Below are 59,111 nucleotides of genomic sequence, written 5' to 3' on the forward strand. Positions count from 1 at the left end.
GTTTTCTCGAAATGAGGCTAAATCAAAATTTTAGCCTCCATTGTTTCCAACTGAGACTAAATCTAAATTTTAGCCTCAGTTGCCTCCAATTGAAGTTAAATCTATTTTTAACCTCGGTTCTCAACAACCGAGGCTAAAGCCTTTAACCACGGGAGTTGTAGTCTCAGTTTAGATAATTGAGGCAAAACTGAGACTAAAGATAGATTTAGCCTTTGTTGGCATCAACCGAGGCTAAATTCGGTTTTTAACATCATTTATCAATAATCGAGGCTAAATCTAGTTTCTGTCAACAAAAGCTAACAATATTATAATCAACCAATGATTGAATCTGTGCATGTTTCACCCATTTAACATCCATCAAGACAACAATCAACAAGACAATTAATGGTCAATTTAAAGTTTTCAAAACAAACAAACTGCCACATAGCCTTCCACATTCAGTAAGGTCCCCTTCCACGTGACTATTTTCTCTCGGATCGGAGCATCATTTCCATGAGTTACCATCAATCCTGTAAAAAGGAAAACAGAAACTAAATTATGATGAATATCATTAGCTTAGAAAGAAGAGCATGATCAGTCTTAAAATACTCACCGGAGGTTATTGTTTAATTTTCTCAACATGTGGAATTCTTCTGTTTTTTAGCATTGGCATGTCACTAACCATCCTCCACATCAAGTAAGAGGAGAGTGAACGAATTAGCACCAACCTGGGACTACGCCGTTCGTATAAGGAGAATCCGAAGGAGCATGGATCGTTACATTCTGAACCTGTACATTGCTGCATTAATCGAAATAATATGAATTCGACCATGTTCAGCTTTCTCAGAGAAACATACATTTTCTAGTCATGAATTTTACAAAAACGGAAAGAATTCATATTCGGGGTGTATTTGGATGCTCAAATGAACTAAATTGCAATTCATTCGATTCATGGTAGAGGAATGAGTAAGCCCAGGGTGGCATCTTTTAATCCATAATGACAACCGAACACCCAATTGCAATTCTGGGAATTTGAAATTGCAATCAAGATTGTAGTGATTGAAACATACAGGATAGAAAAAGTTTGGTCATATACTCCTTGTTGACTCAAATTACAAGTATTCAATAAGAATGGGCATTCAAACACAGCCTTAGAAAACATACCTGCAATAGACTGGATGAATGTTCCATGCAGGAGAATTCAAGAGAGTCAAATTTGAAATGACAATATCGGTGGAGTTCTCAAGCTCCACAAGGTGAGGGCGACTATAGTTCAATGAATGAGAACTGGACCACTCCCACCAAACGGCACCCTGACCATCGATGGTTCCATTATTACCTGTTCCATCAATGAAAAGAAAAGGAAGAAGAAAATTAAAGGAAAGATGAGATCCCCCAACTAAGAAACCATGTAAATCTCCAATTCAGTTTTACTAGAAATTTGATTAAAAGAAGTAGAGAAGATATGCATCATGCCTGTTATAACCACATCCTTTAACTGGTGTCCATTTATCAAGCTTCGATACCGTTCACCTGGAAGTTCAATCCCTCTACCATATGAAGGTAAAGGTTCAACGACTGGCCACAGAGATAAGTCCTATAAGAGAATGGGAAAAAGAAAGTTCAGCAATCTAAAAAGCTAGAGATCTTATGAACTTTAACCTTGGATATTAGTATCTTCTTGCAATAGGTTGAAATTAACCCAACTCATTTGCTTCAAAATCGGAAAATGCCCCTAACAACATTTTTTGAAATAGTTCACATTGCTCTTCAAACAAGAAAGGAATAAAAAACACAGGTCAACAATGTAAAAACCGACTGATTGGGCTATATTAGAATGCAATGTAAAAGAATATCCAAATGAGTAAAACTACAGTCCATAGAGAGTGGAAGAAGACCTGAGTTCCAAGGATGACAGCATCTTTTTCCAAGAAGAGGGTAAGATGACTGATGAGATTAAAGCTTCCAGTGAGCCACCTGCCTGCTGGAACATAGAGCTGAGCCCCGCCCTTGTCGGCAAACGACCGAAGATAGAAGATGGCATTCTGGAATGCAAGTGTATTCAGTGTCTTCCCATCTCCTTCAGCCCCAAATTCCAAGATGGAGACACTGTGAGGCCTCGGGAGCAAAGTCAAATCTCTACCGTATTTGCATTGCACATCGCTCTCTCCTTCAATGCCTTTAACACCATCACTTAGGGCAAGAAGCAATAGCAGTGCCACCTGATGAAACAACTGCAACGATGAGATAAAACAAGAAGCAATTACCATTTTCAAAGCATATTCAATAAATTCCATTGATGCAAATACTAGAAAGATAAATGATATTCAATTCAATTATACTTTGCCCATTGATGCAAATACTAGAAAAAGATAAATGATACTCAATTCAATTATAATTGCAAAATTTCAAAATCGAAGGAAAATAAGGAGTTGAGAACAGAACTTCTGAAAACCAGCAATCAGAGCAATTTTTTTCAATCCAATTTTCATAATGTGCTAGTTTGAATTTCATCAAATTCACTAGAGATTGGGAATTTAAAAAAGCAAATGCAGTAGACTGACAATTGGAACAGTTTTTCCAATCCGGTTTTCTCCTGTGCAAATTTGAATCTGACTGAATTCATAAGAAATTCTGAAAACTTTTGAAGTGAAATCCATAAAAAGAATAACAAAAGGAAAGCAAGAGGATCAAAATAAAGAACCAAAGAACCATTCATTCACATAATGATGGATAGACAGTGGTTGATAACTCCGTGCAAATTTGGGAAGGCAGATGAATTTATACAATATTCTCAAACATAGACGGCGGAATAAATCAAATGGGTCACCCGAAAACCTCTAATCTAAGCCAATACAGGAATTTCTAAATACGCCTGTTAATGTAGAAATCAGCCTCTCAACACCTACGAGAGCGCCAAAACCAAAACTAGAGTCGAGTACATGATAGGAGGATTTGAGAAGCAATAACAGATATGAAATTAACACCTAAAGTATAATTAAAAAAATCAAAATAAAAAATACAAGTTGGGAATTTCGCATAAAAAGAAAATTGCAAATGTTACCATAAAAAAATAAATAAATAAATAAAAAGCTGAAAAAAAGTCGAGAATTCATATCCGTGAACCAGAAGCTAAAAGAACCAAAAGAATCTCAAAACACAAAAAGTCGATCTAAAAGAAGAATAAAAAAAAATCCAGGAATTTAGATTTCAAAACAGGAAAGGCAAAGAAAACATTGGAATTTTGATTAACAGAACATCTGATTCGAGAGGCAGTCCAAAATAGAACCCACCCAAAACCCAATCACAAGAGAACTAAATGAAAAACATGATTAGAAAACAACCCTCACCCTCAGAAAAGCACTCCAAACTTAGAAAATCCACACAACCAATGACTGGAAATTCAAATAAATGCAAAAATAAAATTCAGAGGTCCAAAGAAGCAGATAGAAAACAAATTCCTCATCTTCCTCTGCTTCTTTGTCAGTGCTTTTCGCAGGTGAGTTTCCAATCCACCCAACATTCAATCAACAAAAAATAAAAGAATAATAAAAAACAATCCAAAAGCCTAAATTACAATCACCCGGAGAAGAACATGACTATAACAATTACACCCACTTCTCGAAAGAACAAAGAAAAAAAAAAAAGGCACTACGAATTAGTAAAATCCACAATCCATAATACAAATAGAATGAAAAATAAAAATAAAAAAGCCAGAAACACCTAAACATTCAATCAAGAAGCCAGAAACAAGACCGAAACAAAAACATCAATTGTAAAAGATACAAAACAAAAACACCCCAAAAAATAAAAATAAACAAAACCCATCTCAAAAAACAAACTTCCCAAGCATCCAACAGCAAGAAGAAGAAAAACCCATCTCTTGAAAAATCCTATTAATCACAGACAACCATTCAACAACGTACTTACTAGCCTCTTCATGAGCTTCCCTCCTGCAACAATCAATAGCATAAAAAGCCAAGTGCAGCAGCCCAAAGAAGAGAGCTCAAGGAGAGGAGCTAAAAAAAATCAAAGAAGCTGCTATTTTTATATGAGAGATTGATTTATAAAAATAAAATAAAAAAGGCAAACAAATGCAAAGGCAATCTGAATCCAAGAAAAATGAGTACAGTACCATCAGACATTCCTAGATTTCCAAGTTCATTAGCAAACAAAGCATGAAGCAAAAAAGTATGGCCCACCTTTTTCCAATCTGCAACCCTCATTTTAAAACAGCCCTTGGATTCTTTTGCATGTCAAACACATAAATACACATAAATACGACTTGACCTGAAAAAGAAAGGACCAACTATTCAATGATGGTGAACTACAAACTCATGAAATGTAATAAAACATAAATATATATATATAAGATAACACATAAATGAATCTCAGCAAAAAACTACCTATTGATTCTTCGGAACCTTCGACTGAGGTCCCTCAGCCTCAGGTCTATCCCTAGGAGTGGATACTGAGTCAGCCTCTACATTTAGTACATTGCCCGAAGTTTGGTCTGTTGCAACCAATGAGTTCATAGTATCTCTCATTCGTGCCATCATCTGCTCTGTTATTCGCTCTGTCATCCGTTGCTCCATCTGCTCCGTTATTCGCTCTGTCATCCGTTGCTGCATTTGCTCTAGATGCTTAGCCATCTGTTCTTTCATCCGCTCCTCCACTAGTTGCTCTACCCGCTCATTCATGTGTCGTCGCAACTCATCAGTCTCCCTCCTGAGTTCTGCAATGGTATTTCTTGTGCCCCATAACGTGGAAGCTGTGGGACCTAACCCCATCATGCGGACCCGACCCGGATGCTCTGGTCCCAATATCTGGGATAAGAGATCGTCTCGGGTAGTGCTACTCTGAGAGGACTTAGCAGTCTGAGTTGCCCGTAACTCCTCAATAATTTCCTATAGTGTAGAAAAACATTAAATAAGTTGTTCAATATCATTACTTAATGAAAAATATTGGCTAAGATGTCAATAATTGATAAATTTCTACATACAATAACATGAGCCGACTCTTCGTTCACAACACTCCCATCTTTCTTCCGATGGGTCGTTATGAACAATGTTGCCCGATCAGGAGACTCTCCACCAAGATTCTTTGCCCGCTTTTTCCATGTAAAAACAAATGAGTTGATAACAATCATATTAAAACAGAATGATGGCATTTCAAGTTTAGAAATCAAAGAAGAATTTACCTCTTCTTCACGCACTTGAGCAAAGCTCCTTGAGCCGGCAGTGTGGGCCATACGATACTTGCTGCGGTTGATTTTATTCCTTTGAGTGCGGGCCTACAATGTGACATAGTAAAATAACTAAATTTTAATATAAATAACAATATACACCAACATGGATATAATTTTTCTTTATGTTTAATTTTTACCTGTCTTTCATCACTTGACCAATAGGTGACGAGCCACTTCCAGTGTGTCGGCTCCACTCGATCAGGACAGTGAGCTAGTTGTTCCTCATTAGTCAAATATCGCTTGTAGTGTAAACAAATCAAGATCAAAACAAATCAAGCACCAGAAATCAAGAAAAAATTACAAAAACCAAACCCTATCCATGTTTTTGCAATCGGTGAGGAGCTGCAATCGGTGTATATGCCCCTTGTTTTTCTAGCCTGCACGGAAATCGGCAATGGAGGAGCAGATTTCGCACCAGAGAACAGGGTTTTGCTCTCAGATCGAACACCAAACCCTAATCGCTGATATTGCAATGTAGAAACTGCTCAAATCCAGCAAATGAGCTAGAAACGACAGGATTTTCCACTTCCTGAGCAAGATTTCAGTGAAATCAGCAAAAAAAACTCCTCAAATCGAACCAAAAAACATGGAAATTGGATTTTGAACGGCCAAATGGGGAAAACGCACAAAAATGAGAGATTTCTGCCCCGATTTCTGATTTTCGAGAGAATTTCAGTTGAGAAATCAGTAGAGAAAAAAACACAGAGAGAGAATGAGTACCTGAAATCGGCGAAGAGATTGCCGGTGTGGAGGATAGAATTTCCTTTCGGAGCTGAGGGATCTTGAGAGAGAGCTGAGGGAGTATGAAATGATCTGATTTTGAGAGAGAGCTGAGGGAGCTTAGGGATTTTGAGAAAGAGCCGAGGAAATTTTTTTTTATAGCTCATCTCATGTAAAGCTCAGATCTCAAACACGTGTTACAACTATGCGGTTCGTAAGCCCACACGTATGTGAAGCCTTGCCTATCTACACGCCAACATGGAACACATTGGAGAGATCCGAGCCTTTCATCAGGTGGGCCAAGCTGTTTAGATGCTAACTACTAAACATTTAACTACTAGGTGACAACTAGACGGTTGAGAAGAAAATGGTACTAAGCTGTAGAAATTTAACTATCAGATCTGATGGTTTGGATTACCTAACGAGTTTGATTTTTTCTGGCTGTGATCCATCTGCAGCAGGGTCCATGATTTTTATGGTCCTGATTTTCCTTCATGTAAGCAAGGATCTGAAAGAAAGAACCTTACATTCACACATGCATAACTGGAGCAGATATAACGTTGGAGTATAGCAATTTTGTAGCTGTCCATTGTTCATCCCATTGCTTGTAAGATGTGACCCACCTGAGTAGTGAAACAGCCTGGTTTGTAGGCCTTAAGATCTAAACAGTGAGGCCCACCTGATGGAAAGTTGTATCTCTCACAGGTGTGCCATGATTACGTGGGCCACATGCTTTGGAAAAAGAGAATCTCTCTATGTGTGTATCAATGACTGCTAATACGTACATGTGGGCCACCTTCTGCTCTAACTGGCCTGATCTGTGTATCAATGACTGTTAATACGTACATGTGGGCCACCTTCTGCTCTAACAGGTAATAATGGTTGTGATTTCTTAAAGATGAATATGGAGTGTACTTTTCACCCACCTGTGAATCAAATAGAGCAATGTCCAGATGGAAAATGGCCCATTCATCAAAAATTAGACCTTTCGCCTCGGTTCTTATGCAACTGTGGGTAAAACGTAGACATTTTGCCTCGGTTCCTATGCACCGAGGCTAAAAGTAGACTTTTCGCCTTCGGGTCCTATACAACTGAGGCTAAAAAGTAACCTTTCACCTTGGTTTATGCAAATGAGGCTAAAAGTAGACCTTTCGCCCTGGTTCCTATAACTAAGGCTAAAAGTAGACCTTTCACCTCGGTTCCTATGCAAGTGAGGCTAAAAGTAGACCTTTCGCCTCCGTTTATGCAATCGAGGTTAAAAAGTAGACCTTTCGTCCCGGTTCCTAACTGAGGCTAAAAAGTAGGCCTTCGCCTCGGTTCCTATGCAATCGAGGCTAAAAGGTAGACTTGCCTCGGTTCCTATGCAAGTGAGACTAAAAAGTAGACCTTTCGCCTGGGTAAAAGAATCGAGGCTAAAAGTCAGACCTTTCCTCTGTTCCTACGCAAGTGAGGCTAAAAAGTAGACCTTTCGCCTCGGTTACTATGCAAGTGAGGCTAAAAGTAGACCTTTCGCCTCGATTCTTATGCAACCGAGGCTAAAAGGTAGACCTTTCGCCGGTTCTTATGCAATCGAGGCTAAAAAGTAGACCTTTCTGCCTCGGTTCCTATGCAACCGAGGTTAAAAGTAAACCTTTCGCCTCTGCCTTATGCAATCGAGGCTAAAAGGTAGACCTTTCAGCTGCATAAGAATCGAGGCTAAAAAGTATACTTTTCGCCCCGGTTTCTATGGAACCGAGGCTAAAAGTAGACCTTTCGCCTCGGTTTCTATCTTATGCAATTGAGGCTAAAAAGTAGACTTTTAGCCTCAGTTATTTAGCAACTGAGGCGAAAAATGAACTTTTAGCCTCAGTTCCATAGCAACCGAGGCTAAAAAATACATTTAGCCTCCATTTTTTCAATTGAGGCTAAAAAATTGAGGCTAAAGACCTACTTTCTTGTAGTGATTCCAGGCCGTTCAAATCATATGTCCAGTTGTGGATGGAGGATGGCCCCAAAATCAGAATAATTTGATTTCTTAGCCATCTTATACCTCCCATTGAATTTGGACTCTTTATGTTTTCCTCAAAAGCTGTCCACTTGAAGACCATAAATTGGCAGTGAGGATCAAAAGATCATTGAAATTTTGCTCTACGGTCATTCCATGGGTGGATCAGTTCTGAAAATAGCACTGTCGAAATAGACCAGCATCATTTCTCCTGTTGCACTTGCCACCAGCTTTTCCTGTCTATTTCCTCATTTGCTGGTCTTCTATTAGACAGGACCAACCATCACCATGTGGACCATACTTATGAGGGTGGATCTTCCATGGTCTGCGACATTTGTATGGAATCAAGCCCGTTTAAAAGAGTAGGTTAATTATGAAAGTAGGGCACACCAAACGTCAGATCAATCCAACAAGTACGTGCCCCACCACCAAAATTTGAAAGTTTTTGGTGGTTATTCATTATTTTCTATAGTGTGGCCCACCTTATGATTTAATAGGCCTGATTATTGTCACAAGTCCTATTATCATGGTGGGGCTCACTCGTTATAAAGATTGGATCATGTATGACTAACACATTGGGCAACACCACAGAAAACATTAATGAAAAGCTGCCCAGAAAACCTCTAATTAGAGCAGCTTGAGTTTTGAAGCATCTCAATTTCAATGGAGAAAGATCCTTTCTAGATGTCATGAATATATAAAAGTGGGCCCATGCAATAGTTGTAAAATAAGCTTATTCCACAGACCTTCTACAATGCAAACCATAGTATGCAGACTGAGTCTTGTGCTCCAAAACAGTGATTGTATTTTATTGCTAGAAAAACAGCAACAGGTAAACCTTATCATTGTCCATCAACATCGATGGTGATAGGGTGATGGCCTAACTCTGACTTTTAAAGTGTTCAGTTGGATCGAGTGGGGTGACTCAGTCATGTTGATTGTTTGTTTTGTAAGCTGGGAATGAACCAAGTCATGATATCACACAACTTCTGAAACCATACCACCTTTGCTTAGCAGGTTTTCTTAGTCCAGATGTATGTATCAGTCATCTCATTTATAGTCCGGCACATGCGCTAGAATGTGCTTGAGAACCATGCCATCCTTCCAGCGGTTCTCATTGATTCAATGCTCTGGCCCGAAAATCAGGCCGTCTACTCATCTCGTGGGACACAATCTAAAAGAGAAATTGACAGATGAAAAAACTTTTGACCATGTTTTCTTTTTCTGATTCTCATAGCTTCGGCTTATTTCTAACATAGTGGCACACCTGTCGATCAAACCAACTTGCTTTGCAGGTCAGGGAATCTGCATGGTGGGACCCACATGGTAGAGAGCTTTGATCCAACATGAGGTCAGGTTGTACCAACTTGTGAGGTGGGCCACACACGTACATTTAAGTCAAATCTTGATTAAGATGGTGTAGTCCGCCAGAAAATGCACATCTCAGTTTTCTCCCTAGGTCATGATCTATATGATGCATCATATCCATTTTGCATGACTCAGACGCCATTTGCAAGTGATGCACCGGCAAGAAAGGAGATGTTGTATGAGAATAGTGAAAGTTCAAATGCAACGCTGCATAGTCAAATGGATCCGTTTTAAAAAGATTGATAACATTTGTTCCGACATGTGTGGGCCCAACCATATTGTATGAGTGCCATCCAACCCATCCATTTTATGATTGGCCTGTATGGGAAAATTCTGCCTGATCCATAACCGAGGTGGGCCACACAAAAGGGAACGATGGGATAATGGGGAGGTGGATGCCCTCCATAGAAACGTCCAATGAAATGTGGGGTTCACCATGTTGTGTATATATCAACCAAGCAATTCATTAGGTGAGCCCCACCCGGGATGAAGGGACGTCCCTAACACTATTTGTACGAAACCGTTCATAATACCGAAAATTGATATTTATTTGTTGATAGATAGTCTTTAGCAAATCACATCCATATAAGAATACTCAGCTTTTGATATCACTGTTCTCCCACGTAAACTTGTATATATACATATAGCTCAGGCACCATTCTCATGCCAAAATGGAAATTAATAATCACCATGACCTAAACTTAAATAAAAAGAAACCAAAGACATACATCACTGCCATACAATTCCAATCCAATCCCGATTCATGAATTAAAGGAAATTATTCAAATTTCGCACTTACAATAGGAATAACTCACTGAAATTCAACTGATTAGAGGCTTTTCGAACTCATATATACAGAAACTCTGCTGTACTCATAAACCTAACCGACAACAAAGATCCAAACAAATAAAGGACCCCATTTCTTAGGAATATTCACAAGCCTAACACATAACAAAATCAGATTTTAAGGAAAAAAAAAAAAAAAAACATTAGCAATTTCCACTGTCCTCTTCTACAGCTAAACTTTCCCTTTCATAAGAAAAGAGAAAAACCAAAACAAGAAGCTCATTCTGCTTATCAAAAAAATAAAAATAAAAACTAAAAGTAGATGTAAATTTTGCTGGCTGTATTAACCAGAGCTCTTCTTGGCTTTACAAAGCCTTAGATTTGAACTCACTGGACACCTAAGAATGAGAAGGGAAACTTTGCTATTTTATTTTTACTGTTGCTTACAAGCTCGCTGACTTAATTCCAAACGAACTACTAGAGTTCCCTTATATAGACATTTTTCACCAAGGTGAAAAGACAAAAATGCCCTATTAAATTATACTATAGGGGCATGGTATTAACTGCTATAACAAACACCAAAATAAAATATTAAAAGATTCCGTATGGAGGAACTGAACAGCTGCATGGAGAAACGCCCTGGTTGCTAGAAGCTTCTTCCAACATTTACTCTCCTTGAGAATCCAACAGATAGAGGAAGATGCACCGGATTGGTTTGTACTTCCAACACTCCCCTTCAAACCAAAACCGGCTTCATTCCGAGCATCGTTCTTAGTTGTTTGAATGCATCTGTCGGCAATGTCTTTGTGAAAATATCCGCCACCTATTCCGTAGTATGACAAGATTCTAATTTCATTGTTTTCTGCTTTACATGATCTCTCAGAAAATAGTATCGGGTATCAATGTGTTTGCTTCTTCTATGCTGCACCGAATTTTTGGCTAGCTCGATTGCCAACTTGTTATCCACATATATGACTGTAGATTCTTCCTGCGGATGCTTCAGCTCCTTTAATAGGTTTCTCAACCAAATTCAATCACAGACAGTGGACAATATTATCATGTACTCTGCTTCACATGTGGGCAAGGCGACCACACTCTACTTTTTCGAATTCCATGTGAAAGCAGTTGTTCCGAGATAGAATATATAACTAATGGTGCTCTTTCTTTCATCTTGGTCACCTCCCCAACCACTGTCTGAGTATCCATACAGTATTGCTTCATCATTGTACGGATAGAAAAGACCGAAGTCTATCGTTCCTTTGACGTACCTGAGGATTCTTTTTGCGGCTAGCCAATGTGATTCTTTTGGTGCTTCCATGTACCTACTTAGAAGCCCAACACTGTAGATGATATCCGGCCTTGTGATTGTGAGGTACCGTAAGCTTCCAATCAGACTCTTAAACATAGTCGAGTCACGCTTCTTCCTTCTCCATCCTTTGTCAGTTTTAAGCCCATTGCTACAGGTGTGTTTACAGCATTGCAATCGACCATCTTGAACTTTTCAAGTAATTCTTTGGCATACTTCTTCTGAGATATATAGATGCCACCATATTGTTGCTTCACTTCAATGCCCAGAAAAAAGGACATCAGACCTCCGTCGGTCATCCCGAACTCCTTAAACATGGCCTTCTTGAATTTATCAAACATCGATCGGTTGTTTCCTGTAAACAACAAATCATCAACATATAGGCATGCTATAAGCATATTTCTTAATGTAAACTGCATGCTCATATGGACATTGGGCGAAGCCGTTCTCTTGAAGATAGTTGTCGATGCGTGCATTCCAAGCACGCAGAGCTTGCTTCAACCCATAAAGGACTTTTTTCAGTCGATACACCTTGTGTTCCTCCCCTTGCATAACAAAGCCATCAGGCTGGTCAACATATACCTCTTCTTTCAAAATTTCATTCAGGAATGCAGATTTCACATCCAGCTGGTAGATCATCCAACTGTGATGGGCTATAAGGGAGATAATCATCCTCACAGTGTCAAGGCGAGCAATAAGAGGGAAGACTTCTTCATAGTCTATCTCGTACTTCTATTTGTAGCCCTTTGCTACAAGCCTTGCCTTGTAGCGATCGATCTCACCATCAGCATTTTGCTTGATCTTGTACACCCATTTGACGCCAATAGTTTTCTGGCCATTAGGAAGCGTAGTCAGCTCCCATGTGTCATTTTTCTCAATGGCATGAATTTCTTCTTTCATAACAAATCTCCGACATTCTTCTTTTATGGCCTCCTGAAATGTCAGAGGCTCATGATCTGCATATAAGCAGAAAAGATTGACCTCTTTAGTTTGCTCAGAAATGTCGCTTAAGCTTTTCATTTTTATAGGTGCCATGGGTGAGGACGAGCTGACTGAATTTTGACTTGATGGAGTACTTTCAGGAGTGATGGAATGTACTCCTGGACTTCTTTGTACTGATGATGCGGCCGAAGAAGGTGTTGCGGGCGTTTGCTGTTAACGGTAATGCCTTTCTTCATGTTCTTCTGTTTCGACTAGAATATCCTTAGTCGATTCTTCATCGTTTCATTTCCAAGTTTCTTCCTCACTAAAGACCACATCTCTACTCACCACTACTTTATTGGTTAGTGGATTGTAAAGTTTGTAGGCTTTAAATCCTTCACTGTATCCGATGAAGATGCATTTTTCGCCCCGATCATCAAGCTTCCTTCTTCTTGCTTCTGGAACTTGAGTGTAGGCAACACACCCAAAGATCCTTAGGTGCACCACGCTCGGTTTGTATCCACTCCATGCCTCCTGTGGTGTCATGTTTCTGACGCTCTTGGTTAGACACCGATTGAGCAGGTAGGCAGTTCATGCAACTGCCTCTACCTAGAAGCTCTTTGGTAGGCCTTTCTTCTTCAGCATGGTCCTCGTCATGTCGAGGATGGTGTGGTTCTTCCGTTTCGCAAATCCATTCTGTTGTGGTGTGTAAGCTGCAGTATGTTGTTGCTTAATGTCATGTTCCCTGCAAAAATCTCGAACTGCATTTGAGGTGTACTCTCCACCTCTGTCAGATCTGAGTACTTTAATTTTGTGACCACTTTCAACTTCAACACAAGCTTTGAAAATTTTAAAAATAGTGAAAGCGGAAGATTTTTCTTTGATGCAATACACCTAAAGTCTTCTGCTGAAATCCTCAATGAAGGTAATAAAGTATTTATTACCTCCAAGAGAGGGTGTTTCAAGTGGTCCACAAATATCAGTGTGAACCAACTGAAGTGGTTCCTTTGCTCTTCTAGACACTCCACTTGGAAAGGAGTTCCTTTGTTGCTTGCCGATTGTGCACACCTCACACACATGTTCTGGAGCTTCAATAGCCGGCAAGTCATGCACCATGCTTGATGAGGATAAAAGTTTGAGGCCATTGAAATGGAGATGGCCAACAAAGATCTAGATGTCATCTCCATGAATCATTCTTCATGAGTCCATAGAAACACTTCTTAGCCTTTGTGTTAATATGGAGAGAAAACATGCAATTCTTTGCCATTTGGACTTGAGCCACAAGTCTACTGTGAGCATCTCTTATAGAGAGAGAACAGTTCTCCATGTGTATGACATACCCCTTCTCAAGGAGTTGGCCGATACTGAGGATGTTATTTTTCATGTTTGGTACGTAATACACATTAAAGATGTAATTTGGCTCACCATTCTTCTGATAGATTTTAATTTTTCCTTTACCTATCATGGGTACTTTTGATGAGTCGCCAAAACTCATGTCGCCACGAACTCCTTTTGTGAGTTCCACAAACAGTTCTTTGTTACCACTCATGTGGTTGCTTGCACCAGTGTCAAGATACCACACATCTGGTCGTTTGCATGCCTTTTCTTATGCGAGGAGGAGTGTGGAGTCTTCTTGTTCATGGTGTGATACTTCAGCAAAGTTAGATCATTCATCTTGATCCACTTTGCTCCAACACTCAGATGCATAATGGCCGAATTTCTTGCAATTATGGCATTGAACGTTCTTTATGTTTCCACGACCACGTATGAACCGGCCTCTACCATTTCCTCTTCCACGAAAACTGGTAGACTTTTGTTGATTTTTTTGATGGCTTGGATGATATGCACGCTCTCTGCCTCTTGCACGATTGCCAGTGTCACGGCTGCCTCGTTGTGTATGGTCATTCTTTTGTTCATTTAGAGTCCACTTAGACTCTAAGGCATGTTCAAGCATTGAACCAGCATTCATTTGCATTCGTTGCTCATGCACTTGCAATGATTCCATCAGTTCTTCAATGGACAGTTTTTCAATGTCCTTTGATTCTTCGATCGCCACAACCACGTGCTCAAACTTACTTATGAGAGATTGCAGTGTCTTGTCAATGACACATATATCTTCAACTTTTTTACCATTTCTTTTTAAATTGTTAATAATAACAATTAGATGTGAGAAGTAGTCAGAGATACTTTCACCTTCCTTCATGTGCGCCACTTCGAACTCGGCTCTTAGTGTTTGAAGGGGAACTTGCTTCACTCGATCAACACCCTTGAAGATGGTGCCAAAGGTATCCCTAGCTTTCTTGCTTGATGTCGCTTTGACAATCTTTTTAAAGGTTGATTCATTCAACCCTTGATAGAGGAGGAACAAAGCCTTGTTGTCTTTCTTCCTTTGATTTTTGAGAGCAGTCTTTTCTTTATTGATGAAGGCAGCTTCTTCCTCCATAGTAGGTTCTACATACCCATCGATGACGATCTCCCATAGTTCTTGCGACCCGAACAATGCCTTCATCTGGATGCACCACTTTTCATAGTTATCCTTTAATAACTTAGGAACCTGCGGTTGGATTGAGCTGGCCAATGACTTTTTTTTTTTTAAATGAAGAGAGATAGAAAATAGTTTTTTTTTTTTAGCTAGAAAAACTTTTGAAATCTGATTTTTTTTTTTTTAACAGTTTTTTCTTTCCTTGGCTGGGAAAAAAATTGCTAGCAACTTCAAGCAGCAAAAAACTAGGCTTTGCAATCTGAATTATTTTTTCAAACAGATTTTCCTTCAGAGAAATCTGTACTTCACTGGAAAAAAAAAAAGCTTCTTCTAGAAAATGAACCTAGTCACTGAGAAAAAGAAACCGGAGGACACTTTTACTAGGGAAGGATCTTCTCACGCTGATCGTGATGGAGCACAAGTTCAGAAACAGAACGTGGAGGAGGGTGTTACTGAGGAACGCTCCAAGCAAACTGTTCGTGATGGAGCTCAAGCTGAGAAAAAGAAAGAAGAGGATGCTGTTGCGGAGGACCGCTCTGATACTAGTTTGCTGGCTGTATTAGCCAAAGCTCTTCTTGGCTCTACAAAGCCTTAGATTTGAACTCACTGGACACGTAAGAATGAGAAGAGAAACTTTGCTATTTTTTTTACTGTTGCGTACAAGCTTACTGACTTAATTCCAAACAGACTACAAGAGCTCCCTTATAGACATTTTTCACCAAGGTGAAAAGACAAAAATGCCTTTTTAAATTACACTATCGGGGCATGGTATTAACTGCTGTAACAAACACCAAAATAAAATATTAAAAGATTTTGCATGGAGGAACTGAACAACCACATGGAGAAACGCCCTGGTTGCTGGAAGCTTCTTCCAACATTTACTCTCCTTGAGAATCCAACGGACAGAGGAAGATGCACCGGATTGGTTTGTACTTCCACAAATTTAACAGAATTTGATTAAAATATTCAACAGTTTAAACCATTCCTAAAATTTTAAACTGGTAAAAGTCAAATTAAAAGCTGTTGAATATTTTAATTAGATCAAACACAAAGAGTAGGATCTTTTGGGTCTGCAGAGACAGTAATTGTTGCTCATTTAGCAATCATAAGTGATAGGATCTTTTGGGCTTGCAGAGATAGTTTTTACGACTAATAATAACGAATGTTAACCATAAGGGCATAAAATGAGGCGAACAATTCATATAATCCAAGGCACCTATTATGCAATATATAACCCAATATATCCAAGCAGGCCCTGCTTCACTGATTTGGAGCATCGATCTGATGGGTCCACCAATGAAGGGGATGCTCCAAAAGTATCCAACTGGAAGACTATACTCTTCCAATCAGCAGCCCACAAATAGATAGTTAAGGAAAAAAAATGCAGTAACAGTCTAGAAAAAAGGCCAATGATTGAAGGGTAGGGGTTTGCCCCGATCAGGAATACTCTTGGTGCATCCCTATCGATGGTGGGGCACATTAGATCAATGGTCTGGATCAATGAACGATGGGTCCCACATACAGAATGGATGAATCAGGATGTAAAACATGTCAGAACACCAAAATCTCTTCTTCTTCTTTACTTTTTGTTTTTACATATAATGAATTTTATGCAGAGATGCAATGAAGTAAGAAGTCATCTGCAGAGATAATTTAAAGGAAGAATTCACCTAGATTTCATGAGAAAGAAATCAAAACAGGAGAATATTATGTCCAAAAGCTAAGAGAATATAACAAAAACTCAACATAGTAAACAAAAAATAGGAATCCAAAAATACAGTGAGTATCCTGTTTAACACAAGCCAATCAGCTCTAACCACCAAAGATGAAAAGAACCTCTTTTCAACTAATATGGCAATCGACCCAAGAAATAGATGGTAGACTAGAGCCACTCAGATCAATGGGACAATAGATATTCAGCTGAAACACCAGACCAATATATACATAACTCTTCACGAACACAGCCCTGTTGAGTGGTTAAGGATCTTTCCAATAACTGACAACTTCAAAATTTAAAACTGCAGTTCTTTCCATAGAGATTGACACAATTCAACATTCTCAAATGTAAAAATTTTTTTTAAAAAATGAAAATGGAGAAAAGAGAAACCTCAGAAACTAACTCCCTTCCGCATCACTGCCACCTTCCATGGCAAAATCCAAAGCACAAAGTCTCAAATGAAAAAACCAGTAGAATTCAAACCGATAACTCTTCCCTAAAATCCTCGAAGCATCAGATAAGAACCTAATCGGATCGAAATCAAACACAACAGAAATAACGCAAATCTAAACCAGGCATTTATAAAAATAAAATAAATAAATAAACACCTGAAAATTCCGACTACATAATCGAGTGCAGAAAACACTCTACCCATCACAAAATCCAACAGAATTCAGATCGAAAAACTGCAAATTGAAGTATCGAACAAATCAGAACTGTATCACACAACAAATCATTTCTATGTATTCGCATCAAGCAACATAGAAAAATCCCTAATTAGGGTTTCAACATTGAATTAGGGTTTTAACATAGTAAATCCCTATCTAGGGTTTCAACATTGTAAATCCCTAATTAAGAAATTACTAAGGTTGAAATTGATGAAATCTAGACTCTTACCTGTTTCGGATATTCATCATAATCACTAAGGTTGAAATTGATGTCTACATCGACTCCCTTGAAATTAGGGTGGTTTGCCCAAATGAAAGAGAGAGAGTCAGGGGTAGGAAGAAGCTCAGAGTCAGGAGAGAGAGAGAGAGAGAGTCGTCGGGAGAGGGAGAGGGAGAGAGTCGGGAGAGAGAGAGAGAGAGAGAGAGAGAGAGAGAGAGAGAGTTGGGAGCAAAATGGAAATCACGTTCTGTTTTATTTTTATATAGAAACATCCGTGGGCCCTCTTTTAAATAGCGCTAGTGCATGATGCACCCAAAGTGCCGGTTTTACACATTTTTGTTGTGGTGGACACACAGGTTTCAATTTTAGCTATTATTGTACATAACTCCTCGTGTTGTCCCAACTGAATTTTGGATCAACATGCTTCTTAATCTTTACGGTATACACGAGAGGAGTCACACCAAATTCATGGTTTGGATTCCAAATACATCACGTGTAGTCTCCACACATCTCAAACGCACAAGATCATTGACACTTTTTAAACATATCCAAGGCCAAGTTCTAGAGGCTATTGAGCATATCCTTCGAATAGTCAAAGAGAGAGAAAGCGGGTCGCTAATTTGTTCATGGCTAAGATGGATCGAAAAAAAGAAGGCAAGAAGAATCAAATACACTTCCACCATAATTTTCAGAAATTTAGAATTTTCACTTGAAGTTTTCCACAAGATCTGATCGACCGGTCGAAATCCAGTTCAACAGGTTGACAGATCGAAAATCACTAAATTTTTAGTATAAATCTCTAAACACATTTTAGTTGTTTTGACCTGTCGACTCGATTGGTCGACAACAAGTCAACTGAAGCAAAAAATTTACACGATTTCTGAATTTATTTCCTAATTTGATTAACCCCTTGATTGCATTTTTAAGATTTGTTTAGAGTTATTTGAAGGTGTTAAACTCATTTTTATCAAAAATTCAATCAATAAACTTTTAGAAATTATCTTATTTCTCTCTTGGATTCGAGAAATCTCTTATGGATTCAAGAGAGCCTTGCAGATTCAAGGCGTGTATCACTCGAGGAAGACAATGCTCGACCTCATCGCTTCGTCCTCCCCTTCGTGTGTGTGTGTGTGTGTGTGAGAGAGAGAGAGAGAGAGACAGAGACAGAGACAGAGAAAGAGATTTGCTTATAAAAATTCAATTCCATAGAAAAACAAGAAACAAGACAACTTGGATTACATGAAAAACAAATCACTACAAGAAAAGGGGGCATTAGCCTCGGTTCAAAACTGTGGCTAAAAAGGTTAAAAACTGAGGCTAAAGCCTTTAGCCTCAGCTTTGCCTTAGTTATCCAAACCGAGGTTGAAATCCTCGTGGTTAAAGGCTTTAGCCTCAGTTTTAGCAACCGAGGCTAAAATAACTTTTATAGCCTCGGTTCTTCAAGTGAGGCTAAAAGAACCTTTTTAGCTTCAGTTTTCTCAAAATGAGGCTAAATCTAAATTTTAGCCTCAGTTGCCTCCAATTGAAGCTAAATCTATTTTTAACCTCGGTTCTCAACAACCGAGGCTAAAGCCTTTAACCACGGGAGTTGTAGTCTCAGTTTAGGTAATTGAGGCAAAACTGAGACTAAAGATAGATTTAGCCTTTGTTGGCATCAAGTGAGGTCAAATTCAATTTTTAACCTCATTTATCAATAATCGAGGCTAAATCTAGTTTCTATCAACAAAAGCTAACAATATTATAATCAACCAATCATTGAACCTGTGCATGTTTCACCCATTTAACATCCATCAAGACAACAATCAGCACAATACCAACAAAACAATTAATGGTCTATTGAAAGTTTTCAAAACAAACAAACTGCCACATAGCCTTCCACATGAACTGTTTCAGTAAGGTCCCCTTCCACGTGACTATTTTCTCTCGGATCGGATCAATCGGTGGGTTTGTTACCTGAGCAAACATCTGCTTGAAATACTCAAATGTAAGTTTCTCTCTGTTGGACATCACAGCCAAAGGAGCATCATTTCCCATTGAGCCCAAGAGCCTCAGTACCATCTTTTGCCATGGACATCAATAGCATCTCCAGGGCTTCTACAATGTATCTGAATAAGGAAACCCGATGATTTATTTCATTTTTTCAAACATGAGCAAGAAAACAGCACAGAAAAGGTCTGAAACTACTTACCCAAAAGGCTTTAATGGAGCCAACAATCCATGAATTCTCATGTTTTCCATGTTATTATCATCATGTCGATATACCTAAAGTATATATAAAAATGGCAGTAATGATCATGCTCAGAACTTCTTAAAATCAGAATACAAATAGAAAAACTACCTAAACAATCAAATCCTTGAGAAGCTTTGACTTATGAGGTTTTCTTGACTAATTGAATGAGAGCAAATCAACTTGTGCCTACAGCATATAGAAAAAATCATCACAATTTCTAAGTTGGCATTATACTATTCCTCCCACTCTCATCTGTCCATTTCCACAAGCTTGAAAATACAACCATGACTATATTTGTATTCCAAGTTTTCTGAATTATGAACCACATCTAGGATGCTTTAATTCAATCAGCCATATGTTGATGATAACACGAAAAACCAAAAAGACCCTGCTCGAGTCTTTTTCTAGTGCAAGAAGAAATTGATTTCAATATCACATGAAGTTTATTGTGCTGCCAAGTTCATAACAGGAAACAATGAATAAAATTTGGCTGCAGCAATCATAACTAATTACAGTTTAGATTCTAATTTTAAAAAGGAATGGATATCCCACCGTAATAGGAGCAACACCATAACACCATTTGTTCACCGGATTTTTCAGGTTGGTTACAATTGCCATGCAACCATTCAAACTGGCTGCTACAATGTGATAGCAGATATGTTACAAAATGCTTGCATACAAGATGGTGGGCCCATACGAAAACGATGGATGAAAATAGGCAACACTGCTATACTTCTAAGACACATTCCAAACATCATATTGTTTGAACAGTCCTAACATATGAATTAGTGGGCATCTTTTTTGTTAAAACAGGAACATTGGATTTTTCACTTTTTAACTTTCCAATAAATATCCCATGTTGGAAATGTGGCTACATGGCCATTAAATCAGCCATATGTTGATGATGGTGACGCAATAGCCCAACCCATGACCCGATTCCTGCTTTTAATCATAAGAAAATTCTCTCTAATTAATGAGGAACGATCACATACAAACATTGGATGCTATGCTTACTATGCTACCCTGTTATTAGGACTGCTCATAGTAAGCTATGTACCTAAGCTTCACACGTGGTGGATCCTCTGTTCAGGAAACACATTGCCTAATTTTCAGTCCTGAACTGGAAAATATGTTTGCCATACTCCAGTTGAAGGTTTTGGATCTTCTGACATAGTGGACTATTGCTAGCATATGGGTGACACTCCCCTCTGTGCAAACAGCCTAAAAACAGAATATGCATGGAATAAGAATTTCAGTGGAACTGTTTACTACGTTGTTCCTCGTGTGAATTGGTGCTTTGGGAACTCCAAACTCAGTAAACAGACAATCAATCAGAGTAGGGATCAAGGATGACAGGTACCTTGAGTTCTGCACCAATTTTTGCAATATTTTGCCAGAATATCAGAAAAGAATCAGTTTTTAGAAAGTGTAGTTTTCATACCTAATATATCCATAGCTCAAGACCCTTGCTGACAAGCCCCATGAATGCATGAGTAGGATTCTTAGCACAACCCTGTTTAGTATAATAGAACAAAACCCATGAAAGGTTGAGTTAAATCAAATCAATTTTAGTTTCTATGATAATGTAGCTAAAGAATTTTCCAATTTGCATTGAAATAATTGACAATACAATACATTGTATCCAACATTACACTCTTAAACAGAGGATTGTTCAAGAAAAGAGAACAATCTTTGTTCTGATAGAATCGGTCCACACGGAAATCCTCTTCAATGAGTATCTTCTCGCGTGTAAGTAACAGGCGCCAAGCAAGAAATCCTCTGCAATGAGTTCTTGAGAACCAAATCTCTAAATTTACAATGTGCACATGATTAGTCAAGAAGAAAAAGAAGTGTTGCTAAAGATGTGAAGAAATAGCAACTCAAGAAGGATCTAGAAATTTTGGCAGCAGCAACAGAGATGGTAGCAAAGATTATACTCATCAATCCAGATATATGCATCTAATAATTTCTTAAATTTGGCAAAAATTCTTGATTAATTTAAAAGCCAGTGGACTGCTATGAATTCCACAGTCTTGCAAGACCCAAACATGCACGCATACACATGAAAAAATTGGATCTAATTAATGCAGGATGACATTTCTTTTTGTTTATTTTTTATACCAGACATCATTCTCATCCTGCACAATTTATTTACAAAAATTAATTATAATAGTTCATGCATAGTGGAAACTCTCCATAAAACCAAACTTCAAAAGCGAAATACCTGAGTGCAATTTGTCTTGAACAAAATTTGAATTGGTTTTTTGTGAAATTTTATAGAAAATGAAATATTATTATTTTTCTATGCTAGCAAATTTATCAAAAATTTCTCATAGTATAGGAAAAGAAAGCGACTTAAAGATGAATTCATCTAAAAGTCACACCTAATTCCTCCAAACCTTGGAATTTCAGGCAAAATTGGGCTTCCTAAAATATTCTCGATCGCTTTCAAAGATGAGAAGAAAAAAATTTAGCATCAATTAAAGCATTCACTCCTTTCAACTGTATCCTCACAACTCAATTAAGAGGAAATCAAAAGCTTACCAAAGACATGTATGAGTGCTACTTATTCCTCTGAAACTTAGAAACTGATGGAAAAATCGAGTTTCTTGTGTTTATTTGCCATGATCTGATTCAATATGGGAAAAACCAAAGCAAGTTCAAATTTCTTTTTCAAGGTCATCATCACAATCTTAAATAACAGGAAAATAAAAATAGAGATGACTTCATGCAAAATCACCACCCTAATTCATGTAAAAGATTACTGCAGCTTCCTTGGGAAATCTAGTGTAAACTCAAGCGACTAATCTAATTTCCCTGTGAGCTACTTCAACTGACCACACAATCTATTTTCTTCTTCTCTATTGTTTCTACAACAGGATTTCCCTTCTCTAATTTCAGTTTGAATTTGTGTGTGTGTGTGTGTGTGTGTGTGTGTGTTATACACGCTCCTGAAACTGAGAAAGAGAAAGAAGAAGAAGCATAAACCTGCTGCCATTCACTCGACCGTTCCATCCAAGCAATAGAAGCTGATGGCAAGAAATCCCTCCCAAAGTCATTCCTTTGCTTGTAAAGAACTGTCATCCCGTCCACTTCAGCAGCATTCCATTACATAATCCTCTCCATGAAACAAGCCTCAAGGACCGGATCTAACCCTTGCGAAACCCTAATTCTCCCAATCTTCGAAAAATCCATGCAATACTCCCCTAAATCGCCGCCTTCTTCCACATTCCTACCAAACGTGGCCCTGCTCTTCGATCTGTGCCCACGGATCTCTGTTTCCTTCACATCCTCCTCATCATCTGCCTTCCTTGACATGAACCGGATCATCTCATCCCGCTCCTCAGCGTTCTGCCGCAGCTTCTCGACATGAACCGGATCTTCTCATCCCGCTCCTCAATGTTCTGCCGTAGCTTCTCGACATAGATCTGCAATTTGGCCTCCGATTTCTCCATATCCTCGATTCGGAGCGTCGGATCACCGATTTTAACGATACTTACCTCGATCGAGAGAGATGTTCCGAACGGAAGGTAAAGATATTAGGAAAAGAGACGATTCGGTGGGGATGAATTGAGGTCGAGTGAGAAAAGCTAGCAGAGATGGAGTTTCATGAAGTGAGAGAGAGAGCTGTAGAATTCGATCGAAGCTGAGAAATGAAATTGGGGATTTCAGATATAGAGGATGGGGTAGCCGCGGATTAGCTACTAACAGGTCGAGTAGGGACGTCACCAACTTTTGCAGGCCCCACCATGATGCACGTATTATATCCACACCGTCCATCCATTTGAAGAGATCATTTTAGAGCATGATCCAAAGAATGAGTCAGATCCAAACCTCTAGTGGACCCCACCACAGAAAACAGTTTTCTCAAAAAGGAAAAAAAATCAAGATTCCTAATTTTCTTTTTTAATTCTAAATTTTTTCAAGATTATAAATTTGTTGAAATTTATCAAAAAAATTTAAAATTCTTAGTTTTTTCAAAATTATCAAAAAAAAAAAAAAAAATCAATTCTTAATAGTTTTAGAAATTCTTAATTTTTTTTTTAGAATTTTCAATTATTTGAAATTTCTCAATTTTTTAAAATTTTCCTATTTTTTAAAATTTTCCAATTTTTTTCAAGATTCTCAAATTCAAAATTCTTTTTTTTTTCAAAAATTTCAAAAATTTTAAAAATTCTTAATTTTTAAAAAATTCTCAATTTTTTTTTTAAAAAATCATACTTTTTCATAATTATCATTTTTTTAATTCTTAATTTTTTAAAAGTTCTCAATTTTTTTACAAATTCTTAGTTCTTAGAAATTTCAAAATTCAAATCTCTTCAAAACTCTCAATTTTATTTTTTTTTTCAAAATTCTCAATTTTTTCACAATTGTCTCAATTTTTTTTCAAAATTCTCAATTTTTTCATAATTGTCAAAAATTTTAAAATTTATTAATTCTTTCAAGATTCTCAATTTTTTTCAATATTATTAAATGTAGACTTTTAGCCTTAGTTCATATGCAACTGAGGCTAAAAAGTAGACTTTTGGCCTCGGTTCCTAGGCAATTGAGACTAAAAAGTGAACTTTTTACCTCGTTCCTATGCAATTGACGCTAAGAAGTAGACTTTTGGCATGACTCAAATTGAGAAATCCATTGGCTTGGATTTCACGATCGATGAGCATTCGTGATTTCATGAAGCTACACATGAAAAGTGCAAGCCATTTTATAAACATATGAGATCTCTCACACGTATCATGTTAGCATGTGTGGTGCGTTTGTATTCATGGACACTTGATTGTTGAAGTAGGACCATTGGATATTTTTCATTTTAACCATCCAATAAATGTCCACCTATCTAGTCAAATCATCAAATATCACCATACACCAATTAATTCAAATTACAGGCATGCCATTTATACAATTTCTAAGTACCTGCTTATCATCCATCACATTCTGCCAGAGTATCAAAGGTAGACATTTTGCCTCGGTTCCTATGTAACTGAGGCTAAAAGGTAGACTTTTCACCTCGGTTCCTATGCAACTAAGACTAAAAAATAGACTTTTCGCCTCCGTTCCTATGCTACTGAGACTAAAAGGTAGACTTATTGCCTCGATCCCTATGCAACTGAGGCTAAAAGGTAGATTTTTCACCTCGGTTCCTATGCAACCGAGGCTAAAAAATAGACTTTTCGCCTCGGTTCCTATGCAACTGAGGCTAAAAGGTAGATTTTTCGCCTCGGTTCCTATGCAACTGAGGCTAAAAGGTAGACTTTTCGCCTCGGTTCCTAAGCAACTGAGGCTAAAAAATATACTTTTTACCTCGGTTCCTATGCAACTGAGGCTAAAAAATAGACTTTTCGCCTCGGTTCCTATGTAACTGAGGCTAAAAGGTAGACTTTTCGCCTCGGCTCCTATACAACTGAGGCTAAAAGGTAGACTTTTCGCCTCGGTTCCTATGCAACTGAGGCTAAAATAATATACTTTTCACCTCGGTTCCTATGCAACTGAGGCTAAAAGGTAGACTTTTTGCCTCGGTTCCTATGCAACTGAGGCTAAAAAATAGATTTTTCGCCTCGGTTCCTATGCAACTGAAGCTAAAAGGTAGACTTTCACCTCGGTTCCTATGCAACTGAGGCTAAAAAATAAACTTTTCACCTCGGTTCATATGCAACTAAGGCTAAAAGGTAGACTTTTCACCTCGGTTCCTATGCAACTGAGGCCTAAAGGTAGACTTTTCGCTCGGTTCTTATGCAACTGAGGCTAAAAGGTAGACTTTTTGCCTCGGTTCCTATGCAACTGAGGCTAAAAGGTAGACTTTTCGCCTCGGTTCCTATGCAACTGAGGCTAAAAGGTAGACTTTTCGCCTCGGTTCCTATACAACTGAGGCGAAAGATGAACTTTTAGCCTCAATTCCTTAGCAACCGAGGCTAAAAGACACATTCAGCCTCTATATTTTCAACTGAGGCTAAAAAATTGTGGCTAAAGGCCTATTTTCTTGTAGTGAATGCTCCATGTGGATCTTACCAACTAATTAACACTTGGATTCTCTTTTAACAAATCAAAGATATATTCAAAAGAATGAAAGAATAGTAAACAATATTTTGATTCAAATTCAGCAATTCCAATCTTTGGAATGACTCAAAAGTTCACAGCCCTACAGTTCATCCTGATCTCTCCTTGGTAGCCGGTCAGCACATCGATGGACCCCATGTGCACCATGGCCGCTGCAAATTTTGCCGCCCATGCTGACTGATGCTTCACATTGTTCCTCACCATTCTCGATGTCGAGGGGCTAGTAAGTAGTGTTTGATCTGACTCCAATACTCCTCTATGGTGCTTCAAATTCTGGTAGTACTTGTTATCCAGGCGATTCGGTGTTGCCATGTCAAGCTGCACAGTAGGATCTTGACCGTTTCTTGTAGTTGAAGGGGGACACCTGGTTTTTAAATAGGCTGCGAACTTGCCGTCCATTGAAGGATCTTGTGGGTGTGTTGCATTGAAGGAGTAGAGGCGATTCACGAAGGAAGAACAATGAGAAACGCCGATGGAGTGGGCCCCAGAGAGTGTCACCATTTCATCCAGAGACAACCCTTTTCGCTCAAAGTTCTCCTTGAGTTGCTGGGCATTGAAGGAAGGTGGGGGGAGATTTTGACCGACTTCAGCTTCAACAGACACTCTTCCATCGCGGCGGCCTGCTGGCACGGCGTAGTCAATGCCACCAAGCTTGTAGGCACCATCACGAGCCGCGAAGGCAATGATGTCAGAGCAGGAGACAGTATGCGGGCATTGAGCTTCAATCCAAGCCTTCGCTTCGTCGATCACTTCAAATCCACGTAGGCTTGGATTGTTGGCCGGATGTTGTTTCTCAGAAGGGTTTCCAGGCGTCGAATCGAGTAGGACCGAACCATCACAGCCCTGTAACACATAGAATACAAATACACAAGGTTGGTACCACCTCCATAACAATAACAACATCTCTTAGCTCTGTAAAGAAAACTTACCCTAACAAAGCAATCATGGAAATGCATCCTAATTAGGCTGGCGCCAAGTCCCGGGTTCCGAGCAACAGCTTTGCTCACTGTCTGTCGTACAATCGCCTCCGCAGATGGGCATGTATATCTGTAGTGTCCCACTTTCAGTGATGCTGATGAGATATGGGTCATGGCCAAGATAGCAAGTAAGAAGAAGAGGCAAGTGTTCAACATGGCCATTTGGAGAGAGAGAGAGAGAGAGAGAGAGAGAGAGAGGGTGTGGATGGCTCAGAAGAGAGAGAGAGAGAGAGGTGTGGATGGCTCAAAAGATCATGGGGTTGGGTTTTATAAGCAATAGGAAATGAAGTGCGTGAAGGTTTACTCGGTAAACCAAAAGCGGTCGCATTGTTTACTCGTTCTTCAGAGCATGCAGAAGTCTTCCAACATGCGAAGGACGAAAGAAGCAGACATTGCTGAGGTTTACTACTTCCGCACGCTTGTAATCCGTACATGAGGTTTGATAATTCCCATGCGTATAAACCCGTACACGGACGTTGAAGCTACATTACGCATGCATATGTGAAACACGTGTATAAAATCTGAGCTTTCTTTAGGGTTGTAAATAATTCTTTGATATTGTGATTTAAAAAATAAGATAATTTTACTGTTTTGTAGGCTACGGATAAAAGCCTTTTCCCAACCATTCATTTGTTTTGATAAGATTTGGCCAAGTTGGAACGTGAAATGATTTGATTTTTAAGCTAGATGATCTAGAAATTTATAACTCGCCTGATGGAAAGCTCCGATCTATAAAACATGTCGCCTTGTGATGCAGAATCCCTCGTGTGCATATGTAAGGATCTACACGCCTGTAGCATTAGCAAACCCCTGTATTTCATGACCTTTTGGCATTAATACTAAAATGTACAGAAGGCTACAGTGATAGTTTGTGACCATCTTAGATGTGGGCCACACGAATCAATCCAGACTATCCGAGTTGTAGGGCCCATCGTAGATGGAGTGTAGCTTAAAAATTATATTGATTAAACGAAACTGGCCCGACTATGGAAGGGGCTGTTAAAAACGTAATTGTTCATCTAAACTCATCTCTAAATTTCAGATGGTTAAGCTCGTTCGATCAAGTAGATTTTAGGCCTATGATACACCTGGAGTATATAGAACTATTCCGACGGTTTGGATTACTGGAAATGCGTGCCATGTATACGTTAGAAGTATTACTTCTATTTCTTTTTAAAATGTGGTGAACTATCAATGAATTCCCCGTGATTCGGAGACAGTGCATTGCACACTGTCTGAATATTATACAGTGTCGTGCGGAGGATAGCAAAGGCAGTTGAAAATGTCTCCATTGAGGTTAGCTAGGTTTTGGTTTCACTGCAACTGTTGCACGTTATCCTCATTATAAGTGAGGTACACATCTACATCAATCCAGACCGTCAAAATCATACATCCAGCTGTGGATGGAGGATAGCCCCAAAATCAGAATAATTTGATTTCTAAGCCATCTGATGCCTTCCATTGAATTTGGACTCTTTATGTTTTCCTCAATAGCTATTGACTTGAAGACGACAAATTGGACGGTGAGGATCCAAAGATTATTGTGATTTTGGTTTAGGTCCCATCTACATTGGTCTCCACATTTTGAACTTTTGAGAATGACACATAGGCATGCCAGGGTGGCTGAGTTGTCTTTGCGGTCGGCACGACCGGTTCTCTGGTGGTCCAGTAGAAACCGTGTAATTTCATTTTATTGGTGGGAAATTTGGGGAAGGGATTGGGTAACGGTCCGGTCAGGGGCTCTCTGGGGGCCTGATGTAGAGCAGGTGGCGGACAGTTTAAAGATGGATAAAAAAAGGCCTAGTTGATGACAGAAGTGATCCGGACTATTGGATCTTAGATCGGTCGTATCTTGCAATCCGATATGAGTTATCTGACGTAAAATATATGATTTTGGGATAGACGATCTACTTTAGCCAACCAACCCTGCTATGCTGGGTTACCCAAGGTAAATTTATAAAAAATCCCTAGATCGACGGTTGTTTCCCTATTTTAATTTCATTTTTACTATAAATAATAAGTTTTAGTTTGATTACAACTCTTCATCCGTCGGGCTTTAAGAGTTGCGCCCAACGTGAAACACTACGTGAAAAATGGAAAAAAATGACGGATTTAGAGACGGTTCTGGACCGTCTCTAAAATTGCTTGGTTTAAAGACGCTTTAGAGACGGCCGTAAACCGTCTCTAAAATTTTAGACGGCCCCTAACCGTCCTTAATATTGTCTCAAAAATTTGAACGTCCATAAATCATTTAAAACGGTCGTTGACCGTCTTATATGGGTCATTTGAGACGGCCATTGGCCGTCCGCATTAGAGACGGTCCTTGACCATCTTTTATGCGGTCATTTGAGACGGTCATTGGCCGTCTTTTACTTGTAATCTGAGACTGTCAAAGACCGTCTCTATTAGAGACGGTCCTTAGCCGTCTTATAGCCCTGGCAAAGACCGTCTTTATTAGAGACTGTGAAGGACCGTCTCTATTAGAGACTATCAAAGACCGTCTCTATTAGAGACGGTCCTAAACCGTCTTATAGCCCTGTCAAAGACCGTCTCTAATCCTGAGGTCAAAATTTAACAAGCTCAAAAAAATTATGAATTTAAAAAAAAAAAAAAAATAGTTGATAAGCTTAGAAAAATAATTAACAATGTTTAAGAAAAATTTAAATTTTGAAAAAAAAACTGTAATTTTATAAAAATCTAGATTTTGAAAAAAAAATTAAGAACTTTGAATAATGTTGATAATTTTGAAGAAAAAAAATTCGATAAAAAAAGGGTATTTTGAAAAAGAAAATTTAAATAATTAAACAAAATTGTGAAAAAAATTGATAAATTGTAAAAAAAAATTATATTTTAAAAAAGAAAACTAGAATTTGTATTTTGACAAGAAAAATTAAAAAGTTATATAACAAAAGTGAGATTTAAAAAATGATATTTTGAAAAAGAAAATTTAAAAAATTAAACAAAATTGTGAAAAAATTGACAAATTGTAAAAAATATATATATTTTTTAAAAAAGAAAACTAGATTTTGTATTTTGACAAGAAAAATTAAAAAGTTATATAACAAAAGTGAGATTTAAAAATTGATATTTTGAAAAAGAAAATTTAAAAAATTAAACAAAATTGTAAAAAAATTGACAAATTGTAAAAATAAAAATAAAATTAAAAAGAAAACTAAATTTTGGATTTTGACAAGAAAAAAATAAAAAGTTAGATAACAAAAGCGAGATTTAAAAAATGATATTTTGAAAAAGAAAGTTTAAAAAATTAAAGAAAATTGTGAGAAAATTGACAAATTGTAAAAAAAAATATATTTAAAAAAAAAAACTAAATTTTGTAAAAAAATGCTAAATTTATTTATAATAAAATTGATATTTAGTTAAAAGAGTAAAAAAATATACATTTTGAAAAAAAAAAAAATGTTAAATTTATTTGTGAAAACTAAAATTACTAAATTATTAGGCCCATATACTAATTGAACTTTTAATCATTTTTAGACAATCTAATCAGTTCAAATTGAAGAGTAAATAACTTTAAATGTTTAAATCAAATTTCACTGAAATTGTTGATCAATCTTGTGTGCCCAATATCTTTCTCATATGTAGCCTGATTGAGGTGAGTAACTAGTCAAATTGAGAGTATTGATAGTAAAATAGAGTGAATAGACTAGACATGTAAAATGGGTCAAATATTCTGGTTAAAATTGTGACCCAACTTACTGACTTCGTGAGAACCTAAGAATTGATGTTAGTAAGTTTTGTGGGCCCTATCATGATGTGTGTCAAACATCAATACTGTGAATTTGATGTGTCCCCTTTACATTATGAGATATCTAAAAAATCATCGGTAAACGAAACTCAAGTGGGCCATACCATTTAAAACTATGTGAAGACATCCTAAAAAATATAAAAACACTTAGTGGGGCCCACGTGAGTTTTGGATGCGGTTGAAACTTGGTCTGACCCCTCATCTAAGTGGGACACACATAATGAGTGGGTTGGATATATGAATCACATTTAGGCAGGCCCAATATATGATTATGAATGTTTTAAGGAAACTTTTCTCCATTACATTTAAGTGAGTTACTCGTTACCTTTACCAAAGTAAACTTTGTGGGGTTCATCGTTATTTATTTATTTTATCTACTCCATTCATCCATGTTAACAGATAATTTGAGGTCTAAAGAACAAAAAGGAAGCATATCCAAAGCTCAAGTGGACCACACCATAGGAAATAGTGTGATTGAACCTCTACCATTTAAAATTTCTTGGAGGCCATAGAAGTTTTGGATCAAGTTGATGTTTTTGTTTTCTATTAATTTATATTTTTTTGATATTATAAACAACCTTTAACTGTTTTTTGACAATCTAATTAGTCTGGACATGAAGATTAAATAACTTCAGATGTTTAAATCAAAATTCACTCAAATTGTTGATCAATCTTGTTTACCCAATATCTTTCTCATATGTAGTATGATCGAGGTGAGTAACTAGTCAAATTGAGGGTAATGATTAATAAAATAGAGTGAATGGACAGTGTCAATATACATAAAATATATCAAGGTGGGCCCTACATGGTTAGAATAACACCCATGAAGGAGTTACTTAAATAGTGAAATGGTACTATAAGGTCACCTCATGGGAACTTCCCATGAGGTTAATTGTGTACGCCCCACATATAAAAGCATTTGGTGGGGCCCACATGAGTTTTGGATGTGTATGAAACTTGGTTTGACTCCTCATCCAAGTGGGACACATATAATGAATGGGCTGGATCCATGAACCACATTTAGGTGGGCCCAATAAATAATTATGAATGTTTTAATGGGAGGGTAACCCTCTCAACTATAGCATGTGGTGTGGCCCACCCAAGTCATGTATTGACTTTATTTTTAAGCTCGTGGCCCACTATGGAATGATGCATCTGACTGACGGGGCAGATCCAAAGTTCAAGTGGAGCCACCATAGAAAAGAGTGGGATAGTGACACGCACTATTGAAACCTTCTCAGGGCCCGCCCCGATGTTTATTTAAGATCCAACCTGTTTATAAGTTAATACAGACATGGATGCAGTTGAAAATTGGTCCGACCCCTCATCTAAGTGGGACACATAATGAGTGGGTTGGATATGTGAATCACATTTAGGCAGACCTAATATATGATTATGAATGTTCTAAGGAAACCCCTCCATTAAATTATGTGGTGTGGCCCATATTTAGGCTTATGTTTGTGTTTTCCCTTCATTCATATTTTTTTGATATTATGAACATGTTGGATGACAAATAAACATTACTGTGGGCCCAAGGAAGGTATCAACGGTGGAAATCATTATTCGACACTGTTTTGTGTGGCATGGTCCACTTGGGTTTTGGATTTACCGAAAATTTGGGATCAACCCACACCGTTCATCCATTTTTTGAGATCATTTTATAGAATTATCCAAAAAATGAATCATATCCAAAGATTAAATGGACCACACCACAAATAAGGGGACGAATTGGCTCCTCTCCTACACCATCCAATGGCTTGTGGTTGGTGCTGTGTGGGCCCAACCATGATGTATTTTTTAATCCATGCTGTCCATCTATTTTTAAAGATCATCTTATGACATGAGACCAAAAATGAGGCATTTCCTAATTTGAAATGGACCACATTACAAGAAATAGTGTTGAATGACCGTCATCTATTTAAAACATTCTGGGGGCCATAAAGTTTTGAATTGAAATGATTTTTGTTTTTCCTCTCCATCTAAGCATGTATGACCTAATAAACAGATTAGATGCCAAATAAAGAGTACAGTGGGCCTTACATAGGATTTTAATGATGGATATCCAATCACTATTGTTTTCATGTGGTGTGGTCCACCTGATATTTATATACCTCTCAATTTTAGGCCCCACCATGATGTATGTTTTATATCCACGCCTTCCATCCATTTGGAGAGATTGTTTTAGGGCAGTATCCAAAAATAAATCCAAAGCTCCAGTGGGCCCCAACATAGAAAACAGTGGGGATAGTAACACCCACCATTAAAAACTGTTCAAGGACCATGAAAGTTTTAGATCAAGCTGACATTTGTGTTTTATCTTATTTCATGTTTTTTTTAACTTTTGAACAGGTTATATTTCAAATAAAAATTATGGTGGGCCTTAAGATAGTTTCAACGGTGGGAATCACTCTCCCCACTATTTTATGTGGTGAGGTCCACGGTATCCAATTAGACTTATTAATCCTGAAGTATCATGATATTTGGCTGCACAACTGTTTCCCCTTGGTGTGGACCACCTAAGATTTATATCAAGCTCATTTTCAGGGATCAACCCGAAAATGACGTTGAGAAATGGATGGACGGCGGGGATAAAACATATACATCATGGTGGGGCCCATAGAGCCTACCAGATCCAAATCTCAACGGGATGTTTATTGTACAGTGACAATGTGCGAGTTTTGTAGTTGAGGTAAAATAGTGGTGACTCATTTATAACAATAATGGCATTGAGATGGTCTTATCCAGAATATCTAAATAATGGGTCTAATTGCAAATGGCTAATATTTGTACTTTTTTCCTATATAAGACTATCATAATCATCTGGTAAATGGTCCCTTAAATGTATGGTTGTTAACATAGTTTATGTTATAAATGATGGAAAACTCACAATTGTCGGATTCGAAAGTAACGTTTCATTTTAGAAGAGGATTTCCATATCCATCTTTCGTGCGCCTCTGCCTCTCCCTCTTCCTCTCTCTGTCTGCTCACTCTCCCTCAATCTCTCCCTCCCTCTCCCTCCGGTTCTTAAGAAGGTTAGGGTTTTCATCATCTCTCTTGTTTTCATTAATGCGTGTAGATTTTTCTGTTAAAGGAAATGTAGGTGAAGGATGCATGTGATGAGGAAATGAAAGTCATGCACCACTCTGATTTTTTCAGTGCTGATATACGACAAACCCATTTCTATCTGAGCCATTCTTCATCTCTCTCTCATATGTTCCGAGAGTTAGGGTTTTTGGATTTCTAATTCCCTTTCTGTTTTGGTTGTGTAATTTTTTAGGACTTTTTTGGTTGTTATTTGTGTCTTTTTATTTTTATTTTATGAAATAAAAGATTGCCAAATGATGTAGCTGTTTTCTGTTGAAAATGGCTAACCATGATGCGGACCGTACAACAACTATGTTTGCTCTACGGAGATGAACACTGGTGTCTGATGGCTCTCTCTCTCTTTTTTTCTTTTCTTTTTTTTGATTTTTCTTTGATGGTTAGATCTCTTACATTTATTTGATGGGGTAGTCTTGATTGCTGCTGGTTTCTCCATTCATGGTCTTCTTCGATGGACAGTTTCCTAAACTTTATAGTTTTTTTTTTTTGGATGGACTTGGTGGGTAAAGGCGATCCTAACCACTGGATTATGTCCTGAGAATGCCATAAATGGTTCAGATTTAATGGAAAAGGGCTAGAGATCTGAATGGCTACATGTTCAATATTTCCTAGATCCGGGATTTTTTATGTTGTTTCTCCAAATTCACAGCTTGAGGGCTTTCTTGCTAACCTTGGTAGAGCTTAAAATAGTATTTACGGCTGAATCCCTTCTATTATGGTTTCATGCCATGATCTTATTATCTCTTTTAAGGTGCAATTTATTTATGAACATAGTATTTTTTGACAAATAGGAAGAACAGAATCCAATACAAGTCATTGCTATGAATTCCACTCTTAATCAGGACAATTCAAATCCATACATGTAAGCATAGTAGGTCACTGATGATTGTTACCTTGGTAGAGCTTAAAATATTAGTATGGCTAAATTATTCTTTTGCTTGATTGAAATTTGAAAGGTTACATGTGGCAGCATTCAATTTGTTGAAAGTCACCATTTGGGGTTTTAACGTCCAAACACCAATGCTCTCCAAATTAGAAATGTACTTTTCTTTGAACCAAGTCAGTGCTATTCACTTGGTTATGGAATTCCATTCTTTTTTTTTGAACCACAGATTGGGAAGCTATTGATAATAAATGTAAGGCCATGAATGGCGCAACCAAAATCCATTGATCGAATTTGAACTGTTTCATTTTAGGGGCCACTGATGAGAAGAATGGGGCGATATGAAAATTTCAAATTTCCAAGATTTTCCTTGTGATAAATGGTATGGATATATATTGGCTAGCTCTATTGGGAGAATGTACTGTCTTCCCTGGCTGAAAAATGCTATGTCTCTGACTGCCAAGTGGCCTGATTGTTTTGATATGTGGCCCCCCTGATGAGTAATAGGCAGGCCTTATTTTTCAACTAGGTGATCATCACGGCGGGGCCCAACCTAATGTATATGTTAAAAATTTTCAGTTAAATGATTAATGTTTAATGCATTTACAATTATGCATATAGGTGTAATCGAATGGTGGTTGATATTATTTTTCCTTTTTTAAATACTTTCTTTCAAGTAGTCGTCATGTGGACCCCTCAAGAGCCAAATTTAGTTATATGGTTTGGGAAAGTTTTCCATGTTGAGTTACAGCTTGGAGTTGAAGAACTGTCCTAATCTAGAAGTTTTAAGATTACTTTTAAGTCAGTTCCTAAGTCAGTCTAGTTAGCAAGATATCCTAGTTAAGAGTACCTAATTAGTTAGGATCATTAGCCAAATAGTGTTTTAGTTCATTCCCAATTGGGAATAGTTGGTTTTAGGAAAGTTTTAGCTGCTGAGCAAGTTTTACAGCCAACTTGATATAGGTTTTTTGTTAAACCAAAGAGAAAATGCTTCTATATGAGAAGATCTATATGAACTATCATTTTGAACCACTGCAGGCTTATGCAAGGCACGTCTATGATGGGATGTATTCCTTCTAACATCGCTCTCTTGGTGAATCTAATATGTTCTTCTTTTGTTGCTGCTTTATTGCTTGGAATTTCCTTGAATTTATATCCAGCCATGGAAGTAGTATGATATGAATTACCGTTTTGAATCCAATATGTTTTGATTTTCAGGTGGATATCTGATTTGAAAGGATTATGTCTTTCCCTTCATTGGAGAATATGGCCGACATGGAGACATTGTGAGTTGAATGGATTTAACCCTGATGGTGTAAACATATTATTTTTTGTTGATTCTTTTGCTCATGAAGTGTCTATCTTGGTCGTGTTCTGCAGCGTACTAACAAATTGCTTGATTTCTGACGAAATCCCATCATATATTTGGAGCAGAGCAAGGCAAATCAAATTCCTGTAATTTATTTCGGACAAATCTTTTATATGCTGCTGCAATAGCTGATTGATTCATTTTTCTTTTACTGGCAAGAAACCAAATATTTCAGTGTAAGAAAATGGGCGTTAATGGTATTATTACATCAAAATGATTTTATGTTTTATTGATCTTCTCTATAATATGATTTTACAGGTAGAAATGGTGGCATGGATAGGAAGAAGATCATTGCCATAGGTATTATGCTCTAAACCTCTGCATTCTTTTTTCATTGCTTCTTGTTCAGTGGCGTTTTGTCAATACGAGGTGATAATTTATAGACCATAGCTGTCCTGAAAATACCATTTTGCTGAAACTGAAAACATATTCAATTCATCCAACACAAATTGGCACAAAATATTTAATATGCTTGGATCTCATTCTTGAAGATGGTGGGCTCAGGTTTGTTTCTTGCAAACGAGATTGCCGAGCTTGTGGCCATGTTGATTCTGTTGCGAGTATTGTCCACTACTTTCATAAAATTTGTGTAATTTCTGTTGCTTATGTAGGTATGAAAAGCCTTGCTCTCAGTCTCTTTGTTTGATTGAGACAAAGAACCCAAGTTTGGCAATTGTTTCAAAGAAGACCATGCAGCCATTGCTGCATTCTTCTCAGCTTGCTTCTCAACTTGTAATTTATTGTATCTTTGTTGTGAAAACTCAATTTGTAGGTGTTAGGCCCTATCATCTGAATATTGGGAGTTCTGGTACATCATAGTTTGATAACTCAAAAAATTCATGGTCTTTAAGACTCAATAGAACTTAACCTACTCTTTGACTCAACTCTAGTTTGACTTTTCTGGTTTTTAAACTATGGCCATTCTCATGTTTTGCAAAATGTTATACTGATGCTCAAGCGGAGGATTATAGGCCCCTTGTATAATGTTATACTGATGCTCAAGCGGAGGATTTTTGGTTGTTCGCATGTAAGCAACCCTTCCATGCAATTCATGCTGTATGAGACCATGTTGAAGCAGCAGAAGGAAAGACGCACCTTGAGTAAGAAAGCCACAAAAGGAGTGACTGCATTGGAGGTAGACCAATGACCTCGTGTTTTGCATCTCCTGTTGTTGCCGTTGCAATGCTTTTACATTCATTTTGGTGTTTTCACGTTCTATGGTGCTTCTTTGGTCAGGTATTTCTTCTTGGAGCTGTTGCTAAACTTGGGGCGACTGTTGTGACTTATCCCCTGCTTGTTGTGAAGGTAACTGATTTTGCCTTGTCTTTCAGCCATTTACCACATGATGCAACTTTTTCCATGTGTTTGTCTTTTTAGTTTTAAATTTTTTCTGCTTGCTTCAATGATAATATGAGGATGTATTTATGTGGTATGAGCAGTTTTCTTGTAATGGGACCAAAAAAAAGGGAACTTGGGATGTTCTCAAGCAATTTGATGCATATGTATTGACCCAGATGTTCTTCATACTTGGATTATCTGAAAAATGGAGTGGTCATGTAGATACTTTTCTGTTTATTAGTTTTAAAGTTTATGTTTATTTGATGAAAATCAATGGGAGCTCAGGATGCCGGGTACTTGTTTTCAGGTGTTTTGATTGGAACTAAGGTAATTAGGGGCTTTTTCTAGTTAACTGATGCACGTTGATTGATTTTAATGTTTTTCAGATTTTAATGATTGTATTTATATGCATTTGGTGTCCTCAGGTCTTACATGAACTAATTTATATGCATGTGGTGTCCGCAGGTCTTACGTGAACTAATACGACGCCCCAACTAGATTATGTGGAGCAAGAAAGAAGTTAGTTTTCTTCCCTTTACCATTGTTGTTTGATTGTTAATCCATGCAACGATTATTTTTTTATGCTATAAGTCTTGACACTAGCTATTTTTCTTAGAATTTATTAGTTTAATAACCTAGCCATGTAAACTATTAGACTTTGTTTCATAAGCATAAATATGAATCACCTTCTTTCTTCTTTTTGCTAGGTGGCATCAAATCTAGATGTCGTAACAGATGTGTATGATTTCCTCCATTTGGTAAGCACCATTTCTAATGAAAAAGAAGTAAGCAATGAATGTCTAGGTGCAGATGCTGATGAAAAAGAAGTAAGCAATGAAGCAGGCCGTTCAATCTGATCAATCTACTCCCTGGGGAGGTTGGAAATCAAATGATGTGTACAACAATTCAGGTATGGTTTGCACCAATTCAAGAGACTGTACATTAGGCATTCAATATATAAGACTGGAGTGAGATTGATTAGGCATTTAAATGTGTTGCAGGATGTTGTTTGAATTACTTGTCCTAATAGGTGCACAAGTTGGGATGGATTGGACTTCTATCTTGAGAAAACGCCATGATTTCAGGTAGTTATTATTGTAATGGAAAGTTAAAAAATTAAAAGAGAGAGAGAGAATGAATTCCTGGAAAGAAATGTTCTTTATCATTAGGGCTACTTTCGTCAGGTTTGATGCAAAAAACGTTGCCAACTTCACAGAAAGACAAATAGCATCAATGGCCACAGATTGCAACTTGGATTTAAACAAGGTTCGAGGTACCGTCAACAATACTAACAGAATCCTCCAGGTCAGATTGTTGATTGGACCTGATTTTATTTAAATGATCTTGATAATCCATTTTATTTAAATGAGCAGACCCGGATGTGCGTCGGAGCTATCCGGATGTTGAGCGGGGGTCCCTGGAAGGTGGGAACCGCTGTTATGACCATGATGAAGCTGTCCATTTTCTATGGACAACATTGGAGGGGCCTGGCCATTTGGATATGCCGTGTTTATGTATTTGATCGAAATTAATGGAGCAGACCCGGATGTGCGTCGGAGCTATTCGGAAGAGCGGGGTTCCCTGGAAAGAGGGAACCGCTATTATGACCATGATGAAGCTATCCATTTTTTATGGACAGCATTGGAAGGGCCTGGCCATTTGCGCCGGATGGCCGTGTTTATATCTTTATTTGCAGGGACTATACTCTTAACTTAAACCAAAACCTATGACCTAAAACCTTAACCTATAACCTAAACCTAAACCTAAAACCTAAACCTAAACCTAAAACCTAAATGTATTCTCAAATCTCTAAACCTAAACCTACACTTAATCCTAATCTTAACTCCCTAACCTAAATCTATACCTAAACTTGAAAATCCAAACATAAACCCAATCCTGAACCCGAACCTAAACCTTAACCTTAACCTATTCTCAATTCCTTAAACCTATATCTTATAACCTAAACCTAAACCTAAACCTTAACCTAAACCTATAACCTTAACCTATAACCTAAACCTAAATCAAAATATATAACCAAAACCAAAACCTATATCCTAAACCCGAACGCATTCTCAAATCCTATAACCCATAATCTAAACTTAAACCTAAACCTAAACCTAAACCTAAACCTATAACGTATAACCAAAACCAAAACCTTCAACCTAAATCAAAGCCAAAACCTATAGCCTAAACCCGAACCCATTCTCAAATCCAAAAACCTATAACCTAAACCGTTAACCTATAACCTAAATCAAAACCTAAAACCTAAACCAAACTTAAACCTAAAACTAAAACCCAAAACCTAAACCTATAATCTATAACTTAAATCAAAACATATAATCAAAACCAAATCCCAAAACTCAAACCTAAACCTAAACCTATAACCTAAACTCAAATCCCTAAACCTAAACCTAAACCTAATCCTATAACCTAAACTCAAATCCCTAAACCTTAACTTATAACCTAACCTAAACCTATACTTATAACCTAAAACTATTCTCAAATCCCAAAACCTATAACCTAAACCTAACCTTTCCCTAAACCTATAACCTAAACTTAATTCCCTAAACCTAGACCTAGACCTAAACCTAAACCTATAACCTGAACCCGATTTCCTAAACGTAAACCATAACCCATTCTCAAATCCAAAAACCTATAACCTAAACCTAAACCAAAACCAAAACTTATAACCTAAATTCGAACTCATTCTCAAATCCCAAAACCTATAACCTAAACCAAAACCAAAACCTATAACCTAAACCCGAACCCATTCTCAAATCCCAAAACCTATAACCTAAACATAAACCTTAACCTAAACCTATAACCTATAACCAAAACCTATAACCTAAACCCGAACCCATTCTCAAATTCCAAAACCTATAACCTAAACCTATAACTTATAACATAAATCAAAACCTAAACCTAAACCTAAAACCTAAACCTATAACCTATAACCTAAATCAAAACCTATTACCTTTTCCCTAAACCTTAACCTAAACCTATAACCTATAACCTAAATCAAAACTAAAACCAAACCTAAACCTATAACCTATAACCTATAACCTATAACCTAGACCTAAACCTAAAACCTAATGTATTCTCAAATCCCTAAACCTAAACCTACACCTAATCCTAATCTCAACTCCCTAACCTAAACTTAAACCTAAACTTGAAAACCCAAACCTAAACCCGATCCTGAACCCGAACCCGATTTCCTAAACCTAAACCTTAACCTATAACTTAACCTAAACCTATACTTATAACCTAAACCTATTCTCAAATCCCAAAACCTATAACTAAAACCTAAACCTTAACCAAAAACCTATTACTTAACCTAAACCTAAACCTAAACATATAACCTAAACCTAAACCTAAACCTATAACCTTAACCTTAACATATAACTTTAACCAAAACCTATAACCTAAACCTATTCTCAAATCCCGAACCCGATTTCCTAAACCTAAACCTTAATATATTCTCAATTCGCTAAACCTATAGCTTATAACCTAAACCGAAACCTAAACCTATACCTTAACCTAAACCTATAACCTATAACCTAAACATAAACTTAAAACCTAAATGTATTCTCAAATCCCTAAACCTAAACCTACACCTAATCCTAATATCAACTCCCTAACCTAAACCTAAACCTAAACTTGAAAACTCAAACCTAAACCCGATTCTAAACCCGAACCCGATTTCCTAAACCTAAACCTTAACCTATAACCTAACCTAAACCTAAACATATAACCTAAACCTATAATCTAAACATAAGCCTAAAACCTAAACCTAAACCTAAAATCGAAATGTATTCTCAAATCCCTAAACCTAAACCTACACCTAATCCTAATCTCAAGTCCCTAACCTAAATCTAAACTTAAACTTGAAAACCCAAACCTAAACTCGATCTCGAACCCGAACCCGATTTCCTAAACCTAAACCTTAACCTATAACCTAATATAAACCTAAACCTATTACCTGCACTTATAACCTAAACATAAGCCTAAAACCTAAACCCAAAATCGAAATGTATTTTCAAATTCTTGAATCTAAACCTACACCTAATCCTAATCTCAACTCCCTAACCTAAACTTAAACCTAAACTTGATAACCCAAACCTAAACCTGATCCCGAACTCGGACCCGATTTCCTAAACCTAAACCTTAACCTTAACCTATTCTCAATTCTCTAAAGCTATGACCTATATACTATAACCTGTAACTAAAACCTAAACCTTAACTTAAACCTATAACCTAAGCCTAAACCCTAACCTAAACCTAAACCTAAACCTAAACCAAAACCTAAACCAAAACCTATAACCTAAACCTTAACCTATAACCTATAACCTATAACCTAAAGTTATAACGTATAACCTAAAACCTAATCCTAAACCTAAAGCTAAACCTAAAACCTAAACCTAAACCTAAACCAAAACCTATAACCTAAACCTTAACCTATAACCTAAACCTTAACCTATAACTTATAACCTAAAACCTAATCCTAAACCTAAAGCTAAACCTAAAACTTAAAACCTAAACCTAAACCTATTTTAATGATCAGTTTTATTTTTAAAAAGTGCCCACTTTTTTAGAAGAAGTTTATGCAATTCTTCATGATTCTGAATTATAATGTTGTGTTGGTTTAATATTTTTTTTTCAGGTGAAAGACAAAAAGAAATTTGTTGCTAATTTTTTTTCTTTTTTTTTTAAATTTATGATGTTAAACATATATGTATTTATGTGTGGATGAATGTAATGTGGATAAGATTGCTTGTGTTTGGATGGATGTAGTTTATGTTTGGATGAATGTAGTTTATGTTGGATTTACGTAGTTTGGGTTGCTTAGATGGATGTGAATGTGAATATGATGAAATATATTATATAACAGGTGTATATTAGGAAGAATACGATGAAAATATTGTAACAGGTATATATTGACCCTCTTATAAAGGACGGTCCGTGACAATCCTTTTAACTTTTAAAGGACGGTCTATGGCCGTCCTTTGAAGGCCCATAAGAGACGGTCTATGACAATCCTTTTTAAGGACGGCTCATGACCGTCCTTTGAAGGCTTATTAGAGACGGACTACGACAGTCTTTTTTAAGGACGGTCCATGACCGTCCTTTTAAAGGATGGTCGATGGCCGTCCTTTAAAGGCTTATAAGAGACGGTCCGAGACCGTCCTTTTTAAGGACGGTTTACGACCGTCCTTTTTTAGGATGGTCCATGACCGTCTTTTTTTTCGTCAATAAAAATGACGGTTTTCGACCGTCCTTTAAGTAATACGACACGTCAAAATTTGACGGCCCTTGCGATGGTCCATGACCGTCCTTTTTTGGTCATTTGAGACGGTTTTGGACCGTCCTTTTTTCGCAGTTTTGGCGTAGTGAAAAGAGCATAGAATAACTAGGAGAACGGTTTGGTGAAGCCAAATAGGACACTTACTATTTTTGGCTAAAAACCTTGCGCACTAGTAGACATCACGGCTGTCTATAAATAGTAAGTTTACTATTTATAGTAAGTCGCGAATTCTAGGAGTTTTAATTGTAGTTTCATTCTGATTTCTTTCCCTTTGCTTGGTACCCCTATTTAAAGGGTCGTGAATTCGTTTTTATGCATTCATTAATCAATTTTGAATTTATTAGAATTTATTTTTATTTTCTACTTTCTTTCCTCGTGAATTCGAGAAGTCTCTGTGAGGAGTCCAGAGAAATTCCGTGGATTCGGAATAGTTATCCTCTTGAGGAAGGTGGTGCTCGACCTCATGTCCTCTCCTGCGTCAGTTTAGTATCAAAGCGAGGTTTCTCCTCGGATCGATGACTTCTAACGACGGGTCGGGCAACAATCCCATGGGCGATGCTCCAGGGAATTTACCTTTAACGGCGGCAGCTTTCGAAGCAACGCAACGAGAGAATCGGCAAGCCATGCAAGGGCTGCAGGCTATAGCGGATCTCTTGACGGAAAACCTAGGGCAACTCCGTGTTCCTGGTGGTAATCCTCCACGGCCAATTGCTGAAACTCGTAATCACCCTGCTCGCAGGATAGTACCGGTAATGTATCTAAGGGTCATTCCTGATGAAGGGAGATCCAGTGAGGAGGAGATCGACGACATAATCTTTCAACACCCCAGACGAGACAATCGAGTAAATCGGACAGATCGAGAATTCAAGATGCGAGTTGATATTCCTAACTTCAATGGTCAATTACACATTGAGGATTTTCTCGATTGGCTTTCTAAAGTTGAGTGATTTTTTGACTATATGGACATCCCTGAAGCAAAGAAGGTCAAGCTTATGGCTTAAAAGTTAAAAGGCAGAGCTTCAGCTTGGTGGGAACAACTGCAACTCGCACGAACCAGGCAGATGAAAGCATCAATCCGCACATAGCAGCGGATGAAGCAGCTACTACGTGCCCGATTCCTCCCGAGCGACTACGATCAGGTATTATTCCAACAATACCAAAATTGTCGACAGGGTAGTCGGTCGGTGAGAGAATACGCAGAAGAATTTTACCGCCTGGCAGCGCGTAACGATTTGGTCGAGACTAAATCGCAGCAAGTCACCCGATTCAACGGTGGATTGCGTATGGCTATCCAGGATCGAGTCCAGATGCAATCTGTCTGGACGATGAATGATGCGATCAAGTTAGCCCATCGGGCAGAAGCGCAACTTAAACGTCCTAACACACAGACCTATCCTACTACAAGGATCCATGTGGCAGGTCCGCCCCAGGGAGTCCACAGCTTAAGGGGAAGGAGCCCGTAGGAGCACGCACTCAACCCCCTATGTCTGAGAATCGAGGTCAGGGAAGCGAGCAAGCTAGACCCCAAAGGGGCGCATCAATTGCTGCTGGTCCAAGTAGAATCCCGAACCCGTATGCTTGGCCAAGGCCCGACAACTGCTATCGTTGTGGCCAACCAGGCCACCTATCAAATACTTGTCCCTAGCGAAAAGAAACAAACCTCACTATCAATGATGGTAGTGCTGATAATGCTTATGAAGATCCAGATATTGAAGAACATGAGCATACTACCGAGGACAAGGCAGATGATTCAGGTTGGGTTCAACAAGATCACGGCGAGTCACTCTTCGTGAGGTGACTATTATATGCACCAAGAAAAGAATTGCATCCACAGCAGCATAACATCTTCCGCACTAGGTGTACGGTGAATCGAAATGTTTGTAACGTGATCATTGACAGTGGAAGCAGCAAGAACATCGTCTCCAAAGTCATGATACAAAAATTGTAATTAAAAATGGAGCGTCATCCCTCTCCATATACAATCGATTAGATCAAGAAGGTCGGTGAAACAAAAGTAACTGAACGGTGCACCATATCTTTTTTAATTAGCAAATATTATAAGGATGAAGTAGTATGCGATGTTGTTGACATGGAAGCATGTCACATACTACTCGGTCGACCTTGACAATCTGACCATGACGCCACTCATAAAGGGCAAGATAACATATATATCTTCGTCAAGGACGGCCGAAAGATTATATTAGCGCCTATAGATACAGAGGGACCACTTGAAACTTCTAAAGTGGAGGGTCGTTTTCTCTTAACCATACAGGACTTCGTGGAAGAATCCAAAGAAACAGGACAAGCGTATACATTAATTGTAAAAGGAGAAGAACTCAAGCCGACTATCATCCCTGAAAGACTAAGGCCCTTGTTACATGAATTCAAAGAAATCAGACCCGATAACCTTCCCAATGGGTTAGCCCCCATGCGGGATATCCAACACCATATCGACTTTGTCCCTAGGTCCAGTTTACCTAATCGTCCTCATTATCGAATGAGTCCGAATGAGTGCGAAATTCTGCAGGGACAAGTAGAGGAGCTGATCCGTAAGGGTCTTATTCGAGAAAGCATGAGCCCATGTGCCATACCAGCTCTATTAACTCCAAATAAAGATGGGAGTTGGTGCATGTGTGTCGACAGCCGAGCCGGGCCATCAACAAAATCACCATAAAATATAGGTTTCCTATACCACGGTTGGACGATATGTTAAACATGCTAGAGGGTGCAAAAATATTCTCTAAATTGGACCTAAGGAGCGGCTACCATCAGATTCGAATACGGTCGGGTGATGAGTGGAAAACGGCCTTTAAGACCAAGGAAGGATTGTACGAATGGATGGTCATGCCCTTCAGTCTTTCTAATGCGCCTAGCACATTTATGAGATTGATGAACCAAGTTCTGAAACCTTTCATTGGACGGTTCTTTGTGATTTTTTTCGATGATATTTTGATATACAGTCAAGACGAAACCATCCATATGGAACACCTCAAGAAGGTCCTTTAAGTGCTCACTAAAAATAAACTGTATCTCGATTTTAAAAAATGCAGCTTCAGACTGATAACCTATTGTTTCTGGGTTTTGACGTAACATCCATGGGTATTCGGGTGGATGAGGAAAATGTGAAGGCAATCAGAGAATAGCTGGTTCCCACAAATATTCACGAAGTGCGAAGTTTTCATAGACTGGTTACATTCTATCATCGGTTTGTGAAAAATTTCAGTACCATTGTGTCACCAATACAGATTGCATGAAGAAAGGGTAGTTTCAATGGACTGACGAAGCGACAGGAGCTTTGCTGAAATCAAGCACAAATTATCTATGACCCCAGTTCTTATACTTTCCAACTTCGACAAACTGTTTGAAGTCGACTGTAATGCCTCATATGTCAGAATTAGAGGAGTTTTGTCTCAAGAAGGTAGGCCGGTAGCCTTTTATAGTGAGAAACTTAGCGATGCACGCAAGAAGTGATCTACATATGAGATCGAGTTATACGCGATAGTCCAGGCACTGCGACACTGGCGACATTATTTGATTCAAAGGAAATTCATACTTTACACGGACCATCAAGCTCTCAAATTCATTAATAGTCAAGCTAACATTAACCGTGTGCATGCTAGATGGATCTCATTTTTGTAGGAATTCACGTTCGTACTAAAACACAAGTCAGGGTAACAGAACAAAGTAGCTGATGCACTGAGTCGCCGTGCAACGTTGTTAGTCACTATGAGCAATGAGGTTGTCGGGTTCGAGCGCCTCAAAGACATATATGCCGATGACGATGACTTCAAGGACACATGGGTTAGATACTAAGAAGGTCACCCCAGCGACTTACATATTCAAGACGGATTCTTTTTCAACGGAAATCGACTGTGCATCCCGAACAGTTCGCTAAGGGAACAGATAATCCAAGAGCTACATGGAGGTGGCCTCAGTGGACACCTTAGGTAAGACAAGACGCGAGCTCTTGTGGAAGAACGGTATTACTGACCACAATTGGTACGTGATGTGGGAAGGACAGTCCAACGTTGTTATATTTGTCAGACCTCCAAGAGGCAATCTCATAATACGGGCCTCTACACCCCATTACCCGTGCCTGACGGCCCTTGGGAGGATTTATCTATGGACTTCCTACTTGGTCTCCCACGAACATAATGCGGCATGAATTCAGTGTTCGTGGTAGCAGATCGTTTCTCCAAAATGGCGCACTTTATTTTATACAAAAAGACTCTCGATGCAACACACGTGGCGAATCTATTCTTCAGAGAAATTGTGCGACTATACGAGGTTCCCAGGACTATTACTTCTAACCGTGACACGAAGTTCATAAGCCACTTTTAGCGGACTTTGTGGACTCGATTCGATACACGACTTCAGTTCAGTAGCGCCTACCACCCACAGACTGATGGTCAAACTGAGGTTGTGAATCGCACGTTAGGAAACCTCTTTCGATGTATTTCAGGACTAAAACCGAAGCAGTTGGATTTAGTTTTGTCTCAAGCAGAGTTTACATTCAATAACATGGTGAACCGCTCGATAGTTTCCAGGTTATTTACGGACAAGTACCTCGCCACACGCTAGACTTGGTCCCTCTGCCCAAGCTCTCATGCATGAGCATTGCAGCAGAACATATGGCAGACAAGATCATAGGCATTCATGTGGAGGTACAAACTAAGCCATATGCCTCAAACGAAAAGTACAAGGAGCAAGCGAACAAGCATTGGCGACAAAAAGTGTTTGAGGTGGGCGACCAAGTAATGGTCCATCTACGCAAAGAACGATTTCCTACCGGAACGTATAATAAGTTGAAGAATAAAAAGATTGGACCGGTGCCAATCATCCGAAAGATCAATGACAACGCTTATGTTGTTGATCTTCCAGATGACATGGCGATCTCACGGACTTTCAACGTAGCGGACCTGACTGAGTATCATGAACCAGCGCAGGATGAGAACTCGAGGACAAGTTCTTTTGAAGTGGAGGGGACTGATGTAGAGCGGGTCGTGGACAGTTTCATGGCCAAGATGGATCAGAAAAGGCCTGGTCGACAACAGAAGTGATCCGGACCGTCGAACCTTAGATCGGGCGTATCTCGCAATCCGGAATGAGTTATCTGACGTAAAATATATGATTTTGGGGTAAAACGAGCTACTTTAGCCAACCAACCTTGCTATGCCGGGTTGCGCAAGCCAGATTTGCAAAAAACCCTTAGATCGACAGTCGTTTCCCTGTTTTAATTTTGTTTTTACTATAAATAGTAAGTTTTAGTTTGATTATAACTCTTCATCCGTCGGGTTTTAGGAGTTGTGCCCAACATGAAAAGAGCTTAGAATAATTAGGAGAACGATTTGGTGAAGCCAAACAGGACACTTACTATTTTTGGCCGAAAACCTTGCGCACTAGACATCAGGACCGTCTATAAATAGTAAGTTTAAGTCGCGAATTCTAGGAGTTTTAGTTGTAGTTTGATTCTGATTTCTTTCTCATTGCTTGGTACCTCTATTTAAAGGGTTGTGAACTCGTTTTTATGCATTCATTAATTAATTTCGAATTTATTAGAATTTATTTCTATTTTCTGCTTTCTTTCCTTTTGGATTCGAGAAGTCTCTATGAGGAGTCCAGAGAACTGTGGATTCGAAATAGTTATCCTCTTGAGGAAGGCGGTGCTCGACCTCACGTCCTCCCCTGCGTCAGGGCCACCATGATGTATTTGTTTTATCCATTCCGTCCATTCATTTTGGAAAATTATTTTATTTGATAAGCCCAAAAATGATTTTGATAAGCCCAAAAATGATTAAGATTCAATTCTTTTCTTGCTACATCCATTGTAGGCCCACCTGATGAGCAGCCAATATCTCACACATGTGCTCCATTGGCACGAGTGAGGCGCTCTTCATCTTATGTAGTTAGTTTGGGATGTCCTTCAATACACTAGTAGATTTTAGATCTGGCAAATCGTTCACAAAAATCAGTGGCTTCTCAAAATCCTTGGTCAGGACTGCTCATTGGATGGGCCCACCACTGTAGATCAGATGAAATAGAAAAATCAGGTTGGATGACTTTTAACGGTTCCACAAATGGACTATTGTGAAAAAATACAGCCACCGAGAGAAATTATAAAGGTCGGCAAAGTCTTTTGGTTAAATACAATCACCGAAAATGGACTACTGTGAAAAAATGTATCCCAACATATGCGTTCTTTTCCTATTCAAGAAATTATATCCACTTAATTTTTCTTAAATCTTAGGGTTCAAATTTTTTTTAAACTTTTTTGGATTTTTTAGCCATTTAAGTAAACAAATTAGCCTTGATCACTTTTTGCACCGTTTTTAAATGCAATATATTTTCAGGATTCCAACTTGTCTGAATGTCAATCTAAAATTTTTTATCCGAAAAAGAATTGACATGAAATTTTCATCACGCCATATTTAACAGGTTTGGCCAAAAATTTGAGTACCAATAAAAATTATTTAGTTAAGAATGACCAAAAATTGTAATTATAATGATCATTGAACAAGTTTCCATTCGTGTAAATAACCTATATTTTGATTGGCCTGTTACCGGTAAACAATATGAATTGGGTCGGATTTATAGGTAAATGATAATTGATCAACTTTCAGGTTAGGGAGTTAAGGGCCAAACCGGCCCACCACTTCAAAAGAATTTAGCAGGTAACGGCAAGCAGCCACAAGAGATACCAGTTATTAGAATTGCCCATTCAAGGATTTTTAAAATTAAAACCCCATGGGACTTGATTCCTCTTTAAGAAATTCATTTCTTCCACTAAATCGTCTGGTTCGGAGGGAACCAATTGTTATTACCAAAGTAGGAATGTACCATGTAATTGGGTACTCCGGATTGGTTTGCTAATCAAAATTATAACGGTTCTTCAATAATGGGGTGATGCACAATCTACAGGCCCATTGGACATAGTCTACTAAAGAAAAAGTTGGAATGTCCTAAACAACAGGTGATGCATGGTTTCCAAAACCATTTGCTTTCAAAATTGGTCAATTCTATTATCCCAACCGGACTAATAATCCGTTGAAGGTTTTGGCCGATTTTGTGATTGCCAGAGTTTAAGTCGCAAAGTTTGAATCCGCATTTGAAATGAACCCCCCACATTTTCTCAAATCCTAAGTTAAAGCCATTCCAATTATAAAAATAAAATAAAATAAAATAAATTTTGGGTTGAACAACCATTTTAGTTTGTTTACAATTCCCCTCAACGTGAAGGTTTGATTGGTCTTGCCCTTTTTAACTCATGTTTGGCAACCAATAAAAATGGATAATTCTAAAATTTTTTATCTCATTGAGGTTGAAAACTTTTTGCATTTTTCAGTTTGAATTTTTGGTACGTTTGTGTGGGTCCAATAATGTTCTTTGATTCCAAGAACAATTTATCGCAAGTTAATATAGGGATGACCGTGGATGTTATGACCAAGATTTGAAAATTGGTATATTTAGCCATTACAAATTGTTAAAAGATTATGGGGTAGTCTTAGAAACATCTGGGACCACAGAAGATACATACAATGAAAAAATCTAGTTCCAAACAAAAAAAATAATATGACCTTGAAATGCATTGTATTGACCTTTCCCAATAAAATTGTTGAGAGAAGGAAAAGTCTAACAAGTGGGGATTGATTACTAAAGTTACCGTTATTGGTGGGTTGCGGATATTTAACCAAGTGGTCAAAAGGGTGATGCAAAATATTGGACCGCGGACCTTAGACGGGCTATCTCGCAACGGAATGAGTTTCCGAGAAAATTTGATTTTGAGGTAAACACTATTTACCAACCAACCTACTACATTGGGTTGCAACCCAATTGCAAAAACCCCTATATCGACGCGTTTCTCGTTTTAATTTCATTTTTACTAACAAGAATTTTAGTTTGTTTAAAAAGAGAGAGAAGAATTCCCCAATGAAAAGAATTAGAATAATTAGGAAAACGGTTTGGGAACCAAATAAATTATATTTTTGGCAAAATTTGCCTAGTGCAAACGTTAAATTAGTTTATTTTTTAATAAGTCGCGAATTCTAGGAGTTTCAGTTGTAGTTTGATTCTGATTTCTTTCTCATTGCTTGGTACCTCTATTTAAAGGGTTGTGAACTCGTTTTTATTCATTTATTAATCAATTTTGAATTTATTAGAATTTATTCCTATTTTCTACTTTCTTTCCTCGTGGATTCGAGAAGTCCCTGTGAGGAGTCCAGAGAAGTTCCGTGGATTCAGAATAGTTATCCTCTTGAGGAAGATGGTGCTTGACCTCACGTCCTGCCCTGTGTCACTCACTGCTACTCTTAAGATAAAGGTAAGGCTAAAAGATTATGCTAAGATAAGATAAATTTAACTGAATTTGTTAGATTAGTGTGAGACCCCTTGCTTTGTGTATTTCCTTTGTTGTTTATACACTTCTCTACTACATAGATATAGAAGTTAAATTGTTACCATGTCGGTTTTCTAAATCCTTTTGTCCATTTGTATTCTTCTAATCATTCCACTTTTCTCGACCGCTTTTTGCCCTGTCATCAGATGACATGTATTGACAGCTCAAATATACTTTCGTAAAAAACTGTTCCAAATATTTTTAAAGACCTTTTTACATGCTATATTCTCTTACATGCAACAACACGTATCATTTTCGGATTGGTTAATCAAAAAATGGCCAGAAAATTAAGTAAAACAAACATGTGATTGGTGGGCATTTAATAACAATTAAAATAAAAATACAACCTCTTTTCCCTGGATCAGAATCCCGGTAGGAGTTCCAAAGTCTTGGATCGAAAATGGGTTACCTCTAAAATTTGTGGTGCCTATTCGCGTCACCGCATCTAATAGTAACTTTTGGGATGAAAATTAAAAAAAGGAGTCTTTGATCTTGGAAACCTATTTGATATGAAGAATGGGGAAATCCTGGCATTTTATTCTCAAACTAACTTCTAAGTTTGGCCCAATGGATTATTTCCCAATAATTCGTTAAAATTGTTAATATTTTCTTTTTATGAATTTTTCTAATATTTCTTAACAAAAAATTCCAAAAATTTATAACAAATTAATGTCATTTTGTTTAAAATTATCAATTGTGAAAAATCCACCCATCCACTCTTTTCCATTATTTGGACTTTCTAAAAATGAGGCGAACCAAGCCATCCCACATACAGAAAAATGGGAGGGAAATACAATTTTGAAACTTTTGAGCGTGATGTTTGTATGCACCAAAGGCATAAGGTCATTCCCAACTTGTGTTGCCCAGAATTTTCAATATAGATTCAACCCCATTTCCTTCATGTGATCCCTTGAGTTTCATATGGCTTTACATCCAACATGATATCAAAAAAATGGATTGTATATCATTGTTAATCCATCCATCCATCTTTTTCAAGTCATTTTAATTGAAAAAATTGAAGCAAAAAAACAGGTGGCCACACTAAGGAAAAATGGAAGAAACCCATATTTAAACTTTGGTCCATTTGAATTTTTGGCCATCCAACTTATAAGGTCACATGGCCAAGATGAATGGTAAAACCAAATTCGGCTTGATCCAAAACTTATTGGTACTACAAAATTTTAATGGAACAATTTGGTGTGGGCCACCTGATATTTGGTATATTTATTATTATTTTTTCAATCCATAAATATATGAAAAAATGGAGAACTTAAATCTAATGGCCCCCTAATTTGACCATGCATGACCACTTTACTTCTTCTCACTTTTTATTTTTATTTTTTTATTATTTTAGGGCATGGCCAAATAATAACCATATCCGTCAATTTGGCCACACCAAAAAAATGCAATTACTTAAATTTTTTTTGGTGGGCCACACCATTTGGATAATTTTATTTTTTTTTTTCTTTATCCAAGATGAATGGAAAAAAATAAGGTGGGCCTTGGAATTTTTAATGGTCAATAACTATGTTTCCTATGGTATTTCCAAACGCGCTGCCACTTTTACATACGGAACATACTTTCGAGACTTTAAAAAGAAAAATTTTCAATCATAATTTTTTTTTCCACCCCAAAAATAAATAAATTTGTCTCAAATCCAAATAAATTAATGCCTTAAAACATCTAAAAATTAAGACCAAATAATATCCAGCCGGGGATGAAAAGGTAAAAATTCCTTTTCAAAATTTTGCCTTCACAAGGTTATTTGGGACAATCACCATTATTTCCAATAATAATGTCCACCTGAAGTTGGATCCTGCCTTAAAATGAGCTGTCAAAACAGAAGAACAACATAGATGTAATGCAACTATATCATGGTGGGTCCACAGTCACTATTCACCCACCGACTTTGGTGGAAGCCACGTTTTTTTGTTTTTTGTTTTTTTTTTTTACACACGCACACACACACCACCACACACTCACGCGGTAGTGGGATTTCACCACCCATGGATACTCGAACCCTTGACTGGGTGTTGAAACTCCCGAGAGTTTACCACAAGAGCAAGGATTCACGTTTAGTTTTCAGCCAATGCCCTTAAAATGAGCTGGCAAAATGGATGTACGATTTTAATACAATACACCCCACCATCATGGCTGCGCCTAATCCACTCTCCTTTATGGACACAAATTGCTTACCAGCCACTATGTAGCGTACAGTGCTATGTGGCCTGTGCCCTTCGTCACCTTTTTACTATCATTTTAGTACATGAGCTGAAAAATAAAGCAGATTTCTCTATTTTGACCACACCACAGGGTATATTGGTGATTGAATGCAACAGTTAAAAAAATGGGGATCCTAGGCGCGCCTTTTTCTTTTCTTCTGCTTTAATTCTACTCATGAAGAGTGAGGCCCAGAACCTTTTTGTCGGGCCCACTTGACATATTGTACAGTCTTCAGCTGATTCAATGAATTGCGGTTCTGTCCCTCTTTCTTAATAAATAAAAAAAATAAAAAAAAATAAAAAATAAAAATTCTCTACAGTGTACGTGAGGAGTTGCACCAAATTCGTAGTTTGGATTCCAAATACACATCACGTGTGGTTCCCACACATGGAACGTATGAGATAATTGACACTTTTTAAACAACCCCAGCCAAAGTTCTATAAGGCTATTGAGCATATCCTTCCAATAGTATGTGGGAGAGAGAGAGAGATTTGCTTATAAAAATCCAATTCCATAGAAAAACAAGAAACATGAAACAACTTGGATTACATGAAAAATAAAGGCTCCATATGGATCTTACCAACTAATTTACACTTGGATTCTCTTTTAACAAATCAAAGATAAATTCAAATAAATGAAAGAATAGTAAACAATATTTCAAATCAAATTCAGCAATTCCAATCTTTGGAATAACTCAAAAGTTCACAGCCCTACAGTTCATCCTGATCTCTCCTTGGTAGCCAGTCAGCACATTGATGGACCCCATATGCACCATGGCCGCGGCAAATTTTGCAGCCCATGCTGACTTATGCTTGACATTGTTCCTCACCATTCTCGATGTCGAGGGGCTAGTAAGTAGTGTTTGATCCGACTCCAATACTCCTCTATGGTGTTTTAAATTTTGGTAGTACTTGTTATCCAAGTGATTCGGTGTCGCAACGTCAAGGTGCACAGTAGGATCTCGACCGTTCCTAGTAGTCGAAGGGGGACACCTGGTTTTCAAGTAGGCAGCGAACTTGCGGTCCATTGAAGGATCTTGTGGGTGTGTGGCGTTGAATGAGTAGAGGCGATTCATGAAGGAAGAACAATGAGAAACGCCGATGGAGTGCGCCCCAGAGAGTGTCACCATTTCATCCAGAGACAACCCTTTTCGCTCAAAGTTCTCCTTGAGTTGCTGGGCATTGAAGGAAGGTGGGGGAACATTTTGACCGACTTCAGCTTCAATAGAGACTCTTCCATCGCGGCGGCCTGCTGGCACGGCGTAGTCAATGCCACCAAGCTTGTAGGCACTATCGCGAGCCGCAAAGGCAATGATGTCCGAGCAGGAGACAGTATGTGGGCATTGAGCCTCAATCCTAGCCTTTGCTTCATCGATCACTTCAAATCCACGTAGGCTTGGATTGTTGGCCGGATGCTGTTTCTCAGAAGGGTTTCCAGGCGTCGAATCGAGTAGGACTGAACCATCACAGCCCTGTAACACAGAGTACAAATACACAAGGTTGGTACCACCTCCATAACAATAACAACATCTCTTAGCTCTGTAAAGAAACTTACCCTAACAAAACAATCATGGAAATGCATCCTAATTAGGCCGGCACCAAGTCCCGGGTTCCGAGAAACAGATTTGCTCACTGTCTGTCGAACAATCGCCTCCGCAGAAGGGCATGTATATCGGTAGTGGCCCACTTTCAGTGATGCTGATGAGACATGGGTCATGGCCAAGATAGCAAGTAAGAAGAAGAGGCAAGTACTGTTCAACATGGCCATTTGGAGAGAGAGAGAGAGAGAGAGAGAGAGAGAGAGAGAGGTGTGGATGGCTCAAAAGATCATGGGGTCGGGTTTTATAAGCAGTAGGAAATGAAGTGCCTGAAGGTTTACTCGGTAAACCTTCTTCAGCATGCAGAAGTCTTCCTACATGCGGAGGAAAGGAGCATACATTGCAGAGGTTTACTACTTCCGCACGCATGTATATCCGTACATGTGGTTTGATAATTCCTCATGCATGTAGATCCGTACACGTTTAAGCTACATTACGCATCTAGATATGAAACACGTGTATAAAATTTGAGCTATGTTTGGGGTTGGAAATAATTCTTTGATATTGTGATTTAAAAAATAAGATAATTTCACTCTTCTTGTGGGCCATGGATAAAAACCTTTTCCTAGCCATTCATTTGTTTTGATAAGATTTGGCCCATCTGAGGTGTAAAATGGTTAGATTTTTACGTTAAAAGATCTAGAAAATTGTCGCTCGCATGATAGAAAGATTCAATCTCTGTCGCTCGCATGATGGAAAGATTCAATCTCTTAACACATGTTGCCTTCTGATACAGAATCCCGCCTGCGTCGTGTTTGCAAAATCCCCGACTCCATGACCTCTTCTCCTTTTCTATTATGACTTTTTTTTTTTTTCGCACACATCCGCCGCACACCCACGCACGCCGTAGTGGAATTTCACCACCTATGGGTTTCGATCCCAAGATCTCTTAGAGTCTACCACTCTGGCAAAGATTAGAACCAGTGATAGTTTGGGACCATCTTTAGATGTGGGCCACAGCCCAAGACCTTGTGTCTATCACTTAAATTTTTATTTTTATTTTTTCAAAATGTGGGCTCTTGCCACATAATTCATTAATCAAGCTCATGTACATCCATTCGGGTGAACTCTTCAAACAGGACTGGAACCACCTACCGTAACCTACGCAAAAGGAAACAAGTAAGCAGAACAGGAGCTCTCCCCTAACGATGGGGCAGGAAAAGCAAAAGGAAAACTCCATCTCCAGCTCGCAGACCTTGTGTCTATCTAACACTTAAATTTACGAAAGGCTACTGTGATAGTTTTGGACCATCTTTAGATGTGGGCCACACGAATCAATATAGACTTTCCCAGTTGTAGGGCCCATCTTAGATGGAGTTTAGCTTAAAAGTTACATTGATTAAACGAAACTGGCCCAACTATGGAAGCGGCTTTAAAAACCATATAGAACTATTCCGACGGTTTGGATTGCTAGATATGCATGCCACTTATACGGTAGATGTATTACTTCTATTTCTTTTTAAAGTGTGGTGAACTATCATTTAATTCCCGCCGGATTCAATGACAGTGTTTTGCATACCGCCAGTTTGAGTATTATAGCAGTGTCGTGCGGAGAATAGCAAAAGCAGTTGAAAATGTCTCCATCGATGCTAGCTAGGTTTTGGTTTGCAATGCAAATGTCACACTTACCCATTCATTATAAGTAGGTACACATCTGCATCAATCCAGGCCGTTCAAATCAAAGTTGTGGATGGAGGATGGCCCCAAAATCAGAATAATTTGATTTCTTAGCCATCTGATGCCTCCAATTGAATTTGGACTCTTTATGTTTTCCTCAATAGCTGTCAACTTAGAGACCACAAATTGGACGGTGAGGATCAAAAGATCATTGTGATTTTGGTCTATGATCATTCCATCCACATTTCAACCATAGGCCAATGGTTCAAAACTTAGATTTGGACATACGCATCTTAATCCCCACCATGGATGGATCATGGCGTCCCATGGGTGGATCATGGTGTGAAAATAGCACTGTACGGATAGGCTATCCTAATTTCTCTTATTGCACTGCCACCAGCGTTCCTATCTATTTCCTCATTTGTTGGTCTTCAATTAGACAAGACGAACCATCCGCATGTGGACCATATATATGAGGGTAGATCTTTTATATTCTGCGACATTTGTATGGAATCAAGCCCGTTTAAAAGGGTCGGTCAATTATGAAATTAGTAAGGCACGCCAAAAGTGATATCAATCCAACAAGTACGTGCCCCACCACTAAAATTTGAAAGTTTTTGGTAGTTATCCCTTATTTTCTATAGTGTAGCCCACCTTATGATTTAATAGGCCTGATTGTTTCACAAGTCCTATTATCATGGTGGGGCTTACTCGGTATACGGATTGGATAACGTATGAATAACACATTGAGCAACACCACAGAAAACATTAATGAAAAGCTGCCCAAAAAATCTCTAATTCGATCAGCATAAGTTTCGAAGCATCTCAATTTCAACGGAGAAAGATCCTTGCTAGATGTCATGAATATATCAAGGTGGGCTCATGCAATAGTTGTAAAATAAGTTTATTCCACAGACTTGGTATAATGCAAACCATAGTCTGCAGACTGAGTCTTGTGCTTCAAACCGAGTGATTGTATTTTATTAATAGAAAAATAGCAACAGGTGAACCTTATCATTGTCCACAAACATCGATGGTGATAGGATGATGGCCCAACTCTAACTTTTAAAGTGTTCCATTGGATGGAGTGGGGTGACTCAGCCATGTTGATTGTTTGTTTGTAAGCTGGGATCGATTGAAAACAACTTGTGAAACCATACCACCTTTGCTTAGGTTTTTCTTAGTCCAGAAGTGTGTACAAGTTCATCTAATCTATAGTCTGGCACATACGCCAGAATGCAACACGTGCTTGAGAACCATGCCATCCATCCAAAAGTTCTCATTGTTTCAGTGCTCTGGCTCGAAAATCAGTCCCATCTACATGTAGCGAGGGACAATCTAAAAGAGAACTAACCGTTGAAAAAACTTTTATCATGTTTTTTTTTTTTTTCTAATTCCTATAGCTTCTGCCTATTAATTTCTAACATAATGGCACACCTGTTGATCAAACCAAGTTGATTTGCAGGTCAGGAAATCTTAATGATAGGACCCACATGCTAGAGAGCTTGGTTCCAACGTGAGATCACGTTGTCCCAATTCATGAGGTGGGCCACACACATACATTTAAGTCAGATCTTGATTCCGATGGTGTAGTCCGCCAGCAAATGGGCATCCCACTTTTTTGGGGATGCCATTTGAAAGGGTTTTTTTTTTTTTTTTTTTTTGCAGTCTAAATAAATCGTGGCCAACTCCGATTACAACAGAGACCATTTGCAAGTGATACACAGGTGAGAAGGATGATGTTGTATATATGTGAATTGTAAAGGTCCAAATGCAACGCTGCATGATTAAATGGATCCTTTTTAATGGGAATGATGACATATTTTCCAACATTTGTAGTGCCCACAATGCTGTATGAGTGCCATCAAACCCATCCATTATATGATTGGCCTGTATGGGAAATTTCTACCTTATCCATAACTCAGGCGAGCCGCACAAAAGAGAACAATGGGACAATGGGAGGTGGATGACACCATAGAAACGTCCAGATGGAATGTGGAGTTCACCATGTTGTGTATATATCATCCAACCAATTCATTAGGTGAGCCCCACCCGGTATGAAGAGACACATGAAAACTCAGATATAGATTTTAATTTTAGTTGTGAATTAATGTACATTTTTTTAAAAAATAAAATGTGTTTTTGGATTTGGTCCACATGCTACATGTTTGGATGATATGAGATATCCATCTTGCAGTTGGTTTTTTTTTTTTTTGCTCCATGTAAACATTTTCTTCAAGATATCTATTCAAAAAGCAGATTTCACATCCATTTGAAATATTTTCCATTTATTTTGTGCGGCTAAAGAAATTATCATTCTTGCAGTTTCTAGGCGAGCAACAGGAGCAAATACATCTACCAAGTGGAGAGAAGAAGGAACTCAAAAGACAGGGGCATGCAGGAGAAGCCCTGGGAGCCCGTTCAAGTCAAGAGAAGGAAGGATATTGGATGGAGCCTATTCGTTGGCAATCTCGCCTTTTCCGCCTCCGACGAATATATCAAAAAATCATTCGGCCAATTTGGGGAAATCACAGACATATACATCCCAACTTTCGCAATCACAGGAAGACGAAAAGGTTTTTGCTTCGTCCGATTCAAGAAGAAGGAAGAAGCAGTCACAGCAAGGGACATGCTACATAATCGCTTTCTCTTGAGACACCGAATGGTGGTTAGCGACGCTTCTCAGCGCCAGAGCAGTATTGCTCCCCCACTTCCTGGATCTACCACCAAATCTGCTCTCCCATCCAGGACCCCTATAGCAAAACCCACCCAACCTGCCCCCCAACCTCTCAACTCCGCAAACAGCGCTGCTCTTCCTCCTTCCCATTCAACGTCCTATGCAGGGATTCTCAAACCCCCCAA

The 59,111-nt window shown here is 38.2% G+C and overlaps 4 protein-coding genes, 1 long non-coding RNA gene and 1 other non-coding gene across 7 annotated transcripts; 2 read left to right on the plus strand and 4 right to left on the minus strand.

Annotated features, from left to right (window-relative positions):
- Positions 1-750: 750 nt before the first annotated feature.
- LOC131225744 (probable polygalacturonase) lies at positions 751-3,992 on the minus strand. Its single transcript, XM_058221334.1, has 5 exons — positions 3,910-3,992; positions 1,878-2,213; positions 1,456-1,576; positions 1,144-1,318; positions 751-1,003 (listed from the first exon to the last, which is right to left on the minus strand). The coding sequence occupies exons 1-5, from the start codon at positions 3,949-3,951 to the stop codon at positions 967-969; spliced, it is 711 nt and encodes a 236-aa protein (XP_058077317.1). The 5' UTR covers positions 3,952-3,992; the 3' UTR covers positions 751-966.
- Positions 3,993-19,112: 15,120 nt separating this feature from the next.
- Positions 19,113-21,147, minus strand: LOC131225179 (uncharacterized). 2 transcript variants are annotated; one of them, XR_009161230.1, is made up of 4 exons: positions 21,071-21,147; positions 20,687-20,850; positions 19,588-19,661; positions 19,113-19,504 (listed from the first exon to the last, which is right to left on the minus strand). It is a non-coding gene; the product is annotated as an uncharacterized LOC131225179 (long non-coding RNA). The 2 variants fall into 2 exon arrangements; XR_009161229.1 differs by lacking the exon at positions 20,687-20,850 and having other exon boundaries at positions 21,071-21,144.
- Positions 21,148-25,749: 4,602 nt separating this feature from the next.
- LOC131225979 (peroxidase 5-like) lies at positions 25,750-26,822 on the minus strand. The gene is made up of 2 exons (XM_058221608.1): positions 26,613-26,822; positions 25,750-26,526 (listed from the first exon to the last, which is right to left on the minus strand). Exons 1-2 carry the CDS (start codon positions 26,820-26,822, stop codon positions 25,750-25,752), a joined length of 987 nt encoding a protein of 328 aa, XP_058077591.1.
- A 6,712-nt stretch (positions 26,823-33,534) lies between these two features.
- Positions 33,535-33,618, plus strand: LOC131226531 (small nucleolar RNA Z221/R21b). The gene has a single exon (XR_009161906.1). It is a non-coding gene; the product is annotated as a small nucleolar RNA Z221/R21b (small nucleolar RNA).
- Positions 33,619-36,653: 3,035 nt separating this feature from the next.
- Positions 36,654-37,227, plus strand: LOC131225291 (peroxisomal nicotinamide adenine dinucleotide carrier-like). The gene is made up of 2 exons (XM_058220800.1): positions 36,654-36,915; positions 37,017-37,227. The coding sequence occupies exons 1-2, from the start codon at positions 36,730-36,732 to the stop codon at positions 37,155-37,157; spliced, it is 327 nt and encodes a 108-aa protein (XP_058076783.1). The 5' UTR covers positions 36,654-36,729; the 3' UTR covers positions 37,158-37,227.
- A 16,407-nt stretch (positions 37,228-53,634) lies between these two features.
- LOC131225980 (peroxidase 5-like) lies at positions 53,635-54,751 on the minus strand. Its single transcript, XM_058221609.1, has 2 exons — positions 54,590-54,751; positions 53,635-54,506 (listed from the first exon to the last, which is right to left on the minus strand). Exons 1-2 carry the CDS (start codon positions 54,749-54,751, stop codon positions 53,730-53,732), a joined length of 939 nt encoding a protein of 312 aa, XP_058077592.1. The 3' UTR covers positions 53,635-53,729.
- Between the last annotated feature and the right edge of the window lie 4,360 nt (positions 54,752-59,111).

Source organism: Magnolia sinica, chromosome 14, assembly GCF_029962835.1.
Source record: "Magnolia sinica isolate HGM2019 chromosome 14, MsV1, whole genome shotgun sequence".
Lineage (NCBI taxonomy): Eukaryota > Viridiplantae > Streptophyta > Magnoliopsida > Magnoliales > Magnoliaceae > Magnolia > Magnolia sinica.

Bases quoted from the DNA above. Each gene is read 5' to 3' on its own strand.
- LOC131225291 (XM_058220800.1), top strand. From the start codon at position 36,730: ATGCTCAAGCGGAGGATTATAGGCCCCTTGTATAATGTTATACTGATG. The intron at 36,916-37,016 runs GTAGACCAATGA...TTCTTTGGTCAG, and splicing joins AAGGAGTGACTGCATTGGAG to GTATTTCTTCTTGGAGCTGT.
- LOC131225980 (XM_058221609.1), bottom strand. From the start codon at position 54,751: ATGACCCATGTCTCATCAGCATCACTGAAAGTGGGCCACTACCGATAT. The intron at 54,507-54,589 runs GTAAGTTTCTTT...TCTGTGTTACAG, and splicing joins TCCATGATTGTTTTGTTAGG to GGCTGTGATGGTTCAGTCCT.
- LOC131225744 (XM_058221334.1), bottom strand. From the start codon at position 3,951: ATGCTATTGATTGTTGCAGGAGGGAAGCTCATGAAGAGGCTA. The intron at 1,577-1,877 runs GTCTTCTTCCAC...ATTCTCTTATAG, and splicing joins CTGTCATCCTTGGAACTCAG to GACTTATCTCTGTGGCCAGT. The intron at 1,319-1,455 runs GCATGATGCATA...TTGATGGAACAG, and splicing joins AAAGGATGTGGTTATAACAG to GTAATAATGGAACCATCGAT.
- LOC131225979 (XM_058221608.1), bottom strand. From the start codon at position 26,822: ATGGCCATGTTGAACACTTGCCTCTTCTTCTTACTTGCTATCTTGGCC. The intron at 26,527-26,612 runs GTAAGTTTTCTT...TATGTGTTACAG, and splicing joins TCCATGATTGCTTTGTTAGG to GGCTGTGATGGTTCGGTCCT.